This window comes from Corylus avellana, chromosome 7 (assembly GCF_965113065.1).
Source record: "Corylus avellana chromosome 7, dhCorAvel1.hap1.2, whole genome shotgun sequence".
NCBI classification, from domain to species: Eukaryota; Viridiplantae; Streptophyta; class Magnoliopsida; order Fagales; family Betulaceae; genus Corylus; species Corylus avellana.
The window spans coordinates 16,886,372-16,958,460 of NC_142496.1; the positions used below are offsets into that span (position 1 = coordinate 16,886,372).

Consider the following 72,089-nt stretch of genomic DNA (forward strand, 5'->3'; position numbering starts at 1 on the left):
ATAGTGTGTTAGAATTCTACTACAAACAAAACTCTTTGTTTTGTTGTAGTCCATGTGGTCCCCGCATAAGAAGGGCCACCCAACAACTCTCGCCAAAGCCACCTACAACTCAATTGCCACACAGTTTGAAGGTAGTTGTTTTCTTGAAAACACTAGAGAAACTTCTGGCCAAATGGACGGTTTAATCCGTTCGTAAAATAAACTTCTTTCTAAGATCCTAGGGGACGTAAGTCTAATGATTAACGATCTTTATCAAGGAATTACTTTGATACAATATAGGCTTTGCTGCTTGAGGGTACTTCTAGTTCTTGATGATGTGGATCAATTAGTTCAATTAGAAAAGTTAGCTGGAAAAGGTAATTGGTTTGGCTTAGGAAGTAAAATTATCATAACAACAAGAGATAAAGATTTACTTTGTGCACACGGAGTTGATTTAGTATACCAGGTGAATAAGTTGGATCACAATGAAGCACTTCAACTCTTCAGTCGACATGCATTTAAAAGTGGCGAACGTAACAATGATTTTATGGAACTCACAGAACATGTAATAGGTTATGCAAGGGGCCTTCCACAGGCTTTAGTATTGCTAGGTTCAAATCTATCTAGTAAAAGCTTGCATGAATGGAAAAGTGCATTGAATAGGTATAAAAGCATTCCTAATAAAAAAGCATTCACTCTATACTTAGAATAAGTTATGATGGGTTGGAGGACAATGTGAAAGATATTTTCCTTGACATTGCATATTTTTTCAAAGGAGAAAAGTAGGTAATGTCCGGAAAATACTAGACAAGGGTGATTTCCTTTCAGATTATGGTATAAAAGTGCTTGTGGATAAGTCTCTCACATGTATTGATGAGTTTGAGAGATTAACTATGCATGACTTGCTATAAGAAGTGGGTAGAGAAATTGTTCGACAAGAATCACCCAAAGAACCCGACAAACGTAGTAGGTTGTAGTTTCATAAAGATATTCGTCATGTCCTAGAAAAAAGTACGCTAAGACTTATGTTAAAAAACTTTTATAATTTACAATAGTTTCTTTTTCATAAGTAAAAATTTGCTCCCTACCGTCACATTCGATCAAAACACTTGACGAATTCCGTTAGTGTGCCACATGAGAGCCAATAAAATGACGACATGTGTCACTATATATATTCCAATAATAAAAGGAGTAATTTGTTAATAATTTGTTAGAAACATCTTTATGGAACTACAACCTACTACGTTTGCCAGGTTCTTTGGGTGATTCTTGTCGAACAATTTCTCTACCCACTTCTTGTAGCAAGTCATGCATAGTTAATCTCTCAAACTCATCAATAGATATGAGAGACTTATCCACAGGCACTTTTATACCATAATCTGAAAAGAAATCACCCTTGTCTAGTATTTTCCTTGCATTACCTACTTTTTCTCCTTTGAATGCAATGTCAAGGAAAATATCTTTCACAATATCCTCCAACCCATCATAACTTATTCTAAGTATATCGTGAATTTTTTTTTTATTATGAATGCTTTTATACCTCTCCAATGCACTTTTCCATTCATGCAAGCTTTTACTAGATAGATCCAAACCCAGCAATACTAAAGCCAGTGGAAGGCCCCTTGCATAACCTATTACATGTACAAAAGCCAGTGGAAGGCCCCTTGCATAACCTATTACATGTACTAAAGCCAGTGGAAGGCCCCTTGCATAACCTATTACATGTACTAAAGCCAGTGGAAGGCCCCTTGCATAACCTATTACATGTACTAATGCCAGTGGAAGGCCCCTTGCATAACCTATTACATGTACTAAAGTCAGTGGAAGGCCCCTTGCATAACCTATTACATGTACTAAAGCCAGTGGAAGGCCCCTTGCATAACTAGATAGATCCGAACCCATCATAACTTATTCTAAGTATCTCATGAATATTTTTTATTTGGAATGCTTTTATACCTTTCCAATGCACTTTTCCATTCATGCAAGCTTTTACTAGATAGATCCGAACTCAGCAATACTAAAGCCAGTGGAAGGCCCCTTGCATAACCTATTACATGTTCAGTGAGTTCCATAAAATCACCATTAGGTTTACCACTTTTAAAGGCATTTCGACTGAAGAGTTGAAGTGGTTCATTGTGATCCAACTTATTCACCTGGTATACTAAATCAACTCTGTGTGCACTAAGTAAATCTTTATCTCTTGTTGTGATGATAATTTTACTTCCTAACCCAAACAAATTACCTTTTCCAGCTAATTTTTCTAATTGGAGTAATTGATCCACATCATCAAGAACTAGAAGTACCCTCAAACAACAAAGCCTATATTGTATCAAAGTAATTCCTTGATAAAGATTGTAGACTTATGTCACCTAGGATCTTAGAAAGAAGTTTATTTTGCAAATGGATTAAATAGTCCATTTGGCCAGAAGAAATTGGACACCACATGCCACACAGAAGGTCAAGACCGACTACAAATCCTCTATAAAAGGATTCTTATTATTTTGAAAAGGGGAGAAGAGCCACAACACCCGTCTTGGTTGGGAGAAGAGCCCATACGGCATAAAAGAAAAGAAAATAACAAAGCAGAGAGCTTCATGCGACTATTGTTGAGTATTTAGGGATTTATTCTTAATATTCAAGTTATTTCTTTTCTACGTTTTTTTATTTATACATTTTGAGGATGCTTTTTAATTTGAGAATAATTTCGTGTGACAAGTTTATTTTGAGTCATTATGATTTTTGTTTATATCAAATGCTTACTTTGTTTAATTTGTTATGATTCGAAAATATATTGAGTGCTTAATTTATGGTCACATTGTAGAATCCTGCTTGACTAACTCTTGTGATTTTATTTTTTGTGAGGACTCTACACATGGATTAGAGGTAAATGTATGGAAGCCTATAATTGAATTACCACCTCATGAGCTCAGCCTTTTGCCGTCAAGTGAGAATGTCCCGAAGGTTAAATTAAAACCCTTGCTGATGGCACACAAGTATGCACATTTAATATCGAAGAATGACTTTGTTGTGGTAAACCCATCCGAACTTGATACTTTCCACGAAGGTAAGTCATTTGATGTTGCGAAAGACTATAAAAGCATGATGTGTTGGAAGATTGCAGACAAGAAAAAGATGAAATAGAGAATCATACATGTTAAGATCTGCAATCAATTAGTGTTAGTTTTTGTGTCATAGTTTAGGTTATCTTTGTTTTTGTTTCTTTTTTTGTTTTCTAAATTTCTTTCGCTGGTAACAAGTGTCAATTTGTTTCATCACTTCAAAGTACTCTCACTACACAAAAAAAAAAAAAAGGTTTTTGTTGACCAATAGTTTCTGACATGTCAAAAACCTTTTTTGACGTGTTAGTATTGACGTGTGTCAGAGGTAAATAAGGCAGGTGTCAAAAATTCTAATTTTTTGACGTGCCAATTTTGACACGTCAAAAATTACTGATGTGTCAGAAATTGGCACGTTAAAAATTCTTTCTTGACGTGGCAGTTTCGCCACATCAATAATTTATTGATGTGTCAAAAAGTGGTACGTCAAAAAAAAATTTTGACGTGTCAAAAAGTGGCGCGTTACTAAAGTTTAACAAAAAAAATTTCCAAAAGTTTCTTTTTTCAATTAAATTTACTTCATGTTTAATTTATCATCAAAAATCCAGTTGCAACTTAAAACCCACATAAATCCCTACAAATGTTGAACACCCATATATATCTAACTATTGAAGGAAAATTCCCAAAATCTCATCATGGATTCACTACACAAGTACTCCGATCTCTAAACATCCGGTAGAAATTCCTAAAATACTTCAAACCCCCAAATAATGTGGAAGAACAAATCTAAAAGTGGGTTAGCAAATTTAACCAAAAAAAAAAAACTTCTATATAAGAGACTAATGGATATAGAATAACTTAAATTCAAGCATTTATACTTTAAAATCCCCAAATATTCTGACCCCTTCCCTTCTCTCTCCATTTCTCTTTCTTCTTCACCTTTTCTCCTCTTCTCTCGTAGGTTCCTTCTCTTCTTTTCTTTTATTTTGTTTAAGCTACAAACAAGGGAGGTGGGCGTGAGAAGTAGAAGAAGAAAAAAAGAAAGAATATATATATATAAGTGGGAACCGAAAGACAAGCAGAAAGAAGGAATTTGGGAGAAGAAATTCGTTGAAACGAGAAGGAGAAATAAATGAAAATAAGGAAGAGATCTCATCTAGAAGAAGAAAAGAAAAAGAAAAAAAAAATGACAACTTATTTGAAAGGGAAGGCTGTGGGCGCACGCTGGAGGAGAAAGAAAAAGAGGAGGGAAAATGACAGAAAAAAAAAGAAAAAGCGTTCGAGCTGGTCTGCCACCTTTTCGATGACGTTTCTTGACATGTCTACAGTAGAAACGTCAATAAATTATTGACGTGTCACATGTGGCATGTCAAGAACACGTCAAGAAAGTCATCATATAATTAAAACATTGCATAATTTTTATTACTAATTAATAACCATATATATATTTTGTTACCTAATATTAATTATTTTCAAATAAATTAAAGAATACAAATTAAGCGCGCGCACACACACACACACACACACACACACACACACACATATATATATATATATATATAATAAAAGCATTGCATAATTTTTATTATTAATTAATAACCTTGTATATTTTGTTACCTACTATTCATTAATAGCCCTAAATTAAAGAATATAAAGCACATATATGTATATATAAAAACCATATATAGTGAAAGCATTGCATATAAGAGACAAGAGCATTAACTAGTTAAATAAAATTTTAATGGGTTTGAATATATCTCTTACTATATGACGACATATACCAATTAAATTTTGTTACTTAACATAGGTACCAATTAATATTGTTATCTAATTTTGTTAACCAATTAATTTTTCATACCAATTAAAATTAATTTACTACCTAATTTTTTTTAATACATATTGTATAATTAATTTACTACCTAATTATAATTTTTGTAGTGTCTCCTTAATCTTTGCTTATTTGCTTTATTTTGTTACATTAGGGACAATGTAAGTTTTAGGGAGAGGAGCTTGATGCTTGATGTTTGTGGTTGTTTTTGTGTTGTTTTGTTTATTTTATATTTTCACAAAAAAAAAAAAAAAAAAAGGTTTTGCTTCTTTAGCATGAGTTTTGTGTTTTAAGTTCATTATGCTACTTCTGCTAAAAAATGTCATTGCCTTCATGGTCAATTTATTGCACATGCACATGGCCACATAAACATGACTCTTTGTTAAGGACATAAGTGACTTAGAATATCTTGAGGATAACAAATGTGGAGATTTCTAACCCTTGTGAGTTTTGAGCCAATCATTCTTTGTAGAGGGTAAATTTTCGTGAGATCATATGTCATTTGGAAGCACAGAAATAAATTCATTATGTTAGTCTCATTACTCTTCTATTTGGCCGAATGCAAAAATCAAGTATTTTATGCCACACTTGAATCTTTTGAAGTCATGAATATAGAAGAACTATGCAAATCCTTGAGAGATGAGATTAAGCTATTTTTTTTATTTTGAGCCTCAACATTCTTCGTTTGATACACAATCACTAGTCACCCCATTGAGCCATATAATTTTCCTTTCTTTCTTAAACCCTTTCTCAAGTGTTTCAAGAATGAATTTAATCAAATTATTTCGGTGTGGTGGATTAGTGATTCAAAACAAGATGAAGAAAATTTTTTTTTAAAAAAATGATCAACAGAAAAGATTGAAAGAGAAGAAGAATTAAAAAAAAAAGGTTGATGTTCAAGGGTGGAAGGTATACTACGGAAAAGAAATATACGTACTTTATTGAAAGAAAATTGGAGAGATAAATTAATTGAACATACAAAAGAAGCCAAAGTCCCATTTATCTTGAAATACTTCTCACTTTTACCATCACCTTTTTGTTATTTATTTCCCTTTTCTTTAACCCTATGTTATGTCCCAATAAAAGTCGTTCTTTGATCTTGAGGAGTGTATGGTTCAGACATGTTCATGACTAATCAATGAATGTGGTGTAAATCCTTTCATGACTCTACTTGTTCTTTCTTGATTAAGCATTTTTCATATGATTTATATGTGAGATATTTACCTTTTGCTTACATTATTCCACTCACATATTCTTGAGAGTGTTACACCTATTTCTGAGTGATTTTAATTGTTGAGTGTTAACACCGGTAAGGCTTGAATCAAAACATACTTTCCAATAGAAATTTATTTCATGTTTATTTGAACACTAAGAGAGTGTTTGCATTGGCTAAAATTTTCAATCACACTGAGTTTTGAAGGCACGGGAAATTTCTTTGGTAGTTGTTAGTATTTTGACTTTTTCTTTCCTTGAGTCCTTGTTCTTATGCTTTGTTTTGAATTGCTAGAGACTAGCAATAAGCTGTGTGGGGAGGGGGGGGGGGGGGGGGGGAGTATAAGAGCTTAAATTAAAGTGTCTATTAAAATAAGCTTTATACTACCTTATTTTATATTAATTCTTGCATTTTATATTTAATTGTGGAATAATATTTTATTATTAAATGTGAGCTCAAAATGATATTATAATGCAAGTTATTGCCTTTCTAGGAAAAGAAACAAAGGAATAAAAGAAAAGAAAAGAAAAGAAAAGCCGAAGGAGACTTTTCCCATGAATTTGTAAAGCCATGCGTAGGTGGGAACTAGCAAAACAAAGACGAAGAAAGAAGAGTTAGAAGGAGAAAAGCTAACATGGGGCCCGCAATAAAATAAGAAAATAGAAGAAATTGGACACCGCATGCGACACAAAAGGTCAAGACCGAGTACAAATCCCCTATAAAAGGATTCTTATTATTTTGAAAAGGAGAAGAGCCACAACGCCGGTCTTGCCCGAGAGAAGAGGCCATACTGCATAAAAGAAAAGAAAATAACAAAGCAGAGGTCTTCATGGGACTATAGTTGAGTATTTAGGGATTTATTCTTAATATTCAAGTTATTTCTTTTCTATGTCTTTCTATTTATACATTGTTAAGTATTTTAATATTATGAGTATCTAAGCCTCTAGCTAAGGCTAGGGGTGAAGCCTAGTATTTTTATCAATTGTTCTTCATAGATTAATGATTAAATTTTGGGGATGCTTTTTAATTTGAGAATAATTTCATGTGACAAGTTTATTTTGACTCATTAGGATTTTTGTTTATATCAAATGCTTACTTTGTTTGATTTGTTATAAATAAAAAATATATTAAGTGCTAAATTTATTGTCACATTGTTATTAAAAAATCAAATTCTCAACAAATCCTTGCTCAATCCTTGTTCGAAACCTTGGAAGACAACTGTCCAGAGTGGCCGAAAGTGCCGCCATTGGAGCTACCATGCACTGTTCGAAGAATTAGATCGTGTTGCCTCTTGCCGACATGGTTATACGATTACCTCGATCATAGCACCAAACCACAGATCTGCTGCAGCCAAGTTTAGTCCACCAAGAACGCCGCTGTCTGAGCCCTGACATGTTGCAATTCTATCTTTATGATGCATACACTCCACATGCAGCCTTCTCCTTGGCACGTCAGCCACTTGCTGGTAGAGCTTCTCCATACCCTTCGCCATGTGGCATTCAACCCTAGTGCTATGTCAATTTTAGTTCACGTTAGCCCTAGTGTAGCGTCAACCCTAGTGCCACGTATGCACCTATGCAACGTCAACACTTCTACCACATCAGGACCCTGCCATGCCAGCACTTTGTCAGGCCTGACTTGATTGTTGACTTTGACCACATTGTTAGATGGTTGAATATTGACTTTGACCGTTGTTGCAAGGGTTGGCAAGGTGTTTTCTACTTATCTTTTCGTCCTGATTTCATATGGCACAAAACATGATTCTTTATCATGTTCGGGCTATATTGGATGGCACAAATTACACTCTAGACGCCACAAATTACACTTTCATTTTGCATTTGAAATCTCTAGATGACACAAATCTCTAGATCCCGGTCCCAATCTATGTGTAGTTTTCTTAAAGGTTGCAAGCTTTTCTTTTATGTGACAGGGGATGCCAAAGAGCCCATTAAAGGCGCTACTTAAATTGATGAAGCTTTCCTTACTCACCTCATTGATTGGGATAGCAATCATCATCAGATTCTTATGTGGTTTAGCAACACCATTATTCCATCCGATTTCCGTTCTATTTGGCAGTTTTGATGAAGGTAAGGGTGCTTGGAATATGAGAAAGCTAGTGTCCCTCTATATTTCTCAATAGTTTACTAAAGGCAATTACGGACCAAATAGTCATAACATCAAAAAACCTTAAAACATTTGTTAATAATCAAATGGTCAAACTATAATAAAAACTTGTTAATGACTAATGGTAAAAACCGCCAAAACCAATTAAATTGATTTAGTTTTTTGTCATAAAAATAACGAACAAGCTTTAATGTCTAACGGTAAATTTTTTTGAAGAATTTGTAAACCAACTGCTTAAAAAAATAATGTTTGTAACATATGTTACAAAACTTTGGCTCTTGCTCATAAAACTTTTTGACTCTATCCCTGGAGGAGGTTATCCTCTTTACTGTAAATATTCCTAGTGTTCTTTATGTAATTGAGGCCCTTGGCTTAGGCCTAATCCGTTTAGCCCCAATTGTGGGCTTCTGGGCCTGCAACAGCTACTTGGGCCGGCCAAGTGGGTAATGGGTATTGTCGTCTGGTGCAGGTTCTGCATCATCTCTAGCAATGCATCCATACTATAAAAACTAGGGTTAAGTATTTTTTTAGTACCACGGTTTGTACTTTTTTTTTTTTTTTTTTCCCCTCTAGGTTTCCAAAACAGTCAAATCTAGTACCTCACCTATGGGAAAATACAAAATCTACACCTCGTTAATCTCTCACATGTCACTCCTAAAATTTGCCACGTGTCCTAAAAATAACATATAAAAAAATAATAAACCGTGGTTCTTTTTTAATATGTAAAAGGGCATCCACTTGATTCCAAGATACTCCAATACTATATATACTAACATGGGAGAAACTACTATACGAATGTGAAGAGGACATGGAAAATCTATCAGGTTTGAAACATGATATGTGGGTGATCTTCCTGGATTCTTTAGTGACTGTTAACGATTTCGTGCAATTTTGTCAATTGTCATAGCAGTCATAGCCCTTTATGTTCTCCCAAGACGAAAACGGCCAGATTTGTCAATTGTTTAGACATCAGCACTACACACCTAAAACAGTAATGGGATATGTTCAGCTATTGAAGATTCCTCTTCAAGATCTTTACCAAGAACCACAGAGTTTTAGCCAAAAGGGTAACTGAATTAAGAAAACATGAGGGAATGAAAGAAAGAACATAAAAACCAAGGTTTACACATGTAGAAATTGAAAGAGGATTACTTTCTATTTAATCTTCACATATTGCCCAATCACTTGAAAATAATACTGGGGCTGGAAAAAATATCAACTGAGATCCAAAACCAAGGAAAGGTCCCTAGCAGCAATAATCAAAACTCTGCCACCAAAGAAATAGAAAAATGTTGGTTAGTTTAAAGGAATTTGATTTGGTTAATCTTTTATTAATGCACTTAGAGATTTTACAAAATCGATTGCAAGTAGCACTTACTTCCACAACCTTAAACATGTCCTTGCAAAATTCTTAAGTCGTAGGGATAAGTACATTGATTATTTATGTGGAGATGAACACAACAATAAGGTCTCATATAAAGTAGAAAAATTCATTTCAGAGTATAAATGCTCATTTGAGAAGATGATAGAAAAACCATGATAAACGAAAAAAGAAGAAGAAGGTAATGGCCTTAAATTCTCATTTCGCTTACATTCCTTCAATTGAGGAATGAAAAAATAGAGTCTTTCTTGGCTCAGTAATTGGAGTAATTTTAGGAGGCCTACTTGTATCCTACTAAGAATGATGATTGTGCTTTTCTGTAAAAAATATAAATGGTTGTGGAACTCATTCATTGGTTAATTGACATATAGATAATATGATCCTTTCTCCATTTATTATATTGTGTCACTATATCAAGCTAATTTTATTTTTATTTTATTTTTTTTTTCTCTTTGTAGTTGTTGCTTAGCTTTTTTTTTTTTAAAAAAAAAAAACAAAAATAGAAAGAAAGACAAAAAAAAAAAAAAAAAAAAAACAAATTTGTGAAGAAAATGTAACTAGACCTTGAAGAAAGAAAATAATTTCCTTTCTCAACAATTAGCAAAATTGCATATCGGGTTAACTCCAATCTTATAAAAGAGCATGGCCATGATTAAGAAGTGCCAAAAGAGCATAATACTTGCACAAAAAACAAAAACATAAATAAAAAAATAAAGAATTATAAAGAGAGTCTATGGAGAGTAAAATCACTAACGTGACATATGAAGTAGAAGTTGCAACATGTGAGTTGCCTGCCAAACTGTCCAAGTCCTACAAAACACACAAAAGCCAAAGCAAAAGGAACTCCTTCGATATGCCAAGCAGGTCAAGAATTTATTAGTTTTCATTGTTGATGAATTTATGCCACCAAAATCGTAAAGCAGAAAACTGTATATAAAAGCACGAACAAGACCTTAAAAAATAAAGCAATAGTAATTTCAAAGGGGTAACAAAATCGGATTTGAAAAAGAGATAAGTAAATCCACACCTTAATTACATTATTCTCTTCATACGAATTCTAAGTGCCAGGTGTTGAAGAATGTCGCTTTTGTTGTGGGTAAAATTTGGATTCCAAGTTGCCATCATCATTCATCATCATCATCACGGCATCTATTTGAAGGTTGGATTAAATCTATCACTTTTTCTTCATGCTTTCGTACCAAATGGAATCTATAACTTCTAAAGAACACTGATGTTGAATGTTTCACAGATATAAAATTCAAACCTGTATGATACTGGAAAATACTTAAGCAAATTTGAAGATTATCTCCTCTCTTTAGCTTAACATCTTCTGGAAGAACATAGGAATGCAACCATACTTGATCGTAGCGCAATGATCCATAGCAAGTTTTATGGTAATCTCCATGAGGACAATAGATTTCATTATCATCACTGTAGACTCCAACAATAATTGCAACTTGATCATGAGGATGTTCTTCATCTTGTCCACCCTCTGCTATTATGTTATCCTGTATATCCACTCATTCAAAATGAGTAATTTGGAATGCCTTAAAGTGACTGATGATCACATTCTCAAAATGAATGTTTATGTTATATTTATATTTACATATTACCCTTACTTGTTCATAAAAGAAATGGCAAGATACTAATAAAAATTGTAAAAATTGACAAAGGATGTATGTATGTATTGTTAAGACCAACCTTCTCACTTTAAATAGCAAGAAGTATGCATTTGCAAAATTTTCGATTATGAAGCTGTAGGACATTCCCTAAAAGTTTTGTATTTAAATTTTTGTAAAATGTTTTTTTTTTTGTTTTTTTTTTTGTATTTTTTTTTTTTTGGTAGTTTGTTTTGAGAAATGTGTTTTTACCCCAAAAAAAAAAAAAAAAAAAAACAAAATTCCAAGAATTATATTTAAACTTTTTATAAAGTTCAGTATAATTTTTAATTAGAATTTCTCAAGGTGGGATTAAACTTACATGTTCTCCTTCTATTGTGAACATCACAATTTTTACATGAATATTCAACCCTTGAAGTCAGATAACCATCTAACCTGAAGCAATATTGTTATTTTGTAAAATATATATTTTCCTAGTAACTTAACTCATGAAAAAGAAACAAATGTAAATTTTAAAGGGATTTTTAACATAATTCTTACCATATTTTCTTCTAGAACATGACGAACATCTTCATGAAACCATAATCTACTGTGCTTGCCAGGTTCTTCCGGCGATTCATGTTGAACAATTTCTCTACCCATTTCTTGCAGCAAGTCATGCATCACCAATGATTTATCCAAAAACTCAGTTATGAGACATTTATCTTTTAGCTCTTTGATGCCACTATATGAGTGAAAACCACAACTATCTAGTATTTTTGTGACATATTCTACATTCTCTCCTTTGAAGAAACATGCGATGTCAAGGAAAATATTCTTTGCATTTTCATCTAATCCATCAAAACTTATTCGAAGTCTTTTTTGAATATCAACGTGAGGAATTATTTTGTACTTGTCCAATTTACTTTTCCAATAAAAGATATCTTTACCTTTTAGACTCGAGCCTAGCACTTGCAAAGCTAGTGGCAATCCTCTAGCATAACACACTGCATCGTTTGTGACTTTCACATAATCATCATCAGGTCTATCTCTATTAAAGGCATGCCAACTAAAGAGCTTAAGAGCTTTGAAGTAACCCAATTCCTTCACCTCGTAGGTTAAAACTTGATGTTTAGTTAGTAAATGTTTATCTCTTGTTGTTATGATGATTCCACTTCTTAAACCAAACCAATTGCCTTTTCCAACTATCTTTTCTAATTGGTTTGAATGATCCACATCATCAAGAACTAGAAGTATCCTTATTAAGCGAAGCCTTTGTCTTATCAACGTAATTCCTTGATCAACATTGTCAACCATTTGACTTGAACCTCCTCGGATTTTAGAAATAAGTTTAATTTGCAAATGGTTCAGGCCCTTTTCGTTGGAAGTTTCTCTAATCTTTTCAAGGAAACAACTATCTTCAAAATGAGAAGCAATCGAGTTGTAGATGGCTTTGCAAGAGTTGCCTTACCAATCTCGCTAGTTTCGAAGATCCCTATCATGCATGTGCTGTCATTATTCTCTATATCTAAAAGCGACTTCATATCCTTGTACATGAGACTTTATTCCAATTGGATATTGGGCAACTTGAAAGTATGCATTATTAACTAATTTTGAATTCACCCGTTCGATGATTTCGTCAATAAATTCTGGTTCATTTCTACTGATACGAGAAGATAACAAAACATACTAACTAATGAGTTACCTTCAGATAAAAAGAAGGGAAATTATGTATTAAAAAAGTAGGACTAGAAAGAAAAGTTAGTGATACATAACTATAAGTGAGTTTGTTATGCACCATAGCACTATTCATAATTTTTGTAAAATAATAATAATTGGTATAGAAAAGTGAAAAAATGGTATTGAAGTTTTGTAGTGATTTTTTTATTTGAATAGTAGTAAAAAATAATTAAAGTGATATAAAAATAAAAATATTTTAATATTCATTTTTTTGAAAAAAGGAAGTGAATAGTATTTAGGGGTGGGGAGGAGTTTGACAAACAACCCAGATATGTGCGCAACAAACGGAAAGTTCATTTTCCATTTTTTTTTTTAAGCCATCAGAAAGTTATTTAAGCAAATTACCCCATCGAAAACAAAAGAATCGGCCGAGTTTAATTAATTTTAGAACAAAGATTATTTAAAAGGTTAATTACAAGTAGACATTTTTAAATGTAAAATACTTCACATGCATGCATGAAAACATGTGTATATGGGATGTACCATAAATAGAAGAAAAAAAGAACAATATAAAAGGAAGACAGCAAAGGTGGTTAGAAATACCCGTTTCCCAAAAACATCCCAGATAAATTGGCCACTTCTTTTAGGGCTCTCTTCCACCCCTCCACCTTCATTTCATCATCGTTGAACCTGTTTGCAAGTTCAGTGAATACTTCTCCAACCCTATTGGTTTGACGCCGTACTTCCGAAGAATTTACGTCATAGAACAGTGGTAGAACTAGTATCTCCCTTGTCTTTCTGCACTCGAGGATCTTCATCAGCTCTTCTAAGCACCATCGGGATGATGTGTAGTTTTTAGAGAGTACAATGATCGAAATCTTTGACTCTTTAATGGCTTTGACAAGTGCCAGTGAAATTTCCTCTCCGCTTCGAAGTTTGTCATCCATGAAGGTGTGGATTCCTTTTCGACGTAAATCTGTTTGTAGATGAGCAGTGAAAGTTTTACGAGTATCTTCGCCTCTAAAACTCAAGAATACATCCAATTTAAATATGGAAGAAGGGAATGGCGAAGAAGCTTTGTGGAAGGCCATGGACGAAGTTGCAAGAGTACTAGTTAGTAGAGAAAATTGAGAGAGAATTGTAGAACTGCTAGGTATACCTCCCTATTTATGCAAGGTTGTCAAGATAATAATGCAAGTTGTCACAAGCTCGTGACGCGTCAAATTAAAGAAAAATGAGAAACTTATTGGCAACCGCAACAAGCTTATAAAGATGGACTTTGACCAGCTTTATGGGAGTTTTCTGCTGCAAATGGCAAACCCACTACATTAAAGAGAAACAACTTGAACTTGTGCACACAACCACGTACAGGCTTATTGTTGGGTTGTTGACTATTTTTGGAGGGGCCATTAGCTAAACATATAAGACTTAATTTTTTTTTTCCAGCTTTAGTTGCGGCCATCGCTCTTATTGGTCTCCACGTGGCTATATCACTTCTTAAAACTCTTCGTGTGAGCATAAATAACACAACTCTCCACCTTCATTTTCGGTCTAAACTTGTTATAGAAAACACTCCGAAAATAGTCAACAACCCAACAATTAGCCTGTACGTGGTTATGTGCACAAGTTCAAGTTGTTTCTCTTTAATGTAGTGGGTTTGCCATTTGCTGCAGAAAACTCCCACAAAGCTAGTCAAAGTCCATCCTTATAAGCTTGTTGCCGTTTTCGACAAGTTTCTCATTTTTCTTTAATTTGACGCGTCGCGAGCATGTGAGAACCTGCATTATTATCTTGACAAACTTGCATAATTAGGGAGGTATGGCTAGGGGTTCTGCAATTCTCTCTCAATTTTCTCTACTAACTAGTACTCTTGCAACTTCGTCCATGGCCTTCCACATAGCTTCTTCGCCATTCCCTTCTTCCATATTTAAATTGGATGTATTCTTGAGTTTTAGAGGTGAAGATACTCGTAAAACTTTCACTGCTCATCTATACACAGATTTATGTCGAAAAGGAATCAACACCTTCATGGATGACAAACTTCGAAGCAGAGAGGAAATTTCACCGGCAGCTGTCTAATCCATTAAAGAGTTAAAAATTTCGATCATTGTACTCTCTAAAAACTACGCATCATCCCGACGGTGCCTGGACAAGTTGATGAAGATCCTTGAGTGCAGAAAAACAAGCGAGATACTAGTTCTACCACTATTCTATGACGTAAATCCTTCGGAAGTATGGCATCAAACCAATAGGGTTGGACAAGCTTTCACTGAACTTGCAAAAAGGTTCAACGATGATGGAAGGAAGGTGGAGGGGTGGAACAGAGCCCTAAAAGAAGTGGCTAATTTATCCGGGATGTATTTGGGAAACAGGTATTTCTAACCACCTTTGCTGTCTTCCTTCTATATTGTTCTTTCTTTCTTCTAATCATGGTACATCCCATATACACATGTTTTCATGCATGCATGTGAACTATTTTACATTTAAAAATGTCTACTTGTAATTAACCTTTTAAATAATCTTTGTTCTAAAATTAATTAAACTCAGCCGATTCTTTTGTTTTAGATGGAATAATTTGCTTAAATAACTTTTTCATGACTTAAATTTCTTTCGCAAGTAACAAATGTCAATTTGTTTCACCACTAATTGATTAATTTAAAGAATATATTAAAAGAATGTCCCAGCTCTGAATTCGCAGAAACTAATGGGGACAATGAGGGGTGTAGCCTTTGTGGTGGCGCTACCTATTGTCCGTTGAGGCCATTAGGGAGAAATTGGAGATTTGTGGACATTTGGTTATTTCAATTTTTGAACTCTGGTATTTCGGCGGCAGCAGATCTATCTGCTTGTGTATTATCTTTTTCTCTCTACTCGCGATCGCGACATAGATGAGAAGTGTTAGTTTCTCATAATTCTTTCTTGTAATTATTGAGAGTATAGTGAGTGTTTTAACAGGAACTATGGCAGGCGAACTGTCCAATCTTTGGGCAAACCTTTCCCTAGCAGATGAAGAAGGTGATGAGGTGGAGATTCAAGCGATTGATGTGGAAGGGGCAGTCAAGTGCGGACAATCCTGTGTTGTGGGAAAATTGGTATCAGAGAGGATTGTAAGCAAGGAAACAATCAAAGCTACGCTCGTACGATGGTTGAAGGGGACTTTCACCTTCAAAATTTGGGTGAAAATTTTTTCCTCATTCAATTCGAAATGGCCAGAGACAAGGTAAAAGTTTTGGAGGGTCGACCGTGGGTTTTCGAGAGTAATCTATTCTTGGTAGAAGACTTCGATGGGCACACTTCACCTTCGAAATTTACTTTTGACAAGGCTTCTTTTTGGGTGCGGATGACGAACTTACCCTTGGCTTGTATGGGACGCAAGGTAGGTTTCAAACTAGAACCTACCATCAGGACAGTGGAAGAGGTGGATACAGATAAGGATGGAATCGGATAGGGGGAGTTTTTACGAGTTAAAATCGCGATCGACCTCTACAAACCCCTCTCACAGGAACGCATGCTAAAGTTTGATGGGAAGTCGACTTTGATCGGTTTCAAATATGAGCGTATGCCTAAATTTTGTTATCATTGTGGGGTACTTTGTCATTGAGCAGAAGGGTGTCTAAAGCGAAGTATGATGAGAAACCAGGAAATCCTTCAATTTGGCCTATGGATGAGAGCCAGCTCACCAACCCGACGAACAGAAAAACACCATGATATGCAAGTAGGTCATTCAGATTATACAAAGTCTGCTCAACCTGAACCAGGAGGATGGAAACACTATGATGATCATCTTGACAGGGGGGGTATAACGGCCAGAAAAGGAGGCATAAGGAAACCAGAAGGGCAGAACATGGAGGAGGGGTATTTTGGGGAAGGCGACAATTTGTAACCCTAGATGGCAAAGACGAAGATCACGACAAAAATTTTGGATAGAATTATGATGATATCTCTATGGAATCCCAGTATGACGTGATTGGTGGAGTCGTAGGAATTATGAAAGGCCGTTTTGAACAGTAGTCAACCAACCTTGATGGGGGGCGTATTCAACCCACAAATGGAATGAATCCCGGGGGAGTTAAAGGGGGAGCGTGCTCTGAAAGTTCAAATGGAAAAGGAATGAAATCTCCAGCTAGAGTGCGGCTGGTTGGGCAGGTGATAGAATGGGAGCCGTTATCACAATAGGGGCTGATCTTTAGTAGTCCTGGGGGCCCATATTCAGGCCCAGTCCTTGTAAATGTTGAGAAATCCATGAGGGGGCCCCAGGCGGGAAAAATGGCAGTAAAAAGAAAACACCTAGAGGAGGATTCACATCAGTTAGGGAACACGGTTTACTGGAAAAAAAAAATAGGAAGCGAAGATGTGGAATTATTATTAGTTCGAGGTAGTGGAGAAAACGAATTAAATATTGGTTCGGGATTGGCAGAGGCTGGAAAACAGCCCCACTGACCGCAATGATTGCCTTAAGTTGGAACTGCCGGGGGCTTGGGAACCTCCAAACTGTTCATGAACTTCGCCGTATGGTGAGAGAAAAAAAGCCCAATTTGGTTTTTCTAATGGAAACCAAATTATGCAAAAATAAGATGGAGTTGATTCGGATGAAAGTGGGATTCGAAAACATGTTTGTGGTCGAGAGCGTGGGTCGTAGTGGAGGATTGCACATTTTTGGGAGGATGGTTGTGTTGTTGAAGTTCAAAACTATAGTCAACGACATATAAATGCCATAGTACATAATCGGACATTGGAGGTTGACTTGAAATTCACTGGCTTTTATGGCCATCCGGATGCCACAAAACGCCATGAGGCATGGTGCCTACTAAAAAGATTGGCTCTTTTGGCCCCGAACCCTTGGGTTTGTATTGGCGATTTTAATGAAGTTTTGATGAGTACAGAAAAGTTGGGGGGACAACTACGACAAAATAATCTCATGCAAGATTTTCAAAACACTCTTGAGGTATGTGAATTATTTGATTTAGGTTTTGTGGGACCTAAATTTACCTAGAGTAACCGTCAAGAGGGCAGTGCCCGTATTAGAGAGCGGCTTGATAGGGGAGTAGCCAACCTTTCATGGAGAAACTTATTCCCGGACGCTTCAGTATATGTACAAGCAACTATATGTTCGGACCATGCACCTCTAGACTTAACTCTCTTTCGGCTGCACGAACCTGATGGAAGACGGTCCAGGTTTTCTTATGAGGGAAGCTGGGCCTTGGAAGCAGGTTGTCAGGAAGCCATAATCACGGCTTGGAATCACACACAAAACCATGATACAAGTTGGGCGTGTTTTAGTGCAAAGCTGGAGGGCTGTATACGCAATCTGAAAAGTTGGCGGAGGAATGTGGATGAAAGTGTGCTAGACTCTATATCTAAACTGCAAGGGAGGCTTTTAAAGCTCCAAGGCAGGGAGGATATGTCGGCTCAACAGGGAACCAAAAATGTTCAGACAAAATTACAAGTATTACTTGATAAAGAGGAACTATGGTGGCGCACGTGCGAAAGAAGATTGGCTCAAGATGGGTGACCAAAACACAAAATACTATCACGCATGTGCAAATGCAAAATGTAGACGTAGCCATGTGGGGATGATTTTCGATGAAAGGGGGCAGCGAAGGGAAAATCCAGCGGCGATAGAGGACGCTTTTGTCACTTATTTCACTACTCTTTTTTCCAAGGGACCGGCTGGTGACTTTAATCCATGCCTTACACCCATTGGTAACCGTGTAATAGCCAGCATGAATTTAGAATTGATGAAAACCTTTTCTATGGAGGAGATAGAAGTAGCTTTGTTCCAAAGGGCGCCGCTCAAAGCCCCGGGACCGGATGGATTGAACACATGTTTTTTTCAAAACAATTGGCCCATTATGGGGGAGGAGGTATGTCGTGCTATTATTGACATTTTGAATGTTGGTGTGATACCTCATGATTTGAATTTGACCCATGTCACCCTTATGCCCAAAATAAAAAACCCCTCTATGGTCACGGAGTTTCGACCAATAAGCTTATGTAATGTCTTATATAAACTTACTTCTAAGGTCTTAGCAAACCATTTAAAAAGGATTTTATCCAATATCATTACCCCTACCCAAAGTGCATTTATCCCGGGACGACTCATTTCGGATAATGCACTCGCGGCCTATGAAACACTTCATACTATGAATACGGGGATGAGGGGGAAGAAAGGCTTTATGGCGGTAAAGCTCGACATGAGCAAAGCGTATGATAGGGTGGAATGGAGTTTTTTAGAGGCGGTGATGAGACGGATGGGTTTTAACGACCGATGGATATCCCTCATTATGATGTGTGTTACATCGGTGAAATACTCAATTCTAGTCAATGGAAAGCCTTGTGGATTGATTACCCCTACTAGGGGTCTCCGACAAGGAGATCCCATATCGCCTTATCTCTTTTTATTGTGTGCAGAAGCTCTTAGTGCTATGATCACCCAAGCAAATCGGGAAGGTGCTTTGACGGGTGTTCCTACATCAAAAAGAGGGCCGAAAATTAGCCACCTTTTCATTGCAGATGACAGCTCGCTATTTTGCAGGTCAAATGTGGCCCAATGGAATCATTTGTCATCTATCCTACATATGTATGAGATGGCGTCGGGGCAGAAAATGAACACCAATAAGACGGCTATCTTTTTTAGTCAGAACACATCTCCTAGTGACAAAGATCAAGTATAGGGGCTGGCTGGAATTCCTGTAAATCAAAAATACGACACCTATCTAGGCTTGAGTACCCTAGTGGGAAGATCCCGCATGCGAACTTTCAAAAGTATCATGGATCGAGTGTGGAAGCGTCGTCAGGATTGGAAGCTTAAATTTTTGTCTCGGGCGGGGAAAGAGATTTTACTAAAACCCGTGATTCAAGCGATGCCTACCTATAGCATAAGCGTTCAAAGGTGTTATGTTCCGAGATCAATTCATTAATGATGAAGTTTTATTAGGGTCATAAGGAAAGAGACAAACGAATTCATTGGGTGAATTGGAATACAATGAGTTGTTCAAAAGCATATGACGGTTTGAGCTTTCGTGACATAGGATGTTTCAATAAAGCTCTATTGGCAAAGCAAATATGGCGCTTATGGAAAATACCGGATAGCTTAATTGTACAGATAATGAAAGCAAAATATTATCCTAATTGCTCGGCGCTTGATGCTTCTTGTGGGAAAAAACCGTCATTTGCGCGGCGTAGCATACAAAGTTCGAGTGATCTCGTTAAGGAAGGAATGGTGTGGCGCGTTGGCAATGGGAAAAGAATCAAATATGGCAGGATCGTTGGCTTCTCTCACCAACCACATTCAGAGTGATCTTTCCCCCGCGGCTTCTTGATGATACAGCAACTGTGAGTACCTTGATTGATGAGCATACCAAATGGTGGAATTCTGCTTTGATGGAATAGATTTTTACTCGTGAGGAGATTTCTTCCATTCAATCAATTCTAGTGAGTACCATGGACCAAGAGGATGTTATCATATGGAGGGGGACGGCCAAGGGGGTGTTTTCCGTAAGGAGTGTGTATCATCTCCAAAAAGAACGAGAGATGCAGCAACAAGCAGAGGCCTCTGCCTAGTCCAAAACTAGCATGCTATGGAGGCACCTTTGGCAACTCCCCATCCAAAATGCAGAAAGGCATTTTCTGTGGTGCGCCTGCCACGATTCCCTACCCACTAGAGCAAATTTATGTTCTCAAAAGGTTCTAACAGATCCTAGTTGTCCAATATGTGCACGCGAGCCTGAGACGCTTTTTCATACTTTATGGATGTCTCCTGCGGCGTGCGATGTCTGGAGTGAAGGAGGTGCTTGCTTCCAAAAAAGCAGCTTTGCGGGGCCTGAGTTTTTGCAGGTTGTTGAAGGAATGATTAGTAGATGTGATCGCTTGGAATTTATCCAATTTCTGGGCATAGCTCGTCGACTATGGCTCAGGCGGAATGATTTTATACACAGTGGGCTGTTCATACACCCGATGGTTCTCTTTAAGCAAGCTCTTCAGGAGACAGAGTTGTTCCAAACCCTTACGGCTAGAAGCCAAACTGACTGGGTCTCAATGGCAGAAAGCTCGGATACAAAATGGACAGCACCCCCTCCTGGTTGGTTTAAAGCCAACTGAGACGCTGGTGTGGTATCAAGCAGGGACGCGTGGGATTAGGGGCTGTTTTGGGGGATCACCAGGGCAAGATGTGGGCAGCACGAAGCCAGACAAGACATGGCTTCCTGGATCCTTCAGCGGCAGAAGCTTTGGGGGCCCTGTTGGCAGTGCAGCTTTGCATGGAGATGGGAATACAGCAAGTTCAACTAGAAGGCGACGCTAAAAATGTAATCATGGCAGTGAACTCTGAAGCTTCGGATGAGAGTAGAAGGGGACAACTGCCTACAGACATACGCTCGTCTTTACGGGCCATATCGGTCTGGGAAATGAGATATGTACGCAGGGGGGAGAATAAGGTGGCTCACGCATTTGCTAGATTGGCGGTGAATGAAGATGTTCAAATGGTGTAGTTTTATAACCCTCCGGAATGTATAAGGAACCTTTTGCAAGCAGATTTCTCTGCTTTACAAGTTATGCAATAAATACATAGCAACTGCTATTTCTCAAAATTTTGTTCCACCACTTCAAGGCACTCTCACTACCAAACAAAAAAAAAAAAAAAAGGTTTTTGTTGACCAATACTTTCTGACGTGTCAAGCATATTGACATGTCAGAAACCTTTTTGAGGTGTTAGTATTGACGTGTGTCAAAGGTTAATAAGGCGGGTGTCAAAAATTTCAATTTTTTGACGTGCCAATTTTGACACGTCAAAAATTACTGACATGTCAGAAATTGGCACGTCAAAAATTCTTTTTTGATGTGGCAGTTTCACCACGTCAATACTTTATTGACGTGTCAAAAGTGGCACGTCAAAAAAATTATTCACATGTCAGAAATTATTGACATGCGACTTTTTGACACGTCACTAAAGTTTAAAAAAATATGAAAAAAAAAATTTCCAAAAGTTTTTTTTTTCAGTTAAATTTACTTCATGTTTAATTTATCAGCAACAATCCAGTTATAACTTAAAACCCATATAAATCCCTACAAATGTCGAACACCCATATATATCTAACAATTGAAGGAAAATTCCCAAAATCTCATCATGAATTCACTACACAGGTACTCTGATCTTTAAACATCCAATAGCTTCTATAATCCACTCAATGTTTAGATTATACTTACGTAGAAAAATTGGTTAACCCATTTGCTTTATAAAATCTGCAGAAAATTCACACACTAAAAATTTCCAACAATCACAATCACTCCTCCACCATCCATTGCCAAAAATCATAACCAAACAGTATTGATCAGTTACACAGAACCACAGAGCTCCAACAATCAAACCCACTCAATGTAATTTCTCTAATCCACTCAATGTTTAGATTATGCTGTTAGGAAAAAAATCAAATACAAAGCACATGTAATTTCAGGGGAAAAAAAACAAAACAACAACTTATTAATACCGCCTCTCAAGCTTCAGAATATATCAAACTGTAATTTGAGTTTTATCACTCAAATTACAGGCCAGAAGCAGAAACAGATTACAGAAAAAGAAAACGTAATAAACACACACTCTGTAGGGGCCGGTGGAATTTTGTTTTGGGTCATTTTTCTCGACCCATTCTCAGCCATCAACACGGCTCCTAACACCCAAAATCGCAAGTAAACCCACACCAATTTGAACCGAAAATCAACAACTACAAATCCTATCATAAAACTTAATGTGGGTACAATATAGCACTAAACAACTGAAAATCACTACAACCAACCACAAGAATTTGAACCCAAAATTAACAAAAAAATAACACATCTGACATTTCCAAACAAAAACCCTCACCCAATGGGTCTAACCCCGTTTAAACTACAATGGAAACCCTAAAAAATAAGCCCTAAAATGTTTGAACCCTCACAACACACCAAACAGCCACTGAAACGCCAGAAACAATGGCCCCAAATTCTGAGGAAAAACCAACCAAACCGAAAGGAATTCAACAAAGAACGACACAGGGGGAGAAAAAGAAAAGGAAATTCAAGCTCTTACCTTGTGGACGCGCGCTGATTTTCCCCCTGCTCGAAACAGAGCATACGCTGAAGCCACGGTGAAACGGGAACGACTGAGGCTGTACTTTCGGGAGCGGTGGGGGGTGAAACGGCAGCCGGTATTTTGGCAGGGGGATGGGTGATTCAGGCGTTCAGGAGAAGCCACGGAGATGGAGAGTGGGCTGAAGGAATTTGAGATGCGGTCGCTTCAAACAGACACTGCTTTCGGATGGTTTTGGGAGAAACCATTCAGAAAACGTGTAAAGACATATTCAGGGGCAAAAGTGTAAAGACATTTTCAGAAAACGACAAACACAGTGTTGAGGTCTCTCCCAAGGCTGTTCCCAAACACCCCCTTAATGCAATGTTTGGGCTTCTATCTTCAAGTCACCATGTTACAAACTACACCCTAAGCTCCAAACAAGTTCATACAACATAGTGAAACATGATATTATGAAAACCAAGAAAAACAATGAGTGCTTATAAAACATTTGAAAACCCTTCTTTTCATATAAGGATAAATTGTACACAAGTTTAGCATGACATCCTTAAAACTTATGGAAAACAAGAATAATAACAAAATCATATAAATACTTGGTGAATGGTCAAGAGTTACCTTGAAGATGACAATAATCCCCCAAAACCTTCTCATTCATCTCAAGAAAATTTCCTTTCACTTTAGGGTTAGGGTTGCAGGTGTAAGGGGAGGCTTAGGAACGAATGGGAGATATTTATAGGGGTGGAGAGGCGTGCTCCCTCTTACAAAAATACTTCAAACCCCCAAATAATGTGGAAGAACAAATCTAAAAGTGGGTTAGCAAATTTAACAACAAAAAAAAAGAAAAAAGAAAAACTTCTATATAAGAGACTAATTGTAATAGAATAACTAAAATTCAAGCATTTATACCTTAAAATCCCCAAATATTCAGATCCCTTCCCTTCTCTCTCCATTTCTCTTTCTTCTTCACCTTTTCTCCTCTTCTCTCCCAGGTTCCATCTCTTATTTTCTTTTATTTTGTTTAAGCGACAAACAAGGGAGTTGGGCATGAGAAGAAGAAGAAGAAGAAAAAAAGAAAAAAGAATATATATATATATATAAGTGAGAACCAAAAAACAAACAGAAAGAATTAATATGGGAGAAGAAGTTAGTTGAAATGAGAAGGAGAAAGGAAAGAAAATAAGGAAGAGATCTCATCTAGAAGAGGAAAAGAAAAAGAAAAGAAAAAAAAATGACAACTTATTTGAAAAGGAAGGCTGTGGGCGCACGTGGGAGGAGAAAGAAAAAGAGGAAGGAAAAGGACAGAAAAAAGAAAAAAGAAACCATATTTAATAACCATATATATATATATATATATATATATAATAAAAGCATTGCATAATTTTTATTATTAATTAATAACCATATATATTTTGTTACCTACTATTAATTAATAGCAATAAATTAAAGAATATAAAGCGCACACATATAATAACCATATATAGTGAAAGCAATGCATATAAGAGACAAGAGAGCATTAACTAGTTTTATAAAATTTTAATAGGTTTGAATATATCTCTTAATATATGACGACATATACCAATTAAATTTTGTTACTTAATATATGCACCAATTAATATTGTTATCTAATTTTGTTAACCAATTAATTAAATAATTTTTGACGTGTGAAATAATTGCACGTCAATAATTATTGATGTGTCAAAATGACACGTCAATAATTATTGACGTGTTAAAATGGCACATCAATAATTGTTGACGTGTCAAAATGTGACACGCCAAGAAATTATTGACGTGTCACATTTGATACGTCAAGAAAATATAATGAAAATAATAAGAGAAAAAAATTATATGATCACTTATTTAAAAAAAAAATACTATATACTTAAAACTAAGATAATACATATATGTATTAATATTCCCACAATATTGAAAACGTAATATGTATTAATACTATATCTCTAATTAATAACCATATATATTTTGTTGCCTACTATTAATTAATAGCCATAAATTAAAGAATATAAAGGGCATATATAAAACATTGCATAATTTTTATTATTAATTAAAAACCATATATATTTTGTTACGTAATATTTATTAATAACCATAAATTAAAAAATTCAAAGCACATATAATAACCACATATATTGAAAGCATGGCATATAAGAGACAAGAGCATTAACTAGTTTTATAAAATTTTAATGGGTTTGAATATATCTCTTAATATATGACGACATATACCAATTATACATATACCAATTGAATTTTGTTACTTAATATAGGTACCAATTAATATTGTTATGTAATTTTGTTAACCAATTACTTTTTCATACCAATTAAAATTAATTTACGACCTAAGTTTTTTTTAATACATATTGTATAAATAATTTACTACCTAATTATAATTATAATTAATTATAATTGTTGACGTGTGGAATAAAGGCACGTCAAAAATTTTTGACGTGTCAATGGACCACATCAAAAAATTTTGACGTGGCATTTATACATGTCAAGAATTTTTGACGTCTTAAAGTCCGACACGTCAATAAATTTTTCATTGACGTGTTTATTTAGACACGTCAAAAATTATTGACGTGGCAAACATGAGTTACTGTTTGCCACGTCAATAAAGTCCCTGTTTTTGTAGTGGATCTCCTTAATCTTTACTTATTTGCTTTATTTTGTTACATTCAGACAACATAAATTTTAGGGGGAGGAGCTTGATGCTTGATGTTTGTCGTTGTTTTTGTGTTGTTTTGTTTATTTTATATTTTCACAAAAAAAAAAAAAAAAGGGTTTTGCTTCTTTAGCATGAGTTTTTTGTTTTAAGTTTATTATGCTGCTTCTGCTAAAGAATGTCATTGCCTTCATGCTCAATTTATTGCACATGCACATGGCCACATAAACATGACTCTTTGTTAAGGATACAAGTGACTTAGAATATCTTGAGGATAACAAATGTGGAGATTTCTAACCCTTGTGAGTTTTGAGCTAATCATTCTTCATAGAGGGTTAATTTTTGTGAAATCATATGTCATTTGGAAGCGCAAAAATAAATTCATTATGTTAGTCTCATTATTCTTTGATTTGGCCGAATGCAAAAATCATGTATTTTATGCCACACTTGAATCTTTTGAAGTCATGAATATTGAAGAACAATGCAAATCCTTGCGAGATGAGATTAAGCTATTTTTCTTTATTTTGAGCCTCCACACTCTTCGTATGATACACTATCACTAGTCACCCCATTGAGCCATATAATTAGCCTTTCTTTCTTAAACCCTTTCTCAAGTGTTTCAAGGATGAATTTTATCAAATTATTTCGGAGTGGTGGATTAGTGATTCAAAAGAAGATGAAGAAAAAAAAAAGATTAGTGATTCTCACTTTTACCATCACCTTTTTGTTATTTATTTCTCTTTTCTTTAACCCTATGTTATGTCCCGATAAAAGTCCTTATTTGATCTTAAGGAGTGTATGGTTCAGACATGCTCATCACTAATCAATGAGTGTGGTGTAAATTATTTTCGGCATCCGTTCATGAGACTACTTGTTCTTTCTTGATTAAGCATTTTTCATATGATTTATATGTGTGATATTTGTCTTTGCTTACATTATTCCACTGACATATTCTTGAGAGCGTTACACCTATTTTTGAGTGATTTTAATTGTTGAGTGTTAACACCGGTAAGGCTTGAATCAAAACATACTTTCCAATAGAAATTCTATTTCATGTTTATCTGGACACTGCGAGAGTAAACATTGGCTAAAATTTTCATTCACATTGAGTTTTGAAGGCACGGGAAATTTCTTTGGTAGTTGTTAGTATTTTGACTTTTTCTTTCCTTGAGTCCTTGTTCTTATGCTTTGTTTTGAATTGCTAGAGACTGGGGTGGAGCATAATAGCTTAAATTAAAGTGTCTATTAAAATAAGCTTTATCCTACCTTATTTTTATATTGATTCTGGCATTTTATATTTAATTGTGGAATAATATTTAATTATTAAATGTGAGCTTAAAATGATATTATAATGCAAGTTATTGCCTTTTCTAGGAAAAAAACCAAAAGGAATAAAAGAAAAGTAAAGAAAAAAAAAGCCGAAGGAGACTTTTCTCATGAATTTGTAAAGCCATACGTAGGTGGGAACTAGCAAAACAAAGACGAAGAAAGAAGAGTTAAAAGGAGAAAAGCTAACGTGGGGCCCGCAATAAAATAAGAAAATAGAAGAAATTGGACACCGCATGTGACACAAAAGGTCAAGACTGACTACAAATCCCCTATAAAAGGGTTCTTATTATTTTGAAAAGGAGAAGAGCCACAACGCCGGTCTTGGCTGAGAGAAGAGGCCATACCGCATAAAAGAAAAGAAAATAACAAAGTAGAGGGCTTCAGGCGACTATTGTTGAGTATTTAGGGACTTATTCTTAATTTCAAGTTATTTCTTTTCTATGTCTTTCTATTTATACATTGTTAAGTATTTTAATATTATGAGTAGCTAAGCCTCTAGCTAAGGCTAGGGGTGAAGCCTAGTATTTTTATCAATTGTTCTTCATAGATTAATGACTGAATTTTGGGGATGCTTTTTAATTTGAGAATAATTTCATGTGACAAGTTTATTTTGACTCATTATGATTTTTGTTTATATCAAATGCTTACTTTGTTTGATTTGTTATGATTGAAAATTATATTGGGTGCTTAATTTATTGTCACATTGTTATTAAAAAATCAAATTCTCAACAAATCCTTGTTCAATCCTTGTTCGAAACCTTGGAAGACGACTATCCAGAGTGGCCGAAAATGCCGCCATTGGAGCTACCATGCACCGTTCGAAGAATTTGATCGTGCTACCTCTTGCTGACACGGCGATCAGATTACCTTGATCATAGCACCAAACCACAGATCTGCCGTCGCCAAGTTCAGTCCACCGAGAACGCCGTTGTCTAAGCCCTGACGTGTTCCAGTTCTATTTTTGTGATGCATACAGTCCACGTGCAGTCTTCTCTTTGGCGCGTCAGCCACGTGCTGGTAGAGCTTCTCCATACCCTTCGCCATGTGGCATTCAACCCTAGCGCTATGTCAATTCTAGGCCACGTTAGCCCTAGTGTAGCGTCAACCCCAGTGCCACGTCAACACCTATGCAATGTCAACGCTTCTACCACATCAGCACCCTGCCACGCCAGCATTTTGTTAGGCCTGATTTGACCGTTGACTTTGACCACATTGTTTGATGGTTGAATATTGACTTTGACTGTTGTTGTAAGGGTTGGCAAGGTGTTTTCTACTTATCTTTTCATCTTGATTTCATATGGCACAAAACAAGATTCTTTATCATGTTCAAGCTATATTGGATGGCACAAACTACACTCTAGATGGCACAAATTACACTCTGATTTTGCATTGGAAATCTCAAGATGACACAAAGCTCTTGGTGCCAGGTCCCAATCTATGTGTAGTTTTCTTAAACGTTGCAAGCTTTTGTTTTATGTGATAGGGGATGCCAAAGAGCCCATTAAAGGCGCTACCTAAATTGATGAAGCTTTCCTTACTCACCTCATTGATTGGGATAGCAATCATCATCAGACTCTTACGTGGTTCTGCAACACCACTATTCCATCCTATTTTCATGCTATTTGGCAGTTGTGATGAAGGTAAGGGTGCGTGGAATATGAGAAAGCTGGTGTCCCTCTATATTTCTCAACAGTTTACTAAAGGCAATTACGGACCAAACGGTCATAACAACAATAAACCTTAAAACATTTGTTAATAATCAAATGGTCAAACTATAATACAAACTTGTTAATGACTAACGGTCAAAACCGCAGAAACCAATTAAATTGATTTAGTTTTTTGTCATAAAAATAACAAACAAGCTTTACTGTCTAACGGTAAATTTTTTTGAAGAATTAGTAAACCAACTGCTTAAAAAAAATAATGTTTGTAACATATGTTACAAAACTTTGGCTCTTCCTCATAAAACTTTTTGACTCTATCCCTGGAGGAGGTTATCCTCTTCACCATAAATATTCCTAGTGTTCTTTATGTGACCGAGGCCCTTGGCGTAGGCCCAATCCATTCAGCCCCAATTGTGGGCTTCTGGGCCTACAATAGCTACTTGGGCTGGCCAAGTGGCTAATGGGTATTGTCGTTTAGTGCAGGTTCTGCATCATCTCTAGCAATGCATCCATGCTATAAAAACTAGGGTTAAGTATTTTTTTAATACCTCAGTTTGTACTTCTTTTTTTTTTTCTTCTAGGTTTCGAAAACAGTCAAATCTAGTACCTCACCTATGGGAAAATACAAAATCGATACCTCGTTAATCTCTCACGTGTCACTCCTAAAATATGCCACGTTTCCTAAAAATAAAAAATAAAAAATAATAAACCGAGGTACTTTTTTAATGTGTAAAAGGGCATCCACTTGATTCCAAGATACTCCAATACTGCATATACAAACATGGGAGAAACTACTGTATGAAAGTGAAGAGGACTTGAAAATCTATCAGGTGGGAAACATGATATGTGGGTGATCTTCCTACATTCTTTAGTGACTGTTAATGATTTCGTGCATATTTGTCAATTGTCACAGCAGTAATAGCCTTTTATACTCTCCCAAGATGAAAACGGCCAGATTTGTCAATTGTTTAGACACCAGCACTGTAGAGCTAAAATAGTAAAGGGATATGTTCTGCTAGTGAAAATTCCTCTTCAAGATCTTTACCAAGAACCACAGAGTTTTATCCAAAAGGGTAACTGAATTAAGAAAACATGAGGGAATGAGGGAAAGAACATAAAAACCAAGGTTTACACATGTAGAAATTGAAAGAGGATTACTTTCTATTTAATCTTCACATATTGCCCAATCACTTGGAAACAATACTGGCGTTGGAAAAAATATCAACTGAGATTCAAAACCAAGGTAAGGTCCCTAGCAGCAATAATCAAAACTGTGCCACCAAAGAAACAGAAAAATGTTGGTTAGTTTAAAGGAATTTGATTTGGTTAATCTTTTATTAATGCACTTAGAGATTTTACAAAATCGATTGCAAGTAGCACCCACTTCCACAACCTTAAACATGTCCTTGCAAAATTCTTAAGTCCTAGGGATAAGTACATTGATTATTTATGTGGAGATGAACACAACAATAAGGTCTCATATAAAGTAGAAAAATTCATTTCAGAGTATAAATGCTCATTTGAGAAGATGATAGAAAAACCATGATAAACGAGAAAAGAAGAAGAAGGTAATGGCCTTAAATTCTCATTTCGCCTACATTCCTTTAATTGAGGAATGAAAAAATAGTGTCTTTCTTGGCTTAGTAATTGGAGTAATTTTAGGAGGCCTACTTGTGTCCTACTAATAATGATGATTGTGCTTTTTTGTAATAAATATAAATGGTCATGGAACTTGATGATTCGTTGGTTAATTGAGATATAGATAATATGATCCTTTCTCCATTTATTATAGTGTGTCACTATATCAAGCTAATTTTATTTTTATTTTTTAAATTTTTTTTCCCTTTGTACTTGTTGCTTAAATTTTTTTTTTTTTAAAAAAAAATCAAAAATAGAAAGAAAGACAGAAAAAAAAAACAAAGTTGTGAAGAAAATCTAACTAGACCTTGAAGAAAGAAAATAATTTCCTTTCTCAACAATTCGCAAAATTGCATATCAGATTAACTCCAATCTTATAAAAGACCATGGCCATGATTAAGAAGTGCCAAAAGAGCATAATACTTGCTCAAAAAACAAAAACAGAAAAAAAAAAAAAAAAAAAAAAAAAAAAAAAGAATTATATAGAGAGGCTATGGAGAGTAAAATCACTAACGTGACATCTGAAGTAAAAGTTGCAGCATGTGAGTTGTTTGCCAGATTGTCCAAGTCCCGTAAAACACACAAAAGCCAAAGCAAAAGGAACACCTTCGATACGCCAAGGAGGTCAAGAATTTATTAGTTTTCATTGCTGATGAATTTATGCCACTAAAATCATAAAGCAGAAAACTATATATAAAAGCAAGAACAAGACCCTAAAAAATAAAGCAATAGTAATTTCAAAGGGGTAACAAAATCAGATTTGAAAAAGAGATAAGTAAATCCACACCTTAATTACATTATTCTCTTCATACGAAGTCTACGTGCCAGGTGTTGAAGAATGTCGCTTTTGTTGTGGGTAAAATTTGGATTCCAAGTTGCCATTATCATTCATCATCATCATCACGGCATCTATTTGAAGGTTGAATTAAATCTATTGCTTTTTCTTCATGCTTTCGTACCGAATGGAATCCACAACTTTTAAAGAACATTAACTTTGAATGTTTCACCGATATAAAATTCAAACTTGTATGATACTGAAAAATACTTAAGCAAACTTGAAGATTATCTCCTCTCGTTAGCTTAAAATCTTCTGGAAGAACATAGGAATGGAACCATACTTGATCAGAACGCAATGATCCATAGCAAGTTTTATGGTAATCTCCATGAGAAAAATAGATTTCATTACCATCATTGTAGACTCCAACAATAATTGCAATTTGATCGTGAGGATGTTCTTCATCTTGTCTAACCTCTGCTAGTATGTTATCCTATATATCCACTCATTCAAAATTTGTAATTTGGCATGCCTTAAAGTAACTACTGATCACATTCTCAAAATGAATATTTATGTTATATTTATATTTACATATTACCCTTACTTGTTCATAAAAGAAAAGGCAAGATACTAATAAAAATTGTAAAAATTGACAAAGGTTGTATGTATGTATTGTTAAGATCAACCATCTCACTTTAAATAGCTAGAAGTATGTGTTTGCAAAATTTTCGATTATGAAGCTGTAGGACATCACTAAAAGTTTTGTATTTAATTTTTTGTAAAACGTTTTTTTTTTTTTTGTAGTTTGTTTTGAGAAATGTGTTTTACCAAAAAATAAAAAATAAAAAATAAAAAATTCCAAGAATTATATTTAAACTTTTTATAAAGTTCAATATAATTTTTAATTAGAATTTCTCATGTGTTTTTTTTTTTTTTTTTTTTTTTTCTCAAGGTGGGATTAACCTCACATGTTCTCCTTCTATTATGAACAGCACAATTTTTAGATGAATATTCAACCCTTGAAGTCAGATAACCATCTAACTTGAAGCAATATTGTTATTTTGTAAAATATATATTTTCCTAGTAGCTTAACTCATGAAAAAGAAACAAATGTAAAATTTAAAGGGAGTTTTAACATAATTCTTACCATATTTTCTTCTAGAACATAACGAACTTCTTCCTCAAACCATAATCTACTGTGATTGCCAGGTTCTTTGGGTGATTCTTGTCGAACAATTTCTCTACCCATTTCTTGAAGCAAGTCATGCATCTCCAATGCTTTATCCGAAAACTCAGTTATGAGGCATTTATCTTTTAGCTCTTTGATGCCACTATATGAGTGAAAACCACTATATGTTTCTCTCCTTTGAAGAAACAAGCGATGTCAAGGAAAATATTCTTTGCATTTTCATCTAATCCATCAAAACTTATTCGAAGTCTTTTTTGAATATCATCGTGAGGAATTATTTTGTACTTGTCCAATTTACTTTTCCAATAAAAGATATCTTTACCTTTTAGACTCGAGTGTAGCACTTGCAAAGCTAGTGGCAATCCTCCAGCATAACACACTGCATCGTTTGTGACTTTCACATAATCATCATCAGGTCTATCTCTATTAAAGGCATGCCAACTAAAGAGCTTATGAGCTTTGAAGTAACCCAATTCCTTCACCTCGTAGGTTAAAACTTGATGTTTAGTTAGTAAATGTTTATCTCTTGTTGTTATGATGATTCTACTTCTTAAACCATACTAATTGCCTTTTCCAACTATCTTTTCTAATTGGTCAGAATGATCCACATCATCAAGAACTAGAAGTATCCTTATTAAGTGAAGCCTTTGTTGTATCAAAGTAATTCCTTGATCAACATTGTCAACCATTTGACTTGAACCTCCTAGGATTTTAGAAATGAGTTTAATTTGCAAATGGATCAAGCCCTTTTTGTTGGAAGTTTCTCTAATGTTTTCAAGAAAACAACTATCTTCAAAATGAGAAGCAATCGAGTTGTAGATGGCTTTGGCAAGAGTTGACTTACCAATCCCGCCAGTTCCGAGGATCCCTATCATGCATGTGCTGTCATTATTCTCTATATCTAAAAGCGACTTCATATCCTGTACACGAGACTTTATTCCAATTGGATATTGGGCAACTTGAAAGTATGTATTATTAACTAATTTTGAATTCTCCCGTTCGATGATTTCGTCAATAAATTCAGATTCATTCCTACCGATACAAAAAGATAACAAAACATACTAACTCATGAGTTACCTTCTAATAAAAAGAAGTGAAATTATGTATTAAAAAAAGTTGGAAGAGAAAGAAAAGTTAGTGATACATAACTATGAGGGAGTTTGTTATGCACCATAGCACTATTCATACTGTTTGTAAAATAATAGTAATAATAATAATAATAATAATAATAATAATTGATATAGAAAAGTGAAAAAGTGGAATTGAAAAGTAGAAAATTTTGTTTTGTAGTGATTTTTTTATTTGAATAGTAGTAAAAAATAATTGATGTGATACAAAAATAAAAATGTTTTAATGTTGATTTTTTTGAAAAAAGGAAGTGAATAGTATTTAGGGGTGGGGAGGAGTTTGACAAACAACCCCGATATGTGCGCAACAATTGGAAAGTTCATTTTCCGTTTTTTTTTCTTTTTTTTAAGTCATGAAAAAGTTATTTAAGCAAATTATCCCATCTAAAACAAAAGAATCGGCCGAGTTTAATTAATTTTAGAACAAAGATTATTTAAAAGGTTAATTACAAGTAGACATTTTTAAATGTAAAATAGTTCACATGCATGCATTGAAACATGTGTACATGGGATGTACCATAATTAGAAGAAAAAAGAACAATACAGAAGGAAGACAGCGAAGGTGGTTAGAAATACTTGTTTACCAAATACATCCTAGATAAATTGGCCACTTCTTTTAGGGCTCTCTTCCACCCTTCCACCTTAATTTCATCATCGTTGAACCTTTTTGCAAGTTTAGTGAGTGCTTCTCCAACCCTATTGGTTTGACGCCGTACTTCCGAAGGATTTACGTCATAGAACAGTGGTAGAACTAGTATCTCTCTTGTCTTTCTGCACTCAAGGATCTTCATCAGCTCGTCCAAGCACCATCAGGATTATTAGTTCTTGTGTCGGCTTAATTCAGTTCCAAAATACAAAGGCTATGGTTCATGGGCTCAAACACTGATATAGAATGCTCATAATCCAATCTCCACCGTTCATAACGTAGATTAGTGTGTTATGAACGTCCCTGCAAAATTTTAGCTCAATTGGACCACAAACGCCCATCGACCGGAGCTGTTGATCAAGGCTGGACAGCATTTCCAAAATGCTGTTTCACCCAATGCGTGCCCTATCCGGACAAGCCTCCCCCGTGTTCAGACCGCATTTCCAGAAACCCTATTTTTGCTCTGTAAGGCCGTGTCTAGACGGCTCATTAATCTATCCGGACACCCCGTACCTATTATGCCCAAAAATGTGTTTTTAGTGGGCTCAGGTCTAAGGTTTGATGTACTGATATATATACATCATTATAGAAGAGAGAGGCACGAATTTTCATCCCCAGAGAGTTCGTCCAAGGCTATGCTAGGAGAGGTCATATGTGGTGAGCATTCAATTGAATCTCTTAGAGTTTTAGTTATTCCTTTGATAAATCTGTAGTTGAGAAGTCTATCAGAAAGGTCTGGTAAAGGAGAATCACGATGAAGAAGATTGTGAGCAAGGAGACAAGTTGTAGGCTTGTCAATCTTACAGAGCCAAGGTCTTGCAAAGGGTTGTAAGTGTTCCTAGTGTCTGTAGTCTCTGGATTATCTTTTTTTATAGTGATTTCCTGGGTTTGACAGCCCCGGAGAAGTTTTACTTTTATATCGGTTTCTAAAAGGTTTTCTCTTCGTAACCAAAATATTTGTGTCTGCCTCTTTATTGCTTTATATATTTTGGGTGATTGAATTGTTTATTGCTTCATAGTATTAATTCTGCATAAATTGTGATAAACAAGTTTTCGGAGCCGGCATAGCGTTTTTCAATTGGTATCAGAGCGGGTACACTCTATTTGGCTTAAATTCCTGAGTGAGATCCTTGACGCTTTTTTACTATGAATACATCTCAGTCCCTTGTCATTGACTCCTTTGATTTTGATGATCTTGACGATGTGTACAAGATCCTCTTTAATGAGTATAGTCAATTGTCCTACAGATACAAAAAGATTTGGAAGAATTTTAAAACTGTATAACAAGAAAAAGAGTCTTTGACGAATGAATTGTCTAAATCATATGCCTTGATTGATTCTTTAAATTCTAAGATGTCTGTGCTTGTTAAAAAAAATATATCACTTGAGAATGATTTGAAAGAACTCTCACAAAAATTCTCTAGTGATAATTTTAAAAAGTTTTTTCTGTGTTGATAACAAGCATAGTATGATTGTTGATAATGGTGTTTACTTTACTTCGCATGCTTCTAAATCTGAAAGAAAAACCTTATTTGTTAAGCCTGTGAATTTTAAAGAAGTCAAGGCTAATAAGTCTGTTTGGATAAGGGCAAAAACTCTTGTTTGAATAATTGTGTGAAGCCCAAATCGAAGACTTCTTCTAAGAAACAAACTCAAGCTAAGTTTGTTCCGACATGCCACCATTGTGGGATTATTGGTCACATCAAACCAAACTGGTTTCAGTTTAAATCCCAAAGACTCTGGAAAAACTTGGCTTCTCCTAAGAAAGAAAAATGTGATATAGAGTCGGGTTTGCCTAGATCAAAGTCTAAATATATCCCTCCTCATAACAAACAACCTTCTCAAAGGTTTGTTCCCACCTGTTATCATTGTGGCAAAGTTGGTCATATTCGACCAAATTGTTTTAAATTGAGACCTTGTGTGCATCATAAATCTGGTCCTAAGATTGTTCAAGAGTGGGTTAGGAAGGATTATAACATTCACCCATTGAAGGGGAGTGGTAGTGATCTCACCTAGAGTTAGGTGAGTCAATAACAAGCCTAGGATTGAGTGTTTTGCCTATTTTTGAATATCCTAGAGCATGTTATTTTTCTATGCTTTGTATTGTTTTTGTTTTTGCTTTCTTGTTTATGGAGTGAATTGTTTTTGTTGTTACACTTTTTGCATGAAGAGTGTATACATGGTTGTTTTGAGATTCTTGTTATGAGGCATATTCATAAAGGATTTTTTAAGAAATTCATATGTTATGATCTTTGAAAGGCCTATAGATGAGGTGTTGTGTGCGGACCACCAAGATTTTTGTCTACTTCCTAATCAAGTGTTCATGAATGTGAAATGTCTTGTGAAGACCAAGAAGTAGTTATTAAACCAAATCATTATTTTGTAGTGGGACCTATAAGATGTGATGAAAGTTTAATGCTAAAGGACATTCATGTATTGTCTGTTGTAATCTCAATTCAAGCATGTTGTTTTTTTTTGCATTACATTTTTGTTTGTTTTGCATTTGTTTTCATTTGTGTGCATTTTTTTTGTGAAAAATTCCAAAAAGACAAAAATATGTTACTTTGATTGTTTTCTTTTCTTTCTTTTGTCTTATGCACCTAGATAGTCCATTAATTTCTCATGTTGCTTTTTATGGATTTAATTCCTTATGTCTTGGAATGTTCTTAATATGCATGAGATGAAAATTTGTGTCAATGGACTTGTTTTTGTGGTTACCTGAAGCTTGAGCTTATGTAGTACATTTTGCCTATGCTTTATCTCTTGTGCACATTTAAGCTTAAATTGAGGTTTTGTTTCACTTTATTTGTCAGGTCTGTTAGGCAACCATATGAGGTTTTTGACTAGTCATATTTTTCAAATTGACCATATGCTAGTTGAACCTAGGGCTTAAAAATTCCTACTTTCTCTTTTGTGATAAGCACCAAAAGTTTTAAGGACACTTTCTCCAAGAGAAAAATAAACAAAATAGTGAAACAAATAAAATCAAAAGATCATATTCCAAAAGGAATTTATTTCACTGTGTCAAACTTGTGCAAAATGTTTTCCAAAGAGAAATGTAGAGGATGAGAGTGGCTAGGCCCTAGTATGATAAGGTTTGACTTTTGATTTGATATACTTGTCAAAACCTCATGGTGGTGAAACTTTCTCCTCATTTTGTAAGTTGAAATTTTTTCTCTTTGGATGGCTTACACACAAACCACAAAAGCTAGGGTTGAATGGAACATTTTTCTTTGCTTGGTTAAGCAATATGAGTTTGGTGCCATTTCTAGTCTCATGTATATTTTACATATTTGGAGCATGTTTGGGATATTCATTGTGCAATACATGAGTCATTGATGTGTATATCATGTGTGTTCATTTGACTTTTGAGGGGGAGAAACATGTTTTTCTCTTCCAGTTTCTTGGTGATAATTGAGTCATACATTGAGGGGGAGTTTTGCTAATGTTTCTTTATGATCTTGCATTCTACGTCATTTTTTTTTTCATGAGTTTTATTTATGTATTCTTGTTCCACATATGCCTTGATGTATTTTGTGAAGTGTTTCAGGAAACATGAAGACCTTTTGTCATTCTGCGACAAAAAGGGGGAGTAAATATGGGGAGATGATGGGATTGGCTCGGCATTTTGGTTTTGTCACCGAATTGCCAAAAGGGGAGTTTATTAGTTCTTGTGTTGGCTTAATTCAGTTCCAAAATGCAGAGGCTACTACTCATGGGCTCAAACACTGATATAGAATGCTCAGAATCCAATCTCCACCGTTCATAATGTAGATTCATGTGTTATGAACGTCCCTGCAAAATTTCAGCTCAATCGGACCACAAAAGCTCATCTACCGGAGCTGTTGATCAAGGCTGGACAACATTTCCAGAATGTTGTTTCACCCATTGCATGCCATGTTCGGACAAGCCTTCCCCTTGTCCGGACCACATTTCCAGAAACCCTATTTTTACTCCGCAAGGCCGTGTCTGGACAGCCCCTTAACCTGTCCGGGCACCCCATACCTATTATGCCCAAACATGTGTTTTTAGTGGGCCCAGGTCTAGTGTTTGATGTACTGATATATATACATTATTATAGAAGAGAAACGCACGAATTTTCGCCCTCAGAGAGTTCGTCGGAGGCTGTGCTAAAGGAGATCATATATGGTGAGCGTTCAATTGAATGTCTTAGAGTTTTAGTTATTCCTTTGATAAATCTGTAGTTGAGAAGTCTATTGGAAGGGTTAGGTAAAGGAGAATCACGTTGAAGAAGATTGTGAGCAAGGAGACGAGTTGTAGGCTTGTCGATTATACAGAGCCAAGCTCTTGCAAAGGGTTATAAGTGTTCCTAGTGTCTGTAATCTCTGGATAATCTTTTGATAGTCATTTCCTGGGTTTGGCTGCCCCGGAGAGGTTTTACTTTTAGATCGGTTTCCAAAAGGTTTCCTCTTCGTAACCAAAATATCTGTGTCTGCCTCTTTATTGCTTTATATATTTTGGGTGATTGAATTGTTTATTGTTTCATAGTATTAATTCCTCATAAATTGTGATAAACAAGTTTTTTGAGTTGGCATAGCATTTTTCAGGGAAGATGCGTAGTTTTTAGAGAGTACAATGATCGAAATCTTTGACTCTTCAATGGCTTTGACAAGTGCCGGTGAAATTTCCTCTCCGCTTCGAAGTTTGTCATCCATGAAGGTGTTGATTCCTTTTCGACGTAATTATGTGTACAGATGAGCAGTGAATGTTTTACGAGTATCTTCGCCTCTAAGACTCAAGAATACATCCCATTCAAATATGGAAGAAGAGAATGACGAAGAAACTGTGTGGAAGGCCATGGACGAAGTTGCAAGAGTACTAGTTAGTAGAGAAAATTGAGAGAGAATTGCAGAACCGCTAGCTATACCTCCCTAATTATTCAAGTTTGTCAAGATAATAATGCAAGTTGTCACATGCTCGCAACGCATCAAATTAAAGAAAAATAACAAACTTGTCAGCAACGGCAACATGCTTATAAAGATGAACTTTGACCAGCTTTATGGGAGTTTTCTGCTGCAAATAGCAAACCCACTACATTAAAGAGAAACAACTTGAACTATGCACACAACCACATACAGGTTAATTGTTGGGTTGTTGACTATTTTTGGAGGGGCCATTAGCCAAACATATAAGACTTAATTTTTTTTTTTTTTCCAGCTTTAGTTGGGGCCATCACTCTTATTGGTCTCCACGTGGCTCCGTCACTTCTTAAAACTCTTCATGTGAGCATAAATAACACAACTGTCCACCTTCATTTTCGGTCTAAACTTATTGTAGGAAACCCTCCAAATGCATAGAAAGCCCTCTAAATGGCGGATTGAGATCCCTTAGAATTCTTTTTAAATTTAAGATTCTCAAATTCATAAAAATAGCTGTTCATTTCATCTAAACGTCTAAAGTAAGCCATGTTTTAGCATTTAATGAGAAAACATTACTTATTTTAGACCTTTAGATGAGATGAATGGCTGAGAATCTCAAATTTAAAGGGAATTCTAGGGAATCTCAATCCCCAAGTGTCATATTAGTACTAATAATAATACAACACATTTTTCTTATAACAAAAAAAGAAAAAACCTAAAAAAAAATATAAAAATATAAAAATATAAACTAAAAAAACTATATATAGGGGTCGGTTGGACCACTCCAAATTGGCCAACGAGGTAGCCGAACCACCCCTAAGGATTTTGGATGGTTGGGCACGGTTTTTGTCAAAATTTCAAATAAAAGTTCAAGATAGTTATTTGTCACTTATACTTTTCGTCTGGAGTCATAAGTAATTTTTTGGGAAAACTTCACTTAACCCCTTTGAATTGTCATCACTTTTGCAATGTCCCCATAAAGTTTAATTTCTCACAATTTAGTGTATCTATCTTTCAATTGTATGCAATCACACCCATCCACTAAATTTTTCCAATATACTCCAATTTGTTTTAGGAAAAAGAAGAAAAGAAAAAAATTACAAAGATTAAGGCGTTGGTTCGCATTTAACAGCATGCAAAAAAATTTAAATATTTTTTTCTAAAAAGGGGTATTTTGTTGGGATTTAATGGAAAATCCCAACAAAATCTATTGGTGATTTTAAAAGAAACATTTTAAAAGCCATTGGTGAATTAATATTGACTTTAAATCTAGAGATTATCATTATTGACTTTTAATCTATTGGTGATTTTAAAAATCACATCACAGTTGGGAGGACACTAGAAGAACTCTTGAAGAACATATAGCATTTCCTTTTGTATTATTATATTTTTTCAAAGTCCACCTTGTGGGCATGAGGGAAGAAGGAAACATATTGAAGAGAAGAGGAGACATAAGGAGAGACTTGTGTGTTTTGTTTGTAGCTTCCATTAGGAGAATTGGGTCTGTTGTCTATCAAGCGTACGTGGAAGGAAACGGCCGAGCAAAGCATTTGAGAGAATTACCTGACCTCCCTCGACTCTATTAGCCATCATCATATGATTACTGTAAATGTTGAGAAATAGAAAAAGATGGTAACTGCAGCTAAGGAAATTACTTGTGTAATGAAATCGTATGAGCAAATCATGTTTAGGTTTAAAGTGTAGAAGACAAAAAGAAAAGAAATGCAAGTAATATGGTATTTAATGCTGTCAAAGGAAACGTTCACACTAATGCAAACAAAGGAAATATTCATCTATTCTTGTTAATTTCTCTTTAATATATATTTGGTGTATATAAGTGTGTCAGTGATTTTTTTTTCTTTTGAAAAGAATTACATCATCTTTGATTCTTTAGTCATATCAAAAAATAAGAGCATGATGCCCGAACAAAACCAGGTCACTGATACATCTTGAAATTTTTTCAATCCAAACCTGATCTATACTTTGGTAGACAACCAATTTGACTAGTTCATGGGCGGCAAAATTTGTCTACCTTTTTATATGAACAATTTGCCACTTTGAACATCTTTGATATCATCCAGATTCCACAATGTGGCCATATCTTCTCCAGTTTTGTCTCTTAACATTGACTGCGTTCACTATCGTGGGGGGCTTTCCAGCATGGATAGACAGGCTCTCCATTCTTTTTTTTTTCTTCTTTTTTCATCCTGTCCTACAATCTTCTTATATACTTCATATGATGGCACTGCCCCTTTTGCAACAATATTAGGGTCTAAAAAATCCCCCACCATGAACTACCATGTTCCGGCGAAACCAAATTTTTCTAGAAATTACAACAAAGAGCTCAAATTCTTCAATGGAACATTCAGATTGTAATGCCTCCACAAGCTGCTTGAAATCAAATTCTTGCCTTGAATTGGGGTCCTTTTGTAGTGGTCCTAATTAAACCGAGTGAAAATGACAATTCATATAAGAAAGTTGGTTGATCTTTTCCATGGCAATGAACTCAACTTCACAAAAAACATAAGGGGATGAATGAAAGAACATACAAACCAAGGTTTACTCACACATTTAGAAATTGAAAAAAGGTTTACTCAATTATGTTTGCATTGATCAGTGAGGATCTTCTACACAACCGTGGCCTGCACTTCCTTCCCTTTTTCAACCGCTACATCACCATGGTTGCCTCATGGCTGGACTAAATATTGCACAATCTTCTCTTGCTGCTTTGAGTATTATTAAAGGTACGATACTTAACACAAATCTGTGCATTTGTTTATAAGCTTATAAACAAGATTTGCAATGACTTTAGTTGTAGTCTCACTTGGATGACAACTCTTTTTGGATATTGCATTTTGGTTAAGATCACAAATACAGGATTTTGTTTTTCTTTATAACTTGAAGAAAGATTATCTAGATTCATTAAACATTATAAATATTATTTAATTAAATGATTAGATTTAACTGACTCAACATATATATAACCTTCTTATTTTTTATAGATGCGATATAGTACATAGAAAACATAAGGAAACTGGGAAAAAAAAAAAAAAAAGACTTCGAACACACCTATAATTGTTAAGAATTAGGCTATTTAATAGGAACACATTTTGCATTATTTCTAACAATAGTGAGGTTGAATATATAGGTGTTTACCAAATAATGTGTTAGGGGTGAACACCAATTTCAGATGCTCAGCGGATTTAATCTACCCCTCTTTGTGCAAATTAAATAGTAACACAATAGCAAAATAATAATCAGGCAAACCCACAAGCAAGACACCAAGATTTTTACGTGGAAAACCCTCAAATGCGAAGGTAAAAACCACGGGACCTAGTCCAATTAAATCTTCCACTATCAACAATAATGAGTTTACAATTGTCTTCCCTAGAGAAATATCTAGAGGTTATCACCACATCAAGAGGGCATGCATTCTTGGATTAAACGTAAATTCATCACCCAAAAGTGGATTCCAACAAGAATAAAGAAAGATCTCACAAAGTAGGTATTAGCAACCAAGCGATTGGAGAGGAATTCCAACGATCAACACTAGTCAATACGTAGCACTCATCGTCAGGAGCAACACTCTAAAATTGCATCAAGATCGGACCATAAAAGAACCTCCAATCTTTGACGGATGTGAATAGTCTGAACCCTTTTTTTTTCTCCTTTTTCTTTTTCTTTCTCTCCCAGTGCCGCACTCTTACTTTTCTTCTCCTTATTTTTCTCTTCTTTTTGTCTCTTATAAACACACGTATAGTGTGTTAGAATTCTACTACAAACAAAACTCTTTGTTTTGTTGTAGTCCATGTGGTCCCCGCATAAGAAGGGCCACCCAACAACTCTCGCCAAAGCCACCTACAACTCAATTACCACACAGTTTGAAGGTAGTTGTTTTCTTGAAAACACTAGAGAAACTTCTGGCCAAATGGACGGTTTAATCCGTTCGTAAAATAAACTTCTTTCTAAGATCCTAGGGGACGTAAGTCTAATGATTAACGATCTTTATCAAGGAATTACTTTGATACAATATAGGCTTTGCTGTTTGAGGGTACTTCTAGTTCTTGATGATGTGGATCAATTAGTTCAATTAGAAAAGTTAGCTGGAAAAGGTAATTGGTTTGGCTTAGGAAGTAAAATTATCATAACAACAAGAGATAAAGATTTACTTTGTGCACACGGAGTTGATTTAGTATACCAGGTGAATAAGTTGGATCACAATGAAGCACTTCAACTCTTCAATCGACATGCATTTAAAAGTGGCGAACGTAACAATGATTTTATGGAACTCACAGAACATGTAATAGGTTATGCAAGGGGCCTTCCATAGGCTTTAGTATTGCTAGGTTCAAATCTATCTAGTAAAAGCTTGCATGAATGGAAAAGTGCATTGAATAGGTATAAAAGCATTCCTAATAAAAAAGCATTCACTGTATACTTAGAATAAGTTATGATGGGTTGGAGGACAATGTGAAAGATATTTTCCTTGACATTGCATATTTTTTCAAAGGAGAAAAGTAGGTAATGTCCGGAAAATACTAGACAAGGGTGATTTCCTTTCAGATTATGGTATAAAAGTGCTTGTGGATAAGTCTCTCACATCTATTGATGAGTTTGAGAGATTAACTATGCATGACTTGCTATAAGAAGTGGGTAGAGAAATTGTTCGACAAGAATTACCCAAAGAACCCGACAAACGTAGTAGGTTGTAGTTTCATAAAGATATTCGTCATGTCCTAGAAAAAAGTACGCTAAGACTTATGTTAAAAAACTTTTATAATTTACAATAGTTTCTTTTTCATAAGTAACAATTTGCTCCTTACCGTCACATTCGATCAAAACACTTGACGAATTCCGTTAGTGTGCCACATGAGAGCCAATAAAATGACAACATGTGTCACTATATATATTCCAATAATAAAATGAGTAGTTTGTTAATAATTTGTTAGAAACATCTTTATGAAACTACAACCTATTACGTTTGCCAGGTTCTTTGGGTGATTCTTGTCGAACAATTTCTCTACCCACTTCTTGTAGCAAGTCATGCATAGTTAATCTCTCAAACTCATCAATAGATATGAGAGACTTATCCACAGGCACTTTTATACTATAATCTGAAAAGAAATCACCCTTGTCTAGTATTTTCCTTGCATTACCTACTTTTTCTCCTTTGAATGCAATGTCAAGGAAAATATCTTTCACAATATCCTCCAACCCATCATAACTTATTCTAAGTATATCGTGAATTTTTTTTTATTATGAATGCTTTTATACCTCTCCAATGCACTTTTCCATTAATGCAAGCTTTTACTAGATAGATCCAAACCCAGGAATACTAAAGCCAGTGGAAGGCCCCTTGCATAACCTATTACATGTACTAAAGCCAGTGGAAGGCACCTTGCATAACCTATTACATGTACTAAAGCCAGTGGAAGGCCCCTTGCATAACTAGATAGATCCGAACCCATCATAACTTATTCTAAGTATCTCATGAATATTTTTTATTTGGAATGCTTTTATACCTTTCCAATGCACTTTTCCATTCATGCAAGCTTTTACTAGATAGATCCGAACTCAGCAATACTAATGCCAGTGGAAGGCCCCTTGCATAACCTATTACATGTTCAGTGAGTTCCATAAAATCACCATTAGGTTTACCACTTTTAAAGGCATTTCGACTGAAGAGTTGAAGTGGTTCATTGTGATCCAACTTATTCACCTGGTATACTAAATCAACTCTGTGTGCACTAAGTAAATCTTTATCTCTTGTTGTTATGATAATTTTACTTCCTAACCCAAACAAATTACCTTTTCCAGCTAATTTTTCAAATTGGAGTAATTGATCCACATCATCAAGAACTAGAAGTACCCTCAAACAACAAAGCCTAGATTGTATCAAAGTAATTCCTTGATAAAGATTGTAGACTTATGTCACCTAGGATCTTAGAAAGAAGTTTATTTTGCAAATGGATTAAATAGTCCATTTGGCCAGAAGAAATTGGACACCACATGCCACACAGAAGGTCAAGACCGACTACAAATCCTCTATAAAAGGATTCTTATTATTTTGAAAAGGGGAGAAGAGCCACAACACCCGTCTTGGTTGGGAGAAGAGCCCATACGGCATAAAAGAAAAGAAAATAACAAAGCAGAGAGCTTCATGCGACTATTGTTGAGTATTTAGGGATTTATTCTTAATATTCAAGTTATTTCTTTTCTACGTTTTTTTATTTATACATTTTGAGGATGCTTTTTAATTTGAGAATAATTTCATGTGACAAGTTTATTTTGAGTCATTATGATTTTTGTTTATATCAAATGCTTACTTTGTTTAATTTGTTATGATTCGAAAATATATTGAGTGCTTAATTTATGGTCACATTGTAGAATCCTGCTTGACTAACTCTTGTGATTTTATTTTTTGTGAGGACTCTACACATGGATTAGAGGTAAATGTATGGAAGCCTATAATTGAATTACCACCTTATGAGCTCAGCCTTTTGCCGTCAAGTGAGAATGTCCCGAAGGTTAAATTAAAACCCTTGCTGATGGCACACAAGTATGCACATTTAATATCGAAGAATGACTTTGTTGTGGTAAACCCATCCGAACTTGATACTTTCCACGAGGGTAAGTCATTTGATGTTGCGAAAGACTATAAAAGCATGATGTGTTGGAAGATTGCAGACAAGAAAAAGATGAAATAGAGAATCATACATGTTAAGATCTGCAATCAATTAGTGTTAGTTTTTGTGTCATAGTTTAGGTTATCTTTGTTTTTGTTTCTTTTTTTCTTTTCTAAATTTCTTTCGCTGGTAACAAGTGTCAATTTGTTTCATCACTTCAAAGTACTCTCACTACACAAAAAAAAAAAAATGGTTTTTGTTGACCAATAGTTTCTGACATGTCAAAAACCTTTTTTGACGTGTTAGTATTGACGTGTGTCAGAGGTAAATAAGGCAGGTGTCAAAAATTCTAATTTTTTGACGTGCCAATTTTGACACGTCAAAAATTACTGACGTGTCAGAAATTGGCACGTTAAAAATTCTTTCTTGACGTGGCAGTTTCGCCACATCAATAATTTATTGATGTGTCAAAAAAGTGGTACGTCAAAAAGAATTTTTGACGTGTCAAAAAGTGGCGCGTCACTAAAGTTTAAAAAAAAAAAATTTTCAAAAAAAATTTCCGAAAGTTTCTTTTTTCAATTAAATTTACTTCATGTTTAATTTATCATCAAAAATCCAGTTGCAACTTAAAACCCACATAAATCCCTACAAATGTTGAACACCTATATATATCTAACTATTGAAGGAAAATTCCCAAAATCTCATCATGGATTCACTACACAAGTACTCCGATCTCTAAACATCCGGTAGAAATTCCTAAAATACTTCAAACCCCCAAATAATGTGGAAGAACAAATCTAAAAGTGGGTTAGCAAATTTAACCAAAAAAAAAAAACTTCTATATAAGAGACTAATGGATATAGAATAACTCAAATTCAAGCATTTATACATTAAAATCCCCAAATATTCAGACCCCTTCCCTTCTCTCTCCATTTCTCTTTCTTCTTCACCTTTTCCCCTCTTCTCTCGTAGGTTCCTTCTCTTCTTTTCTTTTATTTTGTTTAGGCTACAAACAAGGGAGGTGGGCGTGAGAAGAAGAAGAAGAAAAAAAGAAAGAATATATATATATATATATATATATAAGTGAGAACCGAAAGACAAGCAGAAAGAAGGAATTTGGGAGAAGAAATTCGTTGAAACGAGAAGGAGAAAGAAATGAAAATAAGGAAGAGATCTCATAGAGAAGAAGAAAAGAAAAAGAAGAAAAAAATGACACTTATTTGAAAAGGAAGGTTGTGGGCGCACGCTGGAGGAGAAAGAAAAAGAGGAGGGAAAATGACAGAAAAAAAAAAAGAAAAAGCGTTCCAGCTGGTCTGGCGCCTTTTCGATGACGTTTCTTGACATGTCTACAGTAGACACGTCAATAAATTATTGACGTGTCACATGTGGCATCTCAAGAACACGTCAAGAAAGTCATCATATAATTAAAACATTGCATAATTTTTATTATTAATTAATAACCATATATATTTTGTTACCTAATATTAATTATTTCCAAATAAATTAAAGAATACAAATTAAGCGCACGCACACACACACACACATATATATATATATAGAATAAAAGCATTGCATAATTTTTATTATTAATTAATAACCATGTATATTTTGTTACCTACTATTAATTAATAGCCCTAAATTAAAGAATATAAAGCACATATATGTATATATAATAACCATATATAGTGAAAGCATTGCATATAAGAGACAAGAGCATTAACAAGTTAAATAAAATTTTAATGGGTTTGAATATATCTCTTACTATATGACGACATATACCAATTAAATTTTGTTACTTAACATAGGTACCAATTAATATTGTTATCTAATTTTGTTAACCAATTAATTTTTCATACCAATTAAAATTAATTTACTACCTAATTTTTTTTAATACATATTGTATAATTAATTTACTACCTAATTATAATTTTTGTAGTGTCTCCTTAATCTTTACTTATTTGCTTTATTTTGTTACAATAGGGACAATGTAAGTTTTAGGGAGAGGAGCTTGATGCTTGATGTTTGTGGTTGTTTTTGTGTTGTTTTGTTTATTTTATATTTTCACAAAAAAACAAAAAAAAAAAAAAAAGGTTTTGCTTCTTTAGCATGAGTTTTGTGTTTTAAGTTCATTACGCTACTTCTGCTAAAAAATGTCATTGCCTTCATGGTCAATTTATTGCACATGCACATGGCCACATAAACATGACTCTTTGTTAAGGACATAAGTGACTTAGAATATCTTGAGGATAACAAATGTGGAGATTTCTAACCCTTGTGAGTTTTGAGCCAATCATTCTTTGTAGAGGGTAAATTTTTGTGAGATCATATGTCATTTGGAAGCACAGAAATAAATTCATTATGTTAGTCTCATTACTCTTCTATTTGGCCGAATGCAAAAATCATGTATTTTATGCCACACTTGAATCTTTTGAAGTCATGAATATAGAAGAACTATGCAAATCCTTGAGAGATGAGATTAAGCTATTTATCTTTATTTTGAGCCTCAACATTCTTCGTTTGATACACAATCACTAGTCACCCCATTGAGCCATATAATTTTCCTTTCTTTCTTAAACCCTTTCTCAAGTGTTTCAAGGATGAATTTAATCAAATTATTTCGGTGTGGTGGATTAGTGATTCAAAACAAGATGAAGAAATTTTTTTTTTAAAAAAATGATCAACAGAAAAGATTGAAAGAGAAGAAGAATTAAAAAAAAAAGGTTGATGTTCAAGGGTGGAAGGTATAGTACGGAAAAGAAATATACGTACTTTATTGAAAGAAAATTGGAGAGATAAATTAATTGAACATACAAAAGAAGGCAAAGTCCCATTTATCTTGAAATACTTCTCACTTTTACCATCACTTTTTTGTTATTTATTTCCCTTTTCTTTAACCCTATGTTATGTCCCAATAAAAGTCCTTCTTTGATCTTGAGGAGTGTATGGTTCAGACATGTTCATGACTAATCAATGAATGTGGTGTAAATCCTTTCATGACTCTACTTGTTCTTTCTTGATTAAGCATTTTTCATATGATTTATATGTGAGATATTTACCTTTTGCTTACATTATTCCACTCACATATTCTTGAGAGTGTTACACCTATTTCTGAGTGATTTTAATTGTTGAGTGTTAACACTGGTAAGGCTTGAATCAAAACATACTTTCCAATAGAAATTTATTTCATGTTTATTTGAACACTAAGAGAGTGTTTGCATTGGCTAAAATTTTCAATCACACTGAGTTTTCAAGGCACGGGAAATTTCTTTGGTAATTGTTAGTATTTTGACTTTTTCTTTCCTTGAGTCCTTGTTCTTATGCTTTGTTTTGAATTGCTAGAGACTAGCAATAAGCTGTGTGGGGGGGGGGGGGGGGGGAGTATAAGAGCTTAAATTAAAGTGTCTATTAAAATAAGCTTTATACTACCTTATTTTATATTAATTCTTGCATTTTATATTTAATTGTGGAATAATATTTTATTATTAAATGTGAGCTCAAAATGATATTATAATGCAAGTTATTGCCTTTCTAGGAAAAGAAACAAAGGAATAAAAGAAAAGAAAAGAAAAGAAAAGCCGAAGGAGACTTTTCCCATGAATTTGTAAAGCCATGCGTAGGTGGGAACTAGCAAAACAAAGACGAAGAAAGAAGAGTTAGAAGGAGAAAAGCTAACATGGGGCCCGCAATAAAATAAGAAAATAGAAGAAATTGGACACCGCATGCGACACAAAAGGTCAAGACCAACTACAAATCCCCTACAAAAGGATTCTTATTATTTTGAAAAGGAGAAGAGCCACAACGCCGGCCTTGCCTGAGAGAAGAGGCCATGCTGCATAAAAGAAAAGAAAATAACAAAGCAGAGGTCTTCATGGGACTATAGTTGAGTATTTAGGGATTTATTATTAATATTCAGGTTATTTCTTTTCTATGTCTTTCTATTTATACATTGTTAAGTATTTTAATATTATGAGTATCTAAGCCTCTAGCTAAGGCTAGGGGTGAAGCCTAGTATTTTTATCAATTGTTCTTCATAGATTAATGATTAAATTTGGGGATGCTTTTTAATTTGAGAATAATTTCATGTGACAAGTTTATTTTGACTCATTAGGATTTTTGTTTATATCAAATGCTTACTTTGTTTGATTTGTTATAAATGAAAAATATATTAAGTGCTAAATTTATTAGATGGTTAAATATTGACTTTGACCGTTGTTGCAAGGGTTGGCAAGGTGTTTTCTACTTATCTTTTTGTCCTGATTTCATATGGCACAAAACATGATTCTTTATCATGTTCAGGCTATATTGGATGGCACAAATTACACTCTAGATGGCACAAATTACACTTTCATTTTGCATTTGAAATCTCTAGATGACACAAATCTCTAGATCCCGGTCCCAATCTATGTGTAGTTTTCTTAAAGGTGGCAAGCTTTTCTTTTATGTGACAGGGGATGCCAAAGAGCCCTTAAAGGCGCTACTTAAATTGATGAAGCTTTCCTTACTCACCTCATTGATTGGGATAGCAATCATCATCAGATTCTTATGTGGTTCAGCAACACCACTATTCCATCCGATTTCCGTTCTATTTGGCTGTTTTGATGAAGGTAAGGGTGCTTGGAATATGAGAAAGCTAGTGTCCCTCTATATTTCTCAATAGTTTACTAAAGGCAATTACGGACCAAACAGTCATAACATCAAAAAACCTTAAAACATTTGTTAATAATCAAATGGTCAAACTATAATAAAAACTTGTTAATGACTAATGGTAAAAACCGCCAAAACCAATTAAATTGATTTAGTTTTTTGTCATAAAAATAACGAACAAGCTTTAATGTCTAACGGTAAATTTTTTTGAAGAATTTGTAAACCAACTGCTTAAAAAAATAATGTTTGTAACATATGTTACAAAACTTTGGCTCTTGCTCATAAAACTTTTTGACTCTATCCCTGGAGGAGGTTATCCTCTTCACTGTAAATATTCCTAGTGTTCTTTATGTAATTGAGGCCCTTGGCTTAGGCCTAATCCGTTTAGCCCCAATTGTGGGCTTCTGGGCCTGCAACAGCTACTTGGGCCGGGCAGGTGGGTAATGGGTATTGTCGTCTGGTGCAGGTTCTGCATCATCTCTAGCAATGCATCCATACTATAAAAACTAGGGTTAAGTATTTTTTTAGTACCTCGGTTTGTACTTTTTTATTTTTTTTCCCCTGTAGGTTTCCAAAAGAGTCAAATCTAGTACCTCACCTATGGGAAAATACAAAATCGACACCTCGTTAATCTCTCACATGTCACTCCTAAAATTTGCCACGTGTCCTAAAAATAACATATAAAAAAATAATAAACCGTGGTTCTTTTTTAATATGTAAAAGGGCATCCACTTGATTCCAAGATACTCCAATACTATATATACTAACATGGGAGAAACTACTATACGAATGTGAAGAGGACATGGAAAATCTATCAGGTGAGAAACATGATATGTGGGTGATCTTCCTGCATTCTTTAGTGACTGTTAACGATTTCGTGCAGTTTTGTCAATTGTCACAGCAGTCATAGCCCTTTATGTTCTCCCAAGACGAAAACGGCCAGATTTGTCAATTGTTTAGACAACAGCACTACACACCTAAAACAGTAATGGGATATGTTCAGCTATTGAAGATTCCTCTTCAAGATCTTTACCAAGAACCACAGAGTTTTAGCCAAAAGGGTAACTGAATTAAGAAAACATGAGGGAATGAAAGAAAGAACATAAAAACCAAGGTTTACACATGTAGAAATTGAAAGAGGATTACTTTCTATTTAATCTTCACATATTGCCCAATCACTTGAAAATAATACTGGGGCTGGAAAAAATATCAACTGAGATCCAAAACCAAGGAAAGGTCCCTAGCAACAATAATCAAAACTCTGCCACCAAAGAAATAGAAAAATGTTGGTTAGTTTAAAGGAATTTGATTTGGTTAATCTTTTATTAATGCACTTAGAGATTTCACAAAATCGATTGCAAGTAGCACCCACTTCCACAACCTTAAACATGTCCTTGCAAAATTCTTAAGTCGTAGGGATAAGTACATTGATTATTTATGTGGAGATGAACACAACAATAAGGTCTCATATAAAGTAGAAAAATTCATTTCAGAGTATAAATGCTCATTTGAGAAGATGATAGAAAAACCATGATAAACGAAAAAAGAAGAAGAAGGTAATGGCCTTAAATTCTCATTTCGCTTACATTCCTTCAATTGAGGAATGAAAAAATAGAGTCTTTCTTGGCTCAGTAATTGGAGTAATTTTAGGAGGCCTACTTGTATCCTACTAAGAATGATGATTGTGCTTTTCTGTAAAAAATATAAATGGTTGTGGAACTCATTCATTGGTTAATTGACATATAGATAATATGATCCTTTCTCCATTTATTATATTGTGTCACTATATCAAGCTAATTTTTTTTTATTTTTTTATTTTTTCTCTTTGTAGTTGTTGCTTAGCTTTTTTTTTTTTTAAAAAAAAAAACAAAAATAGAAAGAAACACAAAAAAAAAACAAAAAACAAATTTGTGAAGAAAATCTAACTAGACCTTGAAGAAAGAAAATAATTTCCTTTCTCAACAATTAGCCAAATTGCATATCGGGTTAAGTCCGATCTTATAAAAGAGCATGGCCATGATTAAGAAGTGCCAAAAGAGCATAATACTTGCACAAAAAACAAAAACATAAACAAAAAATAAAAGAATTATAAAGAGAGTCTATGGAGAGTAAAATCACTAACGTGACATATGAAGTAGAAGTTGCAACATGTGAGTTGCCTGCCAAACTGTCCAAGTCCTGCAAAACACACAAAAGCCAAAGCAAAAGGAACTCCTTCAATATGCCAAGCAGGTCAAGAATTTATTAGTTTTCATTGTTGATGAATTTATGCCACCAAAATCGTAAAGCAGAAAACTGTATATAAAAGCACGAACAAGACCCTAAAAAATAAAGCAATAGTAATTTCAAAGGGGTAACAAAATCGGATTTGAAAAAGAGATAAGTAAATCCACACCTTAATTACATTATTCTCTTCATACGAATTCTAAGTGCCAGGTGTTGAAGAATGTCGCTTTTGTTGTGGGTAAAATTTGGATTCCAAGTTGCCATCATCATTCATCATCATCATCACGGCATCTATTTGAAGGTTGGATTAAATCTATCACTTTTTCTTCATGCTTTCGTACCAAATGGAATCTGCAACTTCTAAAGAACACTGACGTTGAATGTTTCACAGATATAAAATTCAAACCTGTATGATACTGGAAAATACTTAAGCAAATTTGAAGATTATCTCCTCTCTTTAGCTTAACATCTTCTGGAAGAACATAGGAATGCAACCATACTTGATCGTAGCGCAATGATCCATAGCAAGTTTTATGGTAATCTCCATGGGGACAATAGATTTCATTACCATCATTGTAGACTCCAACAATAATTGCAACTTGATCATGAGGATGTTCTTCATCTTGTCCACCCTCTGCTATTATGTTATCCTGTATATCCACTCATTCAAAATGAGCAATTTGGAATGCCTTAAAGTGACTGATGATCACATTCTCAAAATGAATGTTTATGTTATATTTTTATTTACATATTACCCTTACTTGTTCATAAAAGAAAAGGCAAGATACTAATAAAAATTGTAAAAATTGACAAAGGTTGTATGTATGTATTGTTAAGACCAACCTTCTCACTTTAAATAGCAAGAAGTATGCATTTGCAAAATTTTCGATTATGAAGCTGTAGGACATTCCCTAAAAGTTTTGTATTTAAATTTTTGTAAAATGTTTTTTTTTTTTTGTTTTTTTTGTATTTTTTTTTTTTGGTAGTTTGTTTTGAGAAATGTGTTTTTAACCCAAAAAAAAAAAAAAACAAAATTCCAAGAATTATATTTAAACTTTTTATAAAGTTCAGTATAATTTTTAATTAGAATTTCTCAAGGTGGGATTAACCTTACATGTTCTCCTTCTATTGTGAACATCACAATTTTTACATGAATATTCAACCCTTGAAGTCAGATAACCATCTAACCTGAAGCAATATTGTTATTTTGTAAAATATATATTTTCCTATTAACTTAACTCACGAAAAAGAAACAAATGTAAATTTTAAAGGGATTTTTAACATAATTCTTATCATATTTTCTTCTAGAACATGACGAACATCTTCATGAAACCATAATCTACTGTGCTTGCCAGGTTCTTCCGGCGATTCATGTTGAACAATTTCTCTACCCATTTCTTGCAGCAAGTCATGCATCACCAATGATTTATCCAAAAACTCAGTTATGAGACATTTATCTTTTAGCTCTTTGATGCCACTATATGAGTGAAAACCACAACTATCTAGTATTTTTGTGACATATTCTACATTCTCTCCTTTGAAGAAACATGCGATGTCAAGGAAAATATTCTTTGCATTTTCATCTAATCCATCAAAACTTATTCGAAGTCTTTTTTGAATATCAACGTGAGGAATTATTTTGTACTTGTCCAATTTACTTTTCCAATAAAAGATATCTTTACCTTTTAGACTCGAGCCTAGCACTTGCAAAGCTAGTGGCAATCCTCTAGCATAACACACTGCATCGTTTGTGACTTTCACAGAATCATCATCAGGTCTATCTCTATTAAAGGCATGCCAACTAAAGAGCTTAAGAGCTTTGAAGTAACCCAATTCCTTCACCTCGTAGGTTAAAACTTGATGTTTAGTTAGTAAATGTTTATCTCTTGTTGTTATGATGATTCCACTTCTTAAACCAAACCAATTGTCTTTTCCAACTATCTTTTCTAATTGGTTTGAATGATCCACATCATCAAGAACTAGAAGTATCCTTATTAAGCGAAGCCTTTGTCTTATCAAAGTAATTCCTTGATCAACATTGTCAACCATTTGACTTGAACCTCCTCGGATTTTAGAAATAAGTTTAATTTGCAAATGGTTCAGGCCCTTTTCGTTGGAAGTTTCTCTAATCTTTTCAAGGAAACAACTATCATCAAAATGAGAAGCAATCGAGTTGTAGATGGCTTTGCAAGAGTTGCCTTACCAATCTCGCTAGTTTCGAAGATCCCTGTCATGCATGTGCTGTCATTATTCTCTATATCTAAAAGCGACTTCATATCCTTGTACACGAGACTTTATTCCAATTGGATATTGGGCAACTTGAAAGTATGCATTATTAACTAATTTTGAATTCTCCCGTTCGATGATTTCATCAATAAATTCTGGTTCATTTCTACTGATACGAGAAGATAACAAAACATACTAACTAATGAGTTACCTTCAGATAAAAAGAAGGGAAATTATGTATTAAAAAAGTACGACTAGAAAGAAAAGTTAGTGATACATAACTATAAGTGAGTTTGTTATGCACCATAGCACTGTTCATAATTTTTGTAAAATAATAATAATTGGTATAGAAAAGTGAAAAAATGGTATTCAAAAGTAGAAAATTTTGTTTTGTAGTGATTTTTTTATTTGAATAGTAGTAAAAAATAAATAATTTCATATAAAAATAAAAAAGTTTTAATATTGATTTTTTTGAAAAAAGGAAGTGAATAGTATTTAGGGGTGGGGAGGAGTTTGACAAACAACCCTGATATGTGCGCAACAAACGGAAAGTTCATTTTCCATTTATTTTTTTTAAGTCATCAAAAAGTTATTTAAGCAAATTACCCCATCGAAAACAAAAGAATCGGCCGAGTTTAATTAATTTTAGAACAAGGATTATTTAAAAGGTTAATTACAAGTAGACATTTTTAAATGTAAAATACTTCACATGCATGCATGAAAACATGTGTATATGGGATGTACCATAAATAGAAGAAAAAAAGAACAATATAGAAGGAAGACAGCAAAGGTGGTTAGAAATACCCGTTTCCCAAAAACATCCTAGATAAATTGGCCACTTCTTTTAGGGCTCTCTTCCACCCCTCCACCTTCATTTCATCATCGTTGAACTTGTTTGCAAGTTCAGTGAATACTTCTCCAACCCTATTGGTTTGACGCCGTAGTTCCAAAGAATTTACGTCATAGAACAGTGGTAGAACTAGTATCTCCCTTGTCTTTCTGCACTCGAGGATCTTCATCAGCTCTTATAAGCACCATCGGGATGATGTGTAGTTTTTAGAGAGTACAATGATCGAAATCTTTGACTCTTTAATGGCTTTGACAAGTGCCGGTGAAATTTCCTCTCCGCTTCGAAGTTTGTCATCCATGAAGGTGTGGATTCCTTTTCGACGTAAATCTATTTGTAGATGAGCAGTGAAAGTTTTACGAGTATCTTCGCCTCTAAAACTCAAGAATACATCCAATTGAAATATGGAAGAAGGGAATGGCGAAGAAGCTTTGTTGAAGGCCATGGACGAAGTTGCAAGAGTACTAGTTAGTAGAGAAAATTGAGAGAGAATTGTAGAACTGTACGTGGTTATGTGCACAAGTTCAAGTTGTTTCTCTTTAATGTAGTGGGTTTGCCATTTGCTGCAGAAAACTCCCACAAAGCTAGTCAAAGTCCATCCTTATAAGCTTGTTGCCGTTTTCGACAAGTTTCTCATTTTTCTTTAATTTGACGCGTCGCGAGCATGTGAGAACCTGCATTATTATCTTGACAAACTTGCATAATTAGGGAGGTATGGCTAGGGGTTCTGCAATTCTCTCTCAATTTTCTCTACTAACTAGTACTCTTGCAACTTCGTCCATGGCCTTCCACATAGCTTCTTCATCATTCTCCTCTTCCATATTTCAATGGGATGTATTCTTGAGTTTTAGAGGTGAAGATACTCGTAAAACTTTCACTGCTCATCTATACACAGATTTATCTCGAAAAGGAATCAACACCTTCATGGATGACAAACTTCGAAGCAGAGAGGAAATTTCACCGCAGTTGTCTAATCCATTGAAGAGTTAAAGATTTCGATCATTGTACTCTCTAAAAACTACGCATCATCCCGATGGTGCTTGGACGAGTTGATGAAGATCCTCGAGTGCAGAAAAACAAGCGAGATACTAGTTCTACCACTATTCTATGACGTAAATCCTTCGGAAGTATGGCATCAAACCAATAGGGTTGGACAAGCTTTCACTGAACTTGCAAAAAGGTTCAACGATGATGAAAGGAAGGTGGAGGGGTGGAAGAGAGCCCTAATAGAAGTGGCTAATTTATCTGGGATGTATTTGGGAAACAGGTATTTCTAACCACCTTTGCTGTCTTCCTTCTATATTGTTCTTTCTTTCTTCTAATCATGGTACATCCCATATACACATGTTTTCATGCATGCATGTGAACTATTTTACATTTAAAAATGTCTACTTGTAATTAACCTTTTAAATAATCTTTGTTCTAAAATTAATTAAACTCAGCCGATTCTTTTGTTTTAGATGGAATAATTTGCTTAAATAACTTTTTCATGACTTAAATTTCTTTCGCAAGTAACAAATGTCAATTTGTTTCACCACTAACTGCTTAATTTAAAGAATATATTAAAAGAATGTCCCAGCTCTGAATTCGCAGAAACTAATGGGGACAATGGGGATGTAGCTTTTGTTGTGGCGCTACCTATTGTCCGTTGAGGCCATTAGGGAGAAATTGGAGATTTGTGGACATCTGGTTATTTCAATTTTTGAAGTCTGGTATTTCGGCGGCGGCAGATCTATCTGCTTGTGTATTATCTTTTTCTCTCTACTCGCGATCGCGACATAGATGAGAAGTATTAGTTTCTCATAATTCTTTCTTGTAATTATTGAGAGTATAGTGAGTGTTTTAACAAGAACTATGGCAGGCGAACTGTCCAATCTTTGGGCAAACCTTTCCCTAGCAGATGAAGAAGGTGATGAGGTGGAGATTCAAGCGATTGATGTGGAAGGGGCAGTCTAGTGCGGACAATCCTGTGTTGTGGGAAAATTGGTATTAGAGAGGATTGTAAGCAAGGAAACAATCAAAGCTACGCTCGTACGATGGTTGAAGGGGACTTTCACCTTCAAAATTTGGGTGAAAATTTTTTCCTCATTGAATTCGAAATGGCCAGAGACAAGGTAAAAGTTTTGGAGGGTCGACCGTGGGTTTTCGAGAGTAATCTATTCTTCGTAGAAGACTTCGATGGGCACACTTCACCTTCGAAATTTACTTTTGACAAGGCTTCTTTTTGGGTGCAGATGACGACCTTACCCTTGGCTTGTATGGGACGCGAGGTAGGTTTCAAACTCGAACCTGCCATCAGGACAGTGGAAGAGGTGGATACTGATAAGGATGGAATCGGATGGGGGGAGTTTTTACGAGTTAAGATCGTGATCAACCTCTACAAACCCCTCTCACGTGGACGCGTGCTAAAGTTTGATGGGAAGTCGACTTTGATCGGTTTCAAATATGAGCATATGCCTAAATTCTATTATCATTGTGGGGTACTTTGTCATGGAGCAGAAGGGTGTCTGAAGCGAAGTATGATGAGAAACCAGGAAATCCTTCAATTTGGCCTATGGATGAGAGCCAGCTCACCATCCCGACGAACAGAAAAACACCATGATATGCAAGTAGGTCATTCAGATTATACAAAGTCTGCTCAACCTGAACCAGGAGGATGGAAATTGGAAACACTATGATGATCATCTTGACAGGGGGGGTATAACGGCCGGAAAAGGAGGCATAAGGAAACCAGAAGGGCAGAACATGGGGGAGGGGTATTTTGGGGAAGGCGACAATCTGTAACCCCAGATGGCGAAGACGAAGATGACGACAAAAATTTTGGATAGAATTATGATGATATCTCTATGGAATCCCAGTATGACGTGATTGGTGGAGTCGTAGGAATTATGAAAGGCCGTTTTGAACAGTAGTCAACCAACCTTGATGGGGGGCGTATTCAACCCACAAATGGAATGAATCCCGGGGGAGTTAAAGGGGGAGCGTGCTCTGAAAGTTCAAATGGAAAAGGAATGAAATCTCCAGCTGGAGTGCGGCTGGTTGGGCAGGGGATTGAAAGGGAGCCGTTATCACAACAGGGGCTGATCTTTAGTAGTCTTGGGGGCCCATATTCAGGCCCAGTCCTTGCAAATGTTGAGAAATCCATGAGGGGACCCCAGGCGGGAAAAATGGCAGTAAAAAGAAAACACTGAGAGGAGGATTCACATCAGTTAGGGAACACGGTCTACAGGAAAAAAAAAATAGGAAGCGAAGATGTGGAATTATTATTAGTTCGAGGTAGTGGCGAAAACGAATTAAATATTGGTTCAGGATTGGCAGAGGCTGGAAAACAGCCCCACTGACCGCAATGATTGCCTTAAGTTGGAACTGCCGGGGGCTTGGGAACCTCCAAACTGTTCATGAACTTCGCTGTATGGTGAGAGAAAAAAAGCCCAATTTGGTTTTTCTAATGGAAACCAAATTATGCAAAAATAAGATGGAGTTGATTCGGATGAAAGTGGGATTCGAAAACATGTTTGTGGTCGAGAGCGTGGGTCGTAGTGGAGGATTGCACTTTTTTGGGAGGATGGTTGTGTCGTAGAAGTTCAAAACTATAGTCAACGACATATAAACGCCATAGTACATAATCGGACATTGGAGGTTGACTTCAAATTCACTGGCTTTTATGGCCATCCGGATGCCACAAAACGCCATGAGGCATGGTGCCTACTAAAAACATTGGCTCTTTTGGCCCCGAACCCTTGGGTTTGTATTGGAGATTTTGATGAAGTTTTGACGAGTACAGAAAAGTTGGGGGGACAACTACGACAAAATAATCTCATGCAAGATTTTCAAAACACTCTTGAGGTATGTGAATTATTTGATTTAGGTTTTGTGGGACCTAAATTTACCTGGAGTAACCGTCAAGAGGGCAGTGCCCTTATTAGAGAGCGGCTTGATAGGGGAGTAGCCAACCTTTCATGGAGAAACTTATTCCCGGACGCTTCAGTATATGTACAAGCAACTATATGTTCGGACCATGCACCTCTAGTCTTAACTCTCTCTCGGCTGCACGAACCTGATGGAAGACGGTCCAGGTTTTTTTATGAGGCAAGCTGGGCCTTGGAAGCAGGTTGTTAAGAAGCCATAATCACGGTTTGGAATCACACACAAAACCATGATACAAGTTGGGCGTGTTTTAGTTCAAAGCTGGAGGGGTGTATATGCAATCTGTAAAGTTGGCGGAGGAATGTGGATGAAAGTGTGCCAGACTCTATATCTAAACTGCAAAGGAGGCTTTTAAAGCTCCAAGGCAGGGAGGATATGTCGGCTCAACAGGCAACCAAAAATGTTCAGACAAAATTACAAGTATTACTTGATAAAGAGGAACAATGGTGGTGCACGTGCGAAAGAAGATTGGCTCAAGATGGGTGACCAAAACACAAAATACTATCACGCATGTACAAATGCAAAATGTAGACGTAGCCATGTGGGGATGATTTTTGACGAAAGGGGGCAGCGAAGGGAAAATCCAGCGGCGATAGAGGACGCTTTTGTCACTTATTTCACTACTCTTTTTTCCAAGGGACCGGCTGGTGACTTTAATCCATGCCTTACACCCATTGGTAACCGTGTAAAAGCCAGCATGAATTTAGAATTGATGAAAACCTTTTCTATGGAGGAGATAGAAGTAGCTTTGTTCCAAATGGCGCCGCTCAAAGCCCCGGGACCGGATGGATTGAACGCATGTTTTTTTCAAAACAATTGGCCCATTATGGGGGAGGAGGTATCTCGTGCTATTATTGACATTTTGAATGTTGGAGTGATACCTCATGATTTGAATTTGACCCATGTCACCCTTATACCCAAAATAAAAAACCCCTCTATGGTCACGGAGTTTCGACCAATAAGCTTATGTAATGTCTTATATAAACTTATTTCTAAGGTCTTAGCAAACCATTTAAAAAGGATTTTACCCAATATCATTACCCCTACCCGAAGTGCATTTATCCCGGGACGACTCATTTCGGATAATGCACTCGCGGCCTATTAAACACTTCATACTATGAATACAGGAATGAGGGGGAAGAAAGGCTTTATGGCGGTAAAGCTCGACATGAGCAAAGCGTATGATAGGGTGGAATGGAGTTTTTTAGAGGCGGTGATGAGACGGATGGGTTTTAACGACCGATGCATATCCCTCATTATGATGTGTGTTACATCGGTGAAATACTCAATTCTAGTCAATGGAAAGCCTTGTGGATTGATTACCCCTACTAGGGGTCTCCGACAAGGAGATCCCATATCGCCTTATCTCTTTTTATTGTGTGCAGAAGCTCTTAGTGCTATGATCACCCAAGCAAATCGGGAAGGTGCTTTGACGGGTGTTCCTACATCAAAAAGAGGGCCGAAAAGTAGCCACCTTTTCATTGCAGATGACAGCTCGCTATTTTGCAGGTCAAATGTGGCCCAATGGAATCATTTGTCATCTATCCTACATATGTATGAGATGGCGTCGGGGCAGAAAATGAACACCAATAAGACGGCTATCTTTTTTAGTCAAAACACATCTCCTAGTGACAAAGATCAAGTACAGGGGCTGGCTGGAATTCTTGTAAATCAAAAATACGACACCTATCTAGGCTTGCCTACCCTAGTGGGAAGATCCCGCATGCGAGCTTTCAAAAGTATCATGGATCGAGTGTGGAAGCGTCGTCAGGATTGGAAGCTTAAATTTTTGTCTCGGGCGGGGAAAGAGATTTTACTAAAAGCCATGATTCAAGCGATGCCTACCTATAGCATAAGCGTTTTCAAGCTTCCAAAGGTGTTATGTTCCGAGATCAATTCATTAATGATGAAGTTTTATTAGGGTCATAAGGAAAGAGACAAACGAATTCATCGAGTGAATTGGAATACAATGAGTTGTTCAAAAGCATATGACGGTTTGAGCTTTCGTGACATAGGATGTTTCAATAAAGCTCTATTGGCAAAGCAAATATGGCGCTTATGGAAAATACCGGATAGCTTAATTGCGCAGATAATGAAAGCAAAATATTATCCTAATTGCTCGGCGCTTGATGCTTCTTGTGGGAAAAAACCGTCATTTGCGCGGCGTAGCATACAAAGTTCGAGTGATCTCGTTAAGGAAGGAATGGTGTGGCGCGTTGGCAATGGGAAAAGAATCAAATATGGCAGGATCGTTGGCTTCTCTCACCAACCACTTTCAGAGTGATCTTTCCTAGGGCTGTTAAGTGAGCGAAGCGTCTCGCGAGCAAGCTCGAGCTCGGCTCGTGCTCGACTCGAATATTAAATGAAGCACTTCATGAACACAAATCCTAGCTCGAATATTAAACGAAGCAAGCTCGGCTCGACTCGGCTAAGCTCGTGAACAGCTCGTATAAGCTCGAGTGTGTGTATATATATATATATATAAACTAAGTAATACATAATTAATTATAAATCTCATAATTATTAAAACCTTAAAATTGCATTTATATTTAAGCGTTAGAGAATGGAAAATTCTACACCCTTCATGATCATAGAGAGAGAGAGCAATATTAAAAAGACCTCGATTCAATTAGAGCATATCCAAACGAAAGGAAGAAGAATCAAGCATAAATTATTGAGGGAGATTGCGAAAGGCATAAATTATTGAAGAATCAAACAGACCCAAACACTATCACTACCTGTCTGGTGAGTGAGAGTGAGAGAGTGGGAAATGAGAGTTTAGGTGGAAGATTCATTGTGACTGGTGAGGGGGATTGAGAGAGAAACGTTAAAAAAATATTTTTTTGTAGGGGGCATTGTCCCAATGCAGTTTGAATGCAACATGTTAACTTGTCCCACATTGTTAAGAAAACATCAATCTTCAAGTTTGCTTATCTATAAAAGGATGCATATCCTCTCTCTTTGAAACCAAATGCCTTGCTGTATTGACTCAAGCTCCATACTCGACTAGTCAGGCTAAGCAAATGCTCATATGCAAATTAACTTCTTAAGCCGTTTAAGAGTACTTGAAGTTAAAAAAAAAAAAAATTAAATATAAGAGCCAGCTCGCGAGCTGGCTCGGCTCGACTTATTATTAGCTCGAGCTCGATTTGTTTGGCTCGCCCTTAAGCTCGACTCGAGCTCGAGCTCGAGTAAAATTTAAACGAGCCAAGCCTGAACAAGGGAAGCTCGCTCAAGCTCGGCTCGTTTACACCCCTAATCTTTCCCCCGCGGCTTCTTGATGATACAACAACTGTGAGTACCTTGATTGATGAGCATACCAAATGGTGGAATTCTGCTTTGATGGAATAGATTTTTACTCGTCAGGAGATTACTTCCATTCAATCAATTCTAGTGAGTACCACGGACCAAGAGGATGTTATCATATGGAGGGGGACGGCCAAGGGGGTGTTTTCCGTAAGGAGTGTGTATCATCTCCAAAAAGAACGAGAGATGCAGCAACAAGCAGAGGGCTCTGCCTAGTCCAAAACTAGCACGCTATGGAGGCACCTTTGGCAACTCCCCATCCAAAATGCAGAAAAGCATTTTCTGTGGCGCACCTGCCACGATTCCCTGCCCACTAGAGCAAATTTATGTTCTCAAAAGGTTCTAACAGATCCTAGTTGTCCAATATGTGCACGCGAGCTTGTGACGCTTTTTCATACTTTATGGATGTGTCCTGCGGTGCGCGATGTCTAGAGTGAAGGAGGTGCTTGCTTCCAAAAAAGCAGCTTTGCGGGGCCTAAGTTTTTGCAGGTTGTTGAAGGAATGATTAGTAGGTGTGATCGCTTGGAATTTATCCAATTTCTGGGCATAGCTCGTCGACTATGGCTTAGGCGGAATGATTTTATACACAGTGGGCTGTTCACACACCCGATGGCTCTCTTTAAGCAAGCTCTTCAGGCGACAGAGTTGTTCCAAACCCTTACGGCGAGAAGCCAAACTGACTGGGTCTCAATGGCAGAAAGCTCGGATACAGAATGGACAGCACCCCCTCCTGGTTGGTTTAAAGCCAACTGGGACGCTGGTACGGATATCAAGCAGGGACGCGTGGGATTAGGGGCTGTTCTGTGGGATCACCAGGGCAAGATGTGGGCAGCACGAAGCCAGACAAGACATGGCTTCCTGGATCCTTCCGCGGCAGAAGCTTTGGGGGCCCTGTTGGCAGTGCAGGTTTGCATGGAGATGGGAATACAGCAAGTTCAACTAGAAGGCGATGCTAAAAATGTAATCATGGCAGTGAACTCTGAAGCTTCGGATGAGAGTAGCAGGGGACAACTGCCTACAGACATACGCTCCTCTTTACGGGCCATATCGGTCTGGGAAATGAGATATGTACGCAGGGGGGAGAATAAGGTGGCTCACGTGTTTGCTAGATTGGCGGTGAATGAAGATGTTCAAATGGTGTGGTTTTATAACCCTCCGGAATGTATAAGGAACCTTTTGCAAGCAGATTTCTCTACTTTGCAAGTTATGCAATAAATACATAGCAACTGCTATTTCTCAAAATTTTGTTCGACCACTTCAAGGCACTCTCACTACAAAAAAAAAAAAAAAAGAAAAGGTTTTTGTTGACCAATAGTTTCTGACGTGTCAAGCATATTGACATGTCAGAAACCTTTTTGAGGTGTTAGTATTGACGTGTGTCAAAGGTTAATAAGGCGGGTGTCAAAAATTTCAATTTTTTGACGTTCCAATTTTGACACGTCAAAAATTACTGACGTGTCAGAAATTGGCATGTCAAAAATTCTTTTTTAATGTAGCAGTTTCACCACGTCAATACTTTATTGATGTGTCAAAAGTGGCACGTCAAAAAAATTATTCACATGTCAGAAATTATTGACGTGCGACTTTTTGACACGTCACTAAAGTTTAAAAAAATATTAAAAAAAAAATTTCCAAAAGTTTTTTTTTAGTTAAATTTACTTCATGTTTAATTTATCATCAAAAATCCAGTTAGAACTTAAAACCCATATAAATCCCTACAAATGTTGAACACCCATGTATATCTAACTATTGAAGGAAAATTCCCAAAATCTCATCATGAATTCACTACACAAGTACTCTGATCTTTAAACATCCAATAGCAATTCCTAAAATACTTCAAACCCCCAAATAATGTGGAAGAACAAATCTAAAAGTGGGTTAGCAAATTTAACAACAAAAAAAAAGAAAAAATAAAAACTTCTATATAAGAGACTAATAGTAATAGAATAACTCAAATTCAAGCATTTATACCTTAAAATCCCCAAATATTCAGACCCCTTCCCTTCTCTCTCCTTTTCTCTTTCTTCTTCACCTTTTCTCCTCTTCTCTCGCAGGTTCCATCTCTTATTTTCTTTTATTTTGTTTAAGCGACAAACAAGGGAGTTGGGCTTGAGAAGAAGAAGAAAAAAAGAAAAAAGAATATATATATATATATATATATATATATATATATATATATATATATTAGTGAGAACCAAAAGACAAACAGAAAGAAGGAATATGGGAGAACAAGTTAGTTGAAATGAGAAGGAGAAAGGAAAGAAAATAAGGAAGAGATCTCATCTAGAAGAGGAAAAGAAAAAGAAAAGAAAAAAAAATGACAACTTATTTGAAAAGGAAGGCTGTGGGCGCACGTGGGAAGAGAAAGAAAAAGAGGAGGGAAAAGGACAGAAAAAAGAAAAAAGAAAAAGGGGTCCAGCTGGTTTGGCGCCTTTTCGATGAGGTTTCTTAATGTGTCTATAGTAGACACATCAATAAATTATTGATGTGTCACATGTGGCAAGTCAAGAATGTCATCATATAATTAAAACATTGCATAATTTTTATTATTATTTAATAACCATATATATATATATATATATATATATATATAAATATATATAATAAAAGCATTGCATAATTTTTATTATTAATTAATAACCATATATATTTTGTTACCTACTATTAATTAATAGCCATAAATTAAAGAATATAAAGCACACATATATAATAACCATATATAGTGAAAGCAATGCATATAAGAGACAAGAGAGCATTAACTAGTTTTATAAAATTTTAATAGGTTTGAATATATCTCTTAATATATGACGACATATACCAATTATACATATACCAATTAAATTTTGTTACTTAATATATGCACCAATTAATATTGTTATCTAATTTTGTTAACCAATTAATTAAATTTTGTTACTTAATATAGATACAAATAATTAATATTATTAATTAATTAATTTTTGACATGTGAAATAATTGCACGTCAATAATTATTGATGTGTCAAAATGACACGTCAATTATTATTTACGTGTTAAAATGGCACATCAATAATTGTTGACGTGTCAAAATGTGACACGCCAAGAAATTATTGACGTGTCACATTTGATACGTCAAGAAAATATAATGAAAATAATAAGAGAAAAAAATTATATGATCACTTATTTAAAAAAAAAAATACTATATACTTAAAACTAAGATAATACATATATGTATTAATATTCCCACAATATTGAAAACGTGATATGTATTAATACTTTATCTCTAATTAATAACCATATATATTTTGTTGCCTACTATTAATTAATAGCCATAAATTAAAGAATATAAAGCGCATATATAAAACATTGCATAATTTTTATTATTAATTAAAAACCATATATATTTTGTTACGTAATATTTATTAATAACCATAAATTAAAGAATTCAAAGCACATATAATAACCACATATATTGAAAGCATGGCATATAAGAGACAAGAGCATTAACTAGTTTTATAAAATTTTAATGGGTTTGAATATATCTCTTAATATATGACGACATATACCAATTATACACATACCAATTAAATTTTGTTACTTAATATAGGTACCAATTAATATTGTTATCTAATTTTGTTAACCAATTACTTTTTCATACCAATTAAAATTAATTTACGACCTAATTTTTTTTAATTCATATTGTATAAATAATTTACTACCTAATTATAATTATAATTAATTATAATTATTGATGTGTGGAATAAAAGCACGTCAAAAATTTTTGACGTGTCAATGGACCACATCAAAAATTTTTGACGTGGCATTTAGACATGTCAAAAATTTTTGACGTCTTAAAGTCCGACACATCAATAAATTTTTCATTGACGTGTTTATTTAGACACATCAAAAATTATTGACGTGGCAAACATGAGTTACTGTTCGCCACCTCAATAAAGTTCCTGTTTTTGTAGTGGATCTCCTTAATCTTTACTTATTTGCTTTATTTTGTTACATTCAGGACAATATAAATTTTAGGGGGAGGAGCTTGATGCTTGATGTTTGTCGTTGTTTTTGTGTTGTTTTGTTTATTTTATATTTTCACAAAAAAAAAAAAAAAGGTTTTGCTTCTTTAGCATGAGTTTTTTGTTTTAAGTTTATTATGCTGCTTCTGCAAAAGAATGTCATTGCCTTCATGCTCAATTTATTGCACATGCACATGGCCACATAAACATGACTCTTTGTTAAGGATACAAGTGACTTAGAATATCTTGAGGATAACAAATGTGGAGATTTCTAACCCTTGTGAGTTTTGAGCTAATCATTCTTCATAGAGGGTTAATTTTTGTGCAATCATATGTCATTTGGAAGCGCAAAAATAAATTCATTATGTTAGTCTCATTATTCTTTGATTTGGCCGAATGCAAAAATCATGTATTTTATGCCACACTTGAATCTTTTGAAGTCATGAATACTGAAGAACAATGCAAATCCTTGCGAGATGAGATTAAGCTATTTTTCTTTATTTTGAGCCTCAACACTCTTCGTATGATACACTATCACTAGTCACCCCATTGAGCCATATAATTAGCCTTTCTTTCTTAAACCCTTTCTCAAGTGTTTCAAGAATGAATTTTATCAAATTATTTCGGAGTGGTGGATTAGTGATTCAAAAGAAGATGAAGAAAAAAAAAAGATTAGTGATTCTCACTTTTACCATCACCTTTTTGTTATTTATTTCTCTTTTCTTTAACCCTATGTTATGTCCCGATAAAAGTCCTTATTTGATCTTAAGGAGTGTATGGTTCTGTGGAAGGCCCCTTGCATAACCTATTACATGTACTAAAGCCAGTGGAAGGCCCCTTGCATAACTAGATAGATCCGAACCCATCATAACTTATTCTAAGTATCTCATGAATATTTTTTATTTGGAATGCTTTTATACCTTTCCAATGCACTTTTCCATTCATGCAAGCTTTTACTAGATAGATCCGAACTCAGCAATACTAAAGCCAGTGGAAGGCCCCTTGCATAACCTATTACATGTTCAGTGAGTTCCATAAAATCACCATTAGGTTTACCACTTTTAAAGGCATTTCGACTGAAGAGTTGAAGTGGTTCATTGTGATCCAACTTATTCACCTGGTATACTAAATCAACTCCGTGTGCACGAAGTAAATCTTTATCTCTTGTTGTTATGATAATTTTACTTCCTAACCCAAACAAATTACCTTTTCCAGCTAATTTTTCTAATTGGAGTAATTGATCCACATCATCAAAAACTAGAAGTACCCTCAAACAACAAAGCCTATATTGTATCAAAGTAATTCCTTGATAAAGATTGTAGACTTATGTCACCTAGGATCTTAGAAAGAAGTTTATTTTGCAAATGGATTAAATAGTCCATTTGGCCAGAAGAAATTGGACACCACATGCCACACAGAAGGTCAAGACCGACTACAAATCCTCTATAAAAGGATTCTTATTATTTTGAAAAGGAGAAGAGCCACAACACCCGTCTTGGTTGGGAGAAGAGCCCATACGGCATAAAAGAAAAGAAAATAACAAAGCAGAGAGCTTCATGCGACTATTGTTGAGTATTTAGGGATTTATTCTTAATATTCAAGTTATTTCTTTTCTACGTTTTTTTATTTATACATTTTGAGGATGCTTTTTAATTTGAGAATAATTTTGTGTGACAAGTTTATTTTGAGTCATTATGATTTTTGTTTATATCAAATGCTTACTTTGTTTAATTTGTTATGATTCGAAAATATATTGAGTGCTTAATTTATGGTCACATTGTAGAATCCTGCTTGACTAACTCTTGAGATTTTATTTTTTGTGAGGACTCTACACATGGATTAGAGGTAAATGTATGGAAGCCTATAATTGAATTACCACCTCATGAGCTCAGCCTTTTGCCGTCAAGTGAGAATGTCCCGAAGGTTAAATTAAAACCCTTGCTGATGGCACACAAGTATGCACATTTAATATGGAAGAATGACTTTGGTGTGGTAAACCCATCCGAACTTGATACTTTCCACTAGGGTAAGTCATTTGATGTTGCGAAAGACTATAAAAGCATGATGTGTTGGAAGATTGCAGACAAGAAAAAGATGAAATAGAGAATCATACATGTTAAGATCTGCAATCAATTAGTGTTAGTTTTTGTGTCGTAGTTTAGGTTATCTTTGTTTTTGTTTCTTTTTTTGTTTTCTAAATTTCTTTCGCTGGTAGCAAGTGTCAATTTGTTTCATCACTTCAAAGTACTCTCACTACACAAAAAAAAAAAAAAGGTTTTTGCTGACCAATAGTTTCTGACATGTCAAAAACCTTTTTTGACGTGTTAGTATTGACGTGTGTCATAGGTAAATAAGGCAGGTGTCAAAAATTCTAATTTTTTGACGTGCCAATTTTGACACGTCAAAAATTACTGACGTGTCAGAAATTGGCACGTTAAAAATTCTTTCTTGACGTGGCAGTTTCGCCACATCAATAATTTATTGATGTGTCAAAAAGTGGTACGTCAAAAAAAGTTTTGACGTGTCAAAAAGTGGCGCGTCACTAAAGTGTAAAAAAAAAATTTAAAAAAAAAAATTTCCAAAAGTTTCTTTTTTCAATTAAATTTACTTCATGTTTAATTTATGATCAAAAATCCAGTTGCAACTTAAAACCCACATAAATCCCTACAAATGTTGAACACCCATATATATCTAACTATTGAAGGAAAATTCCCAAAATCTCATCATGGATTCACTACACAAGTACTCCGATCTCTAAACATCCGGTAGAAATTCCTAAAATACTTCAAACCCCCAAATAATGTGAAAGAACAAATCTAAAAGTGGGTTAGCAAATTTAACGAAAAAAAAAAAAACTTCTATATAAGAGACTAATGGATATAGAATAACTCAAATTCAAGCATTTATACCTTAAAATCCCCAAATATTCAGACCCCTTCCCTTCTCTCTCCATTTCTCTTTCTTCTTCACCTTTTTTCCTCTTCTGTCGTAGGTTCCTTCTCTTCTTTTCTTTTATTTTGTTTAGGCTACAAACAAGGGAGGTGGGCGTGAGAAGAAGAAGAAGAAAAAAAGAAAGAATATATATATATATATATATATAAGTGAGAACCGAAAGACAAGCAGAAAGAAGGAATTTGGGAGAAGAAATTCATTGAAACGAGAAGGAGAAAGAAATGAAAATAAGGAAGAGATCTCATCGAGAAGAAGAAAAGAAAAAGAAGAAAAAAATGACAACTTATTTGAAAAGGAAGGTTGTGGGCGCACGCTGGAGGAGAAAGAAAAAGAGGAGGGAAAATGACAGAAAAAAAAAAGAAAAAGCGTTCCAGTTGGTCTGGCGCCTTTTCGATGACGTTTCTTGACATGTCTACAGTAGACACGTCAATAAATTATTGACGTGTCACATGTGGCATGTCAAGAACACGTCAAGAAAGTCATCATATAATTAAAACATTACATAATTTTTATTATTAATTAATAACCATATATATTTTGTTACCTAATATTAATTATTTCCAAATAAATTAAAGAATACAAATTAAGCGCACGCACATACACACACACACACACACACACACATATATATATATATATATATAATAAAAGCATTGAATAATTTTTATTATTAATTAATAACCATGTATATTTTGTTACCTACTATTAATTAATAGCCCTAAATTAAAGAATATAAAGCACATATATGTATATATAATAACCATATATAGTGAAAGCATTGCATATAAGAGACAAGAGCATTAACTAGTTAAATAAAATTTTAATGGGTTTGAATATATCTCTTACTATATGACGACATATACCAATTAAATTTTGTTACTTAACATAGGTACCAATTAATATTGTTATCTAATTTTGTTAACCAATTAATTTTTCATACCAATTAAAATTAATTTACTACCTAATTTTTTTTAATACATATTGTATAATTAATTTACTACCTAATTATAATTTTTGTAGTGTCTCCTTAATCTTTACTTATTTGCTTTATTTTGTTACATTTGGGACAATGTAAGTTTTAGGGAGAGGAGCTTGATGCTTGATGTTTGTGGTTGTTTTTGTGTTGTTTTGTTTATTTTATATTTTCACCAAAAAAAAAAAAAAAGGTTTTGCTTCTTTAGCATGAGTTTTGTGTTTTAAGTTCATTATGCTACTTCTGCTAAAAAATGACATTGCCTTCATGGTCAATTTATTGCACATGCACATGGCCACATAAACATGACTCTTTGTTAAGGACATAAGTGACTTAGAATATCTTGAGGATAACAAATGTGGAGATTTCTAACCCTTGTGAGTTTTGAGCCAATCATTCTTTGTAGAGGGTAAATTTTCGTGAGATCATATGTCATTTGTAAGCACAGAAATAAATTCATTATGTTAGTCTCATTACTCTTCTATTTTGCCGAATGCAAAAATCATGTATTTTATGCCACACTTGAATCTTTTGAAGTCATGAATATAGAAGAACTATGCAAATCCTTGAGAGATGAGATTAAGCTATTTTTCTTTATTTTGAGCCTCAACATTCTTCGTTTGATACACTATCACTAGTCACCCCATTGAGCCATATAATTTTCCTTTCTTTCTTAAACCCTTTCTCAAGTGTTTCAAGAATGAATTTAATCAAATTATTTCGGTGTGGTGGATTAGTGATTCAAAACAAGATGAAGAAAAAAATTTTTTTAAAAAATGATCAACAGAAAAGATTGAAAGAGAAGAAGAATTAAAAAAAAAAAGGTTGATGTTCAAGGGTGGAAGGTATACTACGGAAAAGAAATATACGTACTTTATTGAAAGAAAATTGGAGAGATAAATTAATTGAACATACAAAAGAAGGCAAAGTCCCATTTATCTTGAAATACTTCTCACTTTTACCATCACTTTTTTCTTATTTATTTCCCTTTTCTTTAACCCTATGTTATGTCCCAATAAAAGTCCTTCTTTGATCTTGAGGAGTGTATGGTTCAGACATGTTCATGACTAATCAATGAATGTGGTGTAAATCCTTTCATGACTCTACTTGTTCTTTCTTGATTAAGCATTTTTCATATGATTTATATGTGAGATATTTGCCTTTTGCTTACATTATTCCACTCACATATTCTTGAGAGTGTTACACCTATTTCTGAGTGATTTTAATTGTTGAGTGTTAACACCGGTAAGGCTTGAATCAAAACATACTTTCCAATAGAAATTTATTTCATGTTTATTTGAACACTAAAAAAGTGTTTGCATTGGCTAAAATTTTCAATCACACTGAGTTTTGAAGGCACGGGAAATTTCTTTGGTAGTTGTTAGTATTTTGACTTTTTCTTTCCTTGAGTCCTTGTTCTTATGCTTTGTTTTGAATTGCTAGAGACTAGCAATAAGCTGTGGGGGGGGAGTATAAGAGCTTAAATTAAAGTGTCTATTAAAATAAGCTTTATACTACCT

The 72,089-nt window shown here is 35.0% G+C and overlaps 2 protein-coding genes and 1 pseudogene across 2 annotated transcripts; 2 read left to right on the forward strand and 1 right to left on the reverse strand.

Annotated features, from left to right (window-relative positions):
- The first annotated feature begins 15,819 nt into the window (after positions 1-15,819).
- On the forward strand, positions 15,820-18,371 carry LOC148584577 (uncharacterized). Its single transcript, XM_088518514.1, has 2 exons — positions 15,820-15,966; positions 17,853-18,371. The coding sequence occupies exons 1-2, from the start codon at positions 15,820-15,822 to the stop codon at positions 18,369-18,371; spliced, it is 666 nt and encodes a 221-aa protein (XP_088374640.1).
- A 13,595-nt stretch (positions 18,372-31,966) lies between these two features.
- LOC148584578 (disease resistance protein RPV1-like) lies at positions 31,967-38,784 on the reverse strand (annotated as a pseudogene).
- Positions 38,785-63,255: 24,471 nt separating this feature from the next.
- Positions 63,256-63,861, forward strand: LOC148584579 (uncharacterized). The gene has a single exon (XM_088518515.1). The coding sequence runs from the start codon at positions 63,256-63,258 to the stop codon at positions 63,859-63,861; it is 606 nt and encodes a 201-aa protein (XP_088374641.1).
- The last annotated feature ends 8,228 nt before the right edge of the window (positions 63,862-72,089 follow it).

Bases quoted from the DNA above. Each gene is read 5' to 3' on its own strand.
- LOC148584579 (XM_088518515.1), top strand. From the start codon at position 63,256: ATGGCTCTCTTTAAGCAAGCTCTTCAGGCGACAGAGTTGTTCCAAACC.
- LOC148584577 (XM_088518514.1), top strand. From the start codon at position 15,820: ATGGCAGGCGAACTGTCCAATCTTTGGGCAAACCTTTCCCTAGCAGAT. The intron at 15,967-17,852 runs GTAAGCAAGGAA...AAATTTACCTAG, and splicing joins AATTGGTATCAGAGAGGATT to AGTAACCGTCAAGAGGGCAG.